Below are 72,089 nucleotides of genomic sequence, written 5' to 3'. Positions count from 1 at the left end.
AGTCCTTGGAAACCCTATGGGGCAGTTCTACTCTGTCCTATAAAGTCGCTATGAGTTGGAATTGACTCAACAGCAAAAGGTTTTAGACTTAATCCTATAGATAATGGGAAGCCAAAAGTTTAATCCCATGGATAATGGGAAGCCAAAGGTTCTAAGGTGGGGAATGATGACATTTATTCATTCATTTAAGAAAAGCTTAGTGCACATCTACTGCCTCTCCAGTCCTAGTGCTACAGTTCTGGAAAAGACCCAGTCCTGGTCCTCATGGAGCCAGGAAGGAAACTGTGTTTTGGCAGACATAGTACATAACAATAAGCACGTCTATAGAAGAACTGGATTTTGAAAGAGACTGATGGCAAGGGTGAGCTGGCCTCAGGTGGCAGGGAGGCAGGGAAGAGGTCATTCATTTCCTTCCTCTTTCAAGCCATTTGCCTGGGTACGATACTAGTTTCACAGGTGGTAGAGGAAAGAAGAAAGGGTTTCTAAACCTCAGAAAGTCCTGCAGGCAACCTGGGGTGAGGATGTGGCCTTCCATCAAGGCAATGCCTCTCTAAAATGAAGAGAAACCCTTCCTCTATAAAAACCTTTTGGTATGGTATTGGGTCAAAGACTTCTGGACCCCATGTGGCTTGATGCCTATAAACCCAGAAGGCACCCAAGGAGAAAAGGCTTGGTGTAGTAAGGGCAGTATGTATCTGCTAAATTTAGAGTCCTTGATTTTGCTGTTGGGTGCTACTGCCATGTTCCCTCTACCTTAGCATTAAAATATATTTATAACAGCCAGCATCTATTTCTCTTTGCCTGAGGTATTCTCTGCAGCCAACATGCACAAGCCCAAAGTTCAGTCAAGGAATGGCAGGAGTTGGTAAACCAATACCAGCTCCCTCATCCCTCAGCTGTAACAACTTAGAGTTGTGTTCTACACTCTCTCCCAGAGTTCCCAAGGGAATTAAGCCATAGACACCCACAGTGGTAACTTGCTCAATGTGGTTGTTGTTGTCAGATGCTGTCGAGCCCATTTTGGCTCGTAGTGACCCCATGTGACAGAGAAGAACTGCCCCATAGGATTTTCTAGGCTGTCATCTTTATGGGAGCAGATGGCCAGGTCTTTCTCCAGCAGAGCTACTGGGTGGATTTGAACCACCAACCTTTCGATTAGCAGCTGAATGCTTAACCATTCTTCCACCAGGGCTCCTATTTGCTCAATAAAACACCCTTTACTGCCTACCTTCCATCTCATTTCTCCACTTCCCTGTAGGTATTTTCTGGAATCACCTCGCAGGTAATTTTGTCTCAGCTTCTGCTTCTGGGAGAACCCACATGAAGACAACCTGCCACAGGTGTAGTTTAGAGAAAGAATCTTGCCACCTGCGTTTGCACCCTGGCTCACCTCATCCAAGGTGGGAATGAGCTGCTGTCAGGAGGGGCATAGTCAGCCAGGGTGGCTGGCTCCCAGCCCGTCTCCATTTCCACCTTCTGATGTCACCTTCATTCCTTGATAGTTGTCAAAAAAAATCAGACACTGAGACAGAGTCTGCTTGAAAAAGGCAGACCTGACAGGAAAGGAATCCACGGCTCATTCTTTTCAGTCAATTCCTTGTAAATAGCAACGAGCAGCTCTGCGTTTTTCTGGTAGTCTAATCACCAAGACCTTCCCTCTGGTGGGTCCTTTTTTTAGAGCATAATGGAAGGTGTGATATCTTGTGAGAGGCACCAGAATCACTTGACGCACAGCGGCTTGGGGACTGAAGGAGGAGGTGACAAGTCCCTGGGACTATTAAAGATTAACACCAAATCCTTTGCTGCTGTTTAACTCTCTGACGATTCATGTCGCTGGAGCAGAAACAGAACATTTCTTTCCCACCCTTCTGTTTATTCCTTCCCTTCTCTGTTCTGGGGATTCAGAAGCGGTTGGATGTCAGATGCCAACTCCTTAAGGGCTGAAACAGTTTTATATAATAACAGAGAGGGGGGAGCCTACAAAATGAAGAAAGAATCTAATTCAGCGCTTGGGCTGGAAATGGGAACCGGGAGCTAGAAGGGAGCGCTCTTAAAAATAGCTCACTGTGAAAGAAGAATGCAGCTTGTCTCCCAGCGGCAGGCACAACCCTTGGGTGAATTATAGGAACCTACTGTAGGCCTTGTGCGTTCACTTTTGAAATGTTGATCAAGGCTCAAAGGAGGCGGTTGAGTGGAAGGCTGCTGGTGACTGACACTCGTGTGGCCCTTGGCAATGGAAGAGCCTGTCAGGCCTCCATCTGCCGCCGACACAGGCAGCGTGCCACTGGGATACATGTGTCCTGTTTCCTTCCACTAATTATTGATGCAGCGCCTATCGCTGCAATGCCAAACCCTTCACAGAGGTTTGCACCAGCTCTAGGAGAGGATAGGAAGGAGCCTTGGGGAGCTCAGAGAATGGGGAGGCAGTGGAGAGACTGGAGGGAGAGAGGGAGACATGAGAGAATGATGGGGGCAAGTTCAAGACCCAGCGGCCCAGAGAGACAGAAAAGAGGAGTGGATGGTGGGGTGGGGGGGATGAAGGGCAAGGAGAAAGGAGAAGAGAGAGACAGACAGATGGGGATGGAAGCCCACTGGGAGGATTCAGAGAGAATCCAGACAGATACAGAGACAGAGAGAAGGAGGAGAATCAGGAATGGGAGGGAAAGAAGAGGATCCCAGCACCTCCGCAGGGAGTGGGTTCATTACTGGGTGATGGGGAGGAACGAGGCGCTACACCTCCCCTGTGCTGCAAATATCCATTCTTCCTATGCCCCGACCTTGCCCTGTGTGTATGGGAGGAGCCATGCTTCATTCTGTTTTGTAGTTCTCTTCCTGGTGGCTCAGTGGTTAAGAGCTTGGCTGCCAACCAAAAGGTTGGCAGTCTGCTTTTTGGAAACCCTACAAGGCAGTTCTACTCTATCCTGTAGATCACTATGAGTCAGAATTGACTGGACGGCAACGGGTTTGTTTGTTTTGCTTCTAATAGGTTGCTGGGTGGCACAGTTTGTGCTTGGCTACAAATTGAAAGGTTGGTCGTTCAAACCCACCGAGTGGCACTATGGAAGAAAGGGCTGGCAATCTGCTTCTGTAAAATTACAGCCTAGAAAGCCCTATGGAGCAGTTCTACCCTGTAACACATGGGGTCACCATGAGTTAGAATTGACATGATGGCAATGGGTCTAGTTTTGGTTTTTGTTTCTGAGGGACAACTCCCAATAAGCAGAAGAGTGTGCGAGTCCTACAGCCCTGGCAGGCTCTCACTGCCATCCTACAGCTTGTCCAGTGGTTACCTCCAGCAGGCCAACGCCTTAGCTTCTGTGCTCAGTGCATCGGGGGACCTCTGGATCTTCTCTCCTCTCTGGAAGATTTGCCTTTGATTGATTACAAGTCCAAGTACCTGTCTGCATCCCCTCAAGCTCCCCAAATTGGGGTGCGACCCCAATGCCTGAGAAGGTGTGCGTGAAGACAGCCAAGGTGAACTAGAGCTTTGCTGTTGTTGTTAAGCGCCGTCCAGTCAATTCTGACTCATAATGACCCTATAAGATGGAGCAGAACTGCCCCATAGGCTTTCCTATGCTGTCATCTTCAAGGGAGGGGACCACCAGGTCTTTTTTCCTGTGCTGATGAGTTCGAACTGCTGACCTTTTGGTTGGCAGCTGAGGGCTTAACCATTGCACCACCAGGGCCCCTTAGAGTCTTGCTGTAGTATCTTCAAGGTATAAACCAAAAAAGAGGGGGAAGGGAAGGACGCAAGAGCTCTGCCCTGCGTTCATGGGCACCACCATAGCAGCTCTGGCAGTGCTGTTGGTGCCCCAGCCGTATCCCCTCAGCACTCCACTTTCCTGGATCTGCTGACAGCTTCTGACCTCAAGCATGCATGTCTCTCTGCCTGGGGACTTTGGCTACACACGTGTTTGGTCTGCCTGGGAGCAGCCTTCAACCAATGACTGGTGGATAAATACCCCAGCTTCCTCACCTCTTGGGAGGCACAACTCTGAGGCACATCCTACAAAGTTTCCTGGAGGGCCCCAGCAGGATCGAGCCCTCCCTGCTCCCCAGTTGTCCACAGAGGTGACCTGATCAGACATCCCTTGTTTTGTCTTCTCTTCCCTGTCTCACTTCCCCTACTCCTCTACTGGAGCTTCCTGGGATCACCTCCCAAGTAAATGATGTGCCCTCCAATTCTAGGCTTCTGCAGAAGTCTGAGGAGACCTGTGACAGGGGCTGCCTCACTTGAATTGAGGGAATGTAAGGGGCCGGGTGAAGTACACAGCACAGAGTAAAGCAGTGCATGTGTGAGGGGCTATCTATCATCAGTCACTTGGTTGAGGAGGCCATTCTTGTCTGAGTTTCCTGAAGGCCACTCAGGAAGCTTGTTGGAGCCAAAGTGTGTCTCCACAGGGACTGTGGGGCAAGAGCCACCTTAACTGATTAACAGCAGAAAAACAAGAAAACATTGAAAAAGAAGTGCAGTAACTTTGGTACTTTGATAGGCCTACTTGGAGAGCTAACAACCCAAATCAAGTCAAAAGCTGCTGGGGAAGCAAACCATGAACTTGGAGTGAGCTGACCTGGCCTGTGTGTGCCCTTCTCAAATGCTGATTGCCAGTGGTCACCTGTGAGGCAGGAGTAGGTAGCAGAACTGTGAAGTGTGGCTGCCTCTGTCCTCAAAGAGAATGATCCTGCGGTCCTAAGAGAGGGGCTGGAGTATCTGGGAAGAGTCAGATTGCTAGAGGAGAGAGACTGGGATGAGTCCTTGCTCCACCATGTTTTAGTTTTCTGTTATCCTGGGCAAAGGAGTCCCTGGGTGGTATAGACGGTTAATGCGTTTAGCCACTGAAAGGTTAGACATTCTAGTTCATCTGGAACTGCCTCGGAAGAAAGGCCTGGTGATCTACTTCTGAAAAATCAACCGTTGAAAATTCTGTGGAGCTCAGCTCTACTCTGATACCCATGGGGTTGCCATGCATCAGAGTTGACTCGGTGGCAACTGGTACTCTGGGAAATAACCTCTCTGAGCCTCAGTTTCCCCAGCTGTAAGAAGGGGGCCATAATACCTCACAGAATTGCCATGAAGATTAAAACAATATAATGCATGTCAGGCAGCTAATTGTGAAGTAAGGCATCCTTTTGCCATGTCTTTGTTCTCCCCCAAGGGAGCCACACCCTTCCTTGGCCTGGCAGAGACCATGTTTAGGGTGACAAGGAAACACGTCCTGAGAGGGCCCGGCCACACAGTCAGGCACCAGCCCAGATGGCCGGACACCCCGGCTCCCCACATGCAGCCAGTCTGTGTCCGTGGGTGTGGGAAAGAGACGTAAACGCTGACGGGCATTAAACACGAGTTAGACATGGCATTCCGCACCACCAACACATTTCAAAAGTGCACATCACAAGGCTGTTGTTGAAGCCCTGGCAGCTGGCCAGGGTCAGACCACAAAAGGAAGTTGTTTCCTCGCTGGAGCTGCCGGGTGGCCGGGTGTGGCCCCGGCGGGCAGGCATCACTGCAGACTGCAGGCGCTGCTGTGATTTCCTGCCTTGGCACCCGTCCTTTCTCCTGTGGCCCCCGCTGTGAACAGCCCAAATGACGGTGCCCCAGCCAGCAAGGAAAGTCAGCTTTCACCTGACCCCTCCCTCGTGTTGCCAGAAATGCCAAATCAGTGATATTTACACAGGGCCTCCTCCCGTGGCCCCTGTAGCCTTCCAGGGACCCCACCTCTGTTTTTTCTTGCCTCCAAATACCAAAGAAAAATGTCTTTTATCCACAGTTGGTAGGAACCACATTCCGTCCTGTGGCATTGAGGCTTGAAATGCAATGAGAGGTGGCAGAAGGCCTGTGACGCAGCTGGCCGAAGTCCGGCCTCATTCCAGGCAGACAATCTGCAAATATTTATTGAGGGTCTGCTCTGTACCAGCTCTGTGCCCAGGTCTGCAGGGCACACAGAGGTGCCCTGTGCGAGACAAGGAGCTTATGTTCCAGCCTGCAAGACCAGTCGGACACTCAGGAAGCCCGGGGTCCTGTTGACCCCCGAGCTATGCTTTTAAAGTTTGGAAGTGTGGGAAGGTGCAGGCCAAGTACCAAGACACTCGTCTTACTCTTTGGTGATTTGGCAGACTCTCAGAGTTTGGAGGAGGCTACAGAAGGATTCTTTGTTTTGCCCATGGAATCTCCTCAAAGCGGCACTAGTTGTTGTGTACCATGGAGTCGATTCCAACTCATAGTGACCTTATAGGACAGAGTAGAACTGCCCCATAGTGTTTTCTAGGGTGTAATCTTTACGGAAGCAGGTCACCAGGTCTTTTCTACTGCATAGCTGTTGGTGGGTTCGAACCGTTGACCTCTGGGTTAACAGCTGAGTGCTCAACCATTGCACCATCAGGGCTCCTTTGAAGCAGCTCTACATCCGTAAATCCTCAGATGGACTCCCACTGATCTTTTTTACCCCATGTCATCAGCCCAATGTGAGTTTGATTCCTTCAAATTTAGCACGTCAGTATTACTAAAATCTTTGTATTTATCAGTGGGCCCTTGCAAGTAGCTTGCAAGGGAGGCCCTACTATTTCCATTTTGCGGAGGAGGAAACTGAGGCTGGATAAGGTGATTGCCATACCCCAGGATCACATAGAAAGTTGATCTTCTGGCCTACATCGTCCATGACTGTTTTTGGATTTCCATTGAAGGGGTTGTTGTGGTTGTCAGCCACCGTCAAGTCAGACCCTGACTCACTGGGGACCCTATGCACAATGGAACTAAACGCTGCCTGATCCTGCGTCATCCCCATAATTGGCAGGTAGAACTGTTGTGATCCATAGGGTTTTTACTGGCTGATTTTCAGCAGATTGGCATGCCTTTTTTCCTAGTCTTAGTCTGGAAGCTCTGCTGAAACTCGTTCAGCATCATAGCATAACACAAAACACCACAGATGCGCGATGGCTGTGGTTGAGGTACATTGAACATGAATCAAACCCACGTCTCCTGAACAGAAGATGAGAATTCTACCCTTGAACCACCGCTGCCCCATAGGAGGAATAGAACTGGTCTAATGTGTAAAAGATGCTGGCAGACTCAGCTCTGTTCTGTGCTTGCAAAAATGTCAGCCTATGCAAGCAGGCTTCTTTAAGCGTCGACATAAATAGATTCTAAGTCCTAAGAAATGAAAAGTTCCCACACATACTTAATTCTGATCTACCTACCCACCTGTCATAGGTACCTATCTGAATACACATTTGCACACATTTTCCTACGCATTGAAATACAATGCCCCAATTATGGGTCAATAAACCAGAAACCAAACCCATTACTATCGAGTCGATTCTGACTCATGGTAACCCCATGTATTATAGAGTAGAACTGCCCGTAGGATTTTCAATGAGTGTAATTTTTACAGAAGCAAATTGTCAGGACTTTCTTCTACAGTGCCCATAGGTGGGTTCAAACTGCCAACTTTTAGATTAGTAGTTGAGTACAAGCCCTTTACGCCCCCCACCCAGGGACTTCATGAGGCAATACCAAAAACCCAGTGCCGTCGAGTCGATTCCGACTCATAGCGACCCTATAGGACAGAGTAGAACTACCCCATAGAGTTTCCAAGGAGTGCCTGGTGGATTCAAACTGCCGACCCTTTGGTTTGCAGCCATAGCCCTTAACCACTATGCCACCAGGGTTTCCTTATGAGCCAATAGGGTGTGTTTTTTCCTTTTCTCTTGAGCCATTGAACATTCATTGGCTAGACGGTGTGACTGACACTCATTGAACGCCAATGACTGATCTCCTTTAGGCCTGCCCTCAGCTCAACCAAGCCCATTTCCCGTTCCTGTTCTGCAGGAAACCACTTTTCTTGATGAGGTTTAAGGGGCACAATATACAGCACCTCTCTTCTCCACCTGAATTCTGAACCATTGAGGAGTCCCTGGACGGACAATGGAATATCAACTTCTTCATCAGCAAAGCTGATGGCAGAGCACATGACTTAGGTGTGCAGCAACTATGGACCTCATAATCCTGAACCCCCAATTAGACAAACTTACCACCCATGCACAGGCTTTGCTGGACCATTACAGTTCTCCCCATGTGGTGGCCTGGCCCCGCCTTTAGGGATCAGGGAAGAATGCAAGCTTCCTGCAGGCAACCAGCATCCAAAGAAGAAGGAACTTCTCAGGAACTTATTTTAAACTCACCGATCAGGTCAGAGAGAAGTCAGCACTATTATGTGGGTGATGTGCCCACTGCCCAACAATGCAAACCGTGACAAACAATGGTGTCACTCCCCATAAGAGCACCTTTACCAGCCCTGTGTAACTCAACTCTGGCTGTCTTGGAGATATTTCCTGAGTTAAAGAGCTAAAGGCCGATTTATACATAACTGAGTGGGGTTATTTCTCGGACAGGGATAAGAGGGTAGTGAGAGCGACCTTGAGGGTCTGTTACAACATTTTCCTGCACTGAGAGGCTTTGTAATAAGGTGATTAAGGGCATGGCTTCTTGGAGTCAGACAGAGCTGGGTTCAAATCCTGATTCTATCCCTAATTTCCTTATTTGTAAAATGAGGATACTAATAATGCTTGTTGTTATGGGTATTAAATGAGATAATTCACAACAAAGGGCTTGGCATAGTGTCTGACACGTTGTTGCAGTTGTTGTTGCTGTTAGGTGCTGTCCAGCCGGTTCCAGTTCATAGCCTATTGTATAACAGAATGAAGCACTGCTCGGTCCCATGCCATCCTCACAATCGTTGCTATATTTGAGTCCATCACTGCAGCCACTGTGTCAGTGTATCTCATGGAGGGTCTTCTTCATTTTCGCTGACCCTCTGCCTTACCAAGCATGACGTCCTTCTTCAGGGACATGTCAGTCCTGATAACATGTCCAAAGTACTTGAGATGAAGTCTCGCCATCAACCATGCTTCTTAGGAGCGCTCTGGCTGTACTTCTTCCAAGACCGACTTGTTTGTTCTTCCAGCAGTCCGTGGTACAGTCAGTATTCTTCATCAACTCCATAATTCAAAGGCATCAATTCTTCTTCAGTCTTCCTTATTCATTGTCCAGCTTTATCGTGCGTATGAGGCAACTGAAATGCTTGATGAATATTTGCTCCTATGTGTCAAATGAAATGCCTTATGCTGATATCATCATGCTTTTGTGGAGCACCTTCAGCTCCGTTTTTCTTATTTGGCCAATGAAGACCTAGTCAGTTCACGTCTAACCTTCCCTCATCCAGGGGCCCCAAGCTTGTTCCTCTCCCTTTCCCAACTTGACTGTCACGTGGTGGGGATCAGGTTAATGTGTTTGCGTGCCCTCACTGGTATCCCAACTTCGGAAGCCTTTTTCCTTCTCTCCCACCATCAACTGCCTGAGCTCAGGGACTATGTGGTGCAGGGGTCTTGAAGGAAACCGACCCTACCATTGCTATTTGGTGTATTTTAGGGGGCAGTGAGGACCACACACTTGGTCTACAACTCTACCAACCAGCTGGTGCTTTAGTTCAGTTCCTCCTTTAAAACATGTGCCTCCTCTGTCATTGTCATGTCAGTGTGAATTAATTCCACCAGCAAGCTTTCTCCTGACTCAGAGCTGAGCTCCCTGTACTAAGGGAACGAGTTTTGGGAAACAGGCGATAACTGCAATTGAGGCTCAGTCACAAGGGAAGGAGCTTGGGGCCTTGAAGGAAGGGAAATGGGGTCCTAGCTGGTTGGAGAAACAAAACAAAACAAAACAAAAACCAAACTCTTTGCCATGGAGTCAATTCTAACTCATGGTGATCTCAGGTGTTACAGAGTAGAACTGCTTCATGAGGTTTTCTTGGCTATAATCCTTTTGGAAGCAGATTGCCAGGTCTTACTTCTATGGTGCCATACTGGGTGGGTTTGAACAGCCAACCTTTAGGTTAGCAGCCCACCCCAAACCGCTCGTGCTACCCAGGGACCTTAGAGCTGGTTGGAGAGGGATACCAAAAGGGTGGTGCAGGCAGCCAAAGATAAGCTTCTCCCGATCTTCTACATTTCTCCATGCAGGGGGAACTCCTAGGATCCAAGAGGTTCCTGGACACCACCTGTCCTAGCCATTGCTTTAGGTAGCTCCGTGCTCCTAAGAACTAGATCTCCCCCTCCCTTTCTTCTTTCCTTCCTTCCTCCCTCCTTCCCTTCCTTCTTCCCTCCCTCTCCTCCTCCCTCCCTCCCCTCTTCCCCTCCTCCCTCTCTCCCTCCCTCCCTTCTACCCACCCTCTCCCCTCCCCCTCCCCTTCTCCTTCCTCCCTCCTTTCCTCCTTCCTTCCCTTTCCTCTCTCTCTCTCTCCCTCCCTCCCTTCCTTCCTCCCTCCCTCCCTCCCTTTCCTCTCTCTCTCCCTCCCTGCCTCCCTTCCCCACCCCACCACTCCCAAACTACACTCCTCCTCCCACCCCCTGCCCTCTCTGATTGTATCAGGCTTCAGCCTCGGATCTGGCACCCGCACGTTTCAGGCAATGAGAACAAGCCCTGACTATGTTGTGATGTTTTTTCCGACAAAACTGCCTTTTAGGTACTTTTTGGGGCCAATCTTGCCGAATTAACTATCTGGGTCATTTGAATTTCTTCTCTGGGAAATAATTATGGCCTTTGGGAAATGTGAAGTGCACTGCAGTCCTGTGAGAGGAGAGAAAATACTGGCCTTCCTCTCCCTATGCTACCTCCTTCCATTTCTTTGTGACCCAGGGAACAGAATTAGCAGCAGCTCCCCTCTCAGGGGCCCAGCATGCTTTGGATCTCTCTGGGGGAAGTCCCTTAGGCATTCAGGGTGGCTCTGCACGTGAGGGAGATAAATCTCTGTTACTTTTCTGTGTGTGAGAGCGGCGACTTCCTGCTGAGCAGCTGAACATTTTTTTTTTTTTTGAAAGATAACATTCTGTAGATTCCCTCACTGGTTCTGGAAGGTGAAATAGAGAAGTAAGTGGTATCATTACCATGCTACAGTGTAGGAAGGACCAACACTTGTTTCACAGTATGAGGCAGGAGTAAAAGCTCATAGGCCAGTTGAGGAGCCGGGTTGCTGTTGTATGTGTGGGGTACCTGAGTCACTTTGACTGTGGTCATGAATGCTGTAGCGGAAGACATTGCCAGCCACTTCTCTGGCAGGGGTGGTGAGGGGAATGGAGAGGATGCAGGAAGCCACCTTGACCATGGGAATGGTCCTCTTAGTCATAAAAATGTAAACTGAGGAGGCCATCACTGGGGAAGGGTGGGCACCCTTTGTGGCTGAACAAGGCTGGCTCTTCCTTGTATCCCTTGGGGGACAGAACAGGCAGGAAGGGAGGGGGTGGGGAAGTGTGCAACGGGCTTCCTGGGAGGGGGGAGGGATGGAGAGCCAGACCTTCTCCTGCTAATGTTGAGTGGTGGGAGAGCCTGTCAGGTGCACCGGGACATCCTGACTGAAGCCAGATGGCCAGAGAAGATGCTGGGAGGCCCCAGCGTGAGCTCACCAAAGAGGAAGGGAGGTCTCAGCTGTGATTGAGGCTCACTGGCAAGGACTAGAGGCTGGTGTGTGTGGGTACAGGTTGTGGGGTGTGGGGCAAGGATGACGGCAGGGAGGAGTGCTGAGGCTGGATGGTCCTCCAACTGTGCGTGTGGAACTGGCTGAGTGTGGGAACAAAAATCAGAAGGACCTGTACACCGGAGCCTAGGCTGGGGTACCGTAGGCAGTGGAGAGCCTTTTGCGCAGTTGAGGGCTGCTACGCCTGGTTGTGCAAGCTGCATACTTCAGGTGTGTACTGGAGTCACATGGTTGTGTATGACAACAGCAACCTGGAGCTGGGTTGTAACCTGCAGCTGGGCCAGTGGCTCCGACCCCAGTGGCGGAGCATCCATCCAACTCTGCAGGACCAGTTTTAACTGTGACACCATGTGGCAGTGACAGAAGCCATGGTAGGAGTAGGGCCTGAGACCAATAGGCGCTTAGAAGCAGGACTGACCTCTTTGGATAGAGTAAGGCTCAAAGACATTGGAAAAATGGGGATAAAGAAGGCCCAGAAGGAGGAATTTGACTGAAGAATAGAAGGGATATGACTGGCTTCTACCCTGAGTTGGTTTAATAGGTCATAGTAGTCATTTTGAGATCCCTTTTTGGGAACCCTGGTGGTGGCTTAGTAGTTAAGAGCTAGTCTGCTAACCAAAAGGTCGGCAGTTCAAATCCACCAGGTGCTCCTTGGAAACTCTATGGGGCAGTTCCACTCTGTCCCATAGGACTATGAGTCAGAATCGACTCAACGGCAATGGATTTTGGTTTTTTTTTTTTTGCTTTTGGGATAATGGACACCTTTTTTGGGTGAGGTTTTAAAAATCTGCGTTTTGAATTTTGGCTCAAAATTTGATCCATTATACATCCACATAGGAGTCCCTGGGTAGCGCAAAGGAGCCCTTCTGGTGCAGTGGTTAAAGCACTCAGCTGTGAACTGAAAGGTCAGTGGTTCAAACTCACCAGCCGCTCCACAGGAGAAAGATGTGGCAGTCTGCTTCCATAAAGAGGACAGCCTTGGAAACCCTGTGGGGCAGTTCTACTGTGTCCTACAGGGTTACTGTAAGCTGGAATCACCTCAGTGGCAGTAGGTTTGGGTTTTTTTTAGGGGGGGGCAGGGCAAATGGTTAAGCACTCGACTCTTAGCCAAAGGGTATGCAGTTCAAACTCATCCAGATGCACCTTGGAAGACAGGCCTGGCGATCTTCCAAAAGGTCACAGCCCTAAAAACCCTGTGGAGCACAGTTCTGTTCTGAAACACATGGAGTCGCCATGAGTCAGAATTAACATGAGGCAACTAACAGTAACAACATATATCCAAATCCACACTTTTTATCCGTTTGTCCTCCTCAGCTGGATAAAAATTTGGTGGACGCTGAAAGAGAGAGGTATTAGCCTGAGGTAACATGTTAATGAAGGGGAGAAGACTTGGGTCATTGAGTCAGCTCTATCCCAGATGTAAGTCCGCTGCCTTCAGCAAGAAAATGCTTTGTGTTTGGGTGAATTTCTCAGAAGCAAACCCTGAGACAGGAACTCATCGTGGGGACCTGACTTATTAAGAAACGCTCCCAGAGGAAACTAGGCAGAGAGTGGAGGAAACAGGACAAGGGGTGGGAGAAGCCTAGCAAAAGAGTGATTTCAGGACAAGTCCCAGCCTCAGCCAGACCCCACAGGGTGCTCTGGAGGATGTGACACCTCAGAGTGTGTCCTGACTTGAGGCAAGGGAGCTGGGCACCCACACTCCGGAACAGTCCGTCCTTGGCTAAGGGCTGCTCTGGGAGGCATCAACTTCTAGGCACTCCCAGCTTTTGCTCAGGTGAGCAGAGTGCTCCAGGAGCCCTTAGGTAGTCCTCCAAGGAGAATTCAGGGTAGCAGCTAGAAGCAAAGAAACACAGCATCTGTGGGGGGCGGGGGGTAGTGCACAGAAAGGGTAAAGGAATCCCTGGGGGTCTGAGGAGAGCACTTTCCACTGTCCTCTTCACCACGAATAGCCTGCCTGTCTCACGGTGACTCCTTCCCTCTGGAACTGTTTTCAGACCTCACACTGTACAGGAGTGTGGAACTTGGGTCAGAACCACCAAAGCTGAGGGTGGCTCTTCAACTCACCAGCTTTGTGCCCTTGGGGAAATGGCTCTGAACTTCACTTTCCTCCTTGGCACAATGGGAATGAGTCCTCCCTGGCAGGGTGGGGGTTGTAAAGGTAAGAGCGGCAGTGCACACGCACAGCTCCTGGCTCACTGCTCCTCGGCACCCAGCAGGGATGCATGAACCGCCAACCGCTTTCCCCTCCGCTCCCTCCTCTAGGGGAAGAGCCAGTTACCCATGAGCACCATGACTGCAGAAACGTCCCTACGACCTGCTCATTTTGTTTATGTACCGTTCTGGGGAAGGTAACAATTTAGGTGGCAAATTGCACTGCCAGAGCAGGGGAGTTGGTGTATTAATTTCTGACTATTTACTGTGACAGGTTTAAAGCCCAATATCTCAGGGAGTGCAGGGGCTCCCACTGGATAACATACCAAATTGCAATGACACAGCACCTCGCTGCTGCCTGGCAGCACCAAGCAGTTCGTGAGACTGCAAGTTTCCATCATTTCCTCCGCTCCAGGGGGCAGGCAGCAAGCTCCTGGGGGCACCCACTGTTGTTGTTGTTAGCTGTCTTCAAGTCAAACCAATTCCGAATCATGGCAACCCCTGTGTGTGCAGAGTAGAACTGCCCTGTAGGCCTTTCAAGGCTGTGACCTTTCAGAAGCAGATCACCAGGCCTGTCTCCCAAGGCTCCACTGGGTGGGTTTGAACTGCCAACCTTTTGGCTAGTAGTTGAGTACTTAACTGTGCCACCCAGGGTCTCCTTGGAGCCACCCACAGGGCTCTGCCTTTATCCTGTCTTCTCTCCCAGCAGCCTGGGGTGAGCCACCAGCTCATGGATGTTGGGGAGCCCATCCTTTCCTTCTCAGGTGAGCACAGACAGGCCCCTCCTCAACATTGCGTCGATTGGTATCCGTCGGCCGTGGAGTGAAAAAGCCACGTTGGTGGCTCTCTTGGTGCCTGTCTTAGGCCATGGTGGCATGTAGCCCAGGATGACCTGGGAGGGGTAATTGATGAAGCTCTTGTCTTTCCTTCAATTCGGGTATCAAGCAGACATCCATGTTAGGTGATGTTATCTCCACACAGCAGGTCAGGATTCTGAAGCTTGAACACGTGCTCACAACTGGCGGGAATCCAGCATTGAACTGAGGTCTTTCTGCTTCTGAAGTGGGAGGCACCAGACCGTACCCTCGCTGCATCTCTGGGGCATGCGTGGCGTGAAACGGCAGGGCTGACGGTGCTTTCTGCATCCAGCACCACTGCCTCCACTGCCAACCCTATCACCACCGCCCCTCCCACCACCTCCATCACCACCACTGCTGCCACCCCCACCACCGCTGCCGCCACCCCTACCACCGCCACTGCCACCACCCCGCCACTGCCACCACCCCCACCACCACCCCTACCACCGCCACTGCCACCACCCCCACCACCCCATCACCACCCCTACCGCCGCTACTGCCAACACCGTCACCACCACCACCATCACCACCCCCGCCACCGCCACCACCGCTACTGCCAACACCGTCACCACCACCACCATCACCACCACCACCACTACCACTGCCACCCCCACCACTGCCCCTACCACTGCCACCCCCACCACTGCCCCCAACATCACCACCGCCACCACCGGGCACCTTCAAGTTGATTCTGACTCCTGGCAACCAGTACAACTGTGCTCCGTAGGGTTTCCAAAGGCTGATTTTTCAGAAGTAGATCGCCAGGCCTTTCTTCTGAGGCACCTCTGGGTGGACTCCAACCTCCAAACTTTCGGTTAGGAGCTGAGCACATAAACTGTTCGCACCACACAGGGACTGCTTTCTACATCATCTGAGGCTTTTTTGAGACGTTGAGGCATTCCACTTGTGGCTCATGCTTAGGCCTTCCAGATATTACATTTTTCTAGCCTCTGTTTCCCTGTCAGGAGAACGAGCTATTCTCTTATTGAGCAACTTGCTGAGCGTCTCTTATACGTTTCGTTTAATCTTGAAGTCTCACCATCTACCCTGAGCAGCATATTAAAGCATTTCTTCCAAACAAATTAGTTATAATGAACGGGGCGAGAGTCTGTTCACCAGAGTTTCTCGTTATGTGTAAAATGGCACCTTGTCTTGGGTTTGTTGGGAAGTGGCTGTGTTTAGTGGTGGCACCTAGTAAACCACCAATTGCTGGTCATGTCAGCCTCTCGAGGTGGGGACTCCTTTGTGTCTTCCATGAGTTGGATGATGTAGTTCATTACAAATACGAATTGATTTGTGGAAAGGTAATAATGAAACAAGGAGCCCTGGTGGTGCAGTGGTTAAGTGCTTGGCTATTAACTGAAAGGTCGGCAGTTCGAATCCACCAGCTGCTCTGTGGAAGAAATATGTGGCAGTCTGCTCCCATGAAGATTCACAGCCTTGGGAAGCCTGTGGGGCAGTTCTATAGGATCACTATGTGTCGGAATAGACTCAGTGGCAACGGGTTCTTAAATTTTGAAACAGATGTTTTCTATGACAGCTGACTCCCCTTCCCAAAATTGTTTTTCCAGCACCAGCTAACAGAACTTTCTGTGTTTATAGAAGATTCCTATAATCTGTGTTGTCCAACACAGCAGCCACTAGCCACATGTAACTACTGAGTGTGGCTGGTGCAAACGAGAAACTGAATTTTTAATGTTACTTAAGTCTAATTAATTTAAATTTAGATAGCCGCACATGGCTCATGGGTACAGATTTGGGCAGCTTGGGTGTAGCCCTCATTTTATAATGACGTGTTAAAGTGCTCAGCTGCTAACTGAAAGTTTGGAAGTTCAAGTCCACTCAGAGGTGCATCAGAGGAAAGGCCTGGCAATCTGCTTCCAAAAAAACAACCACTGAAAATCCTGTGGAGCACAGTTCTACTCTGACACGTGTGGGGTCACTGTGAGTCGAAATCCACTCGATGGCAACTGCTTTTTTTTTTTTTTAAAGAAGTTATAAAGATATAAATTGTAGCACACATGACTACTCCAAAATTATTTATTACTAGAATATGTACCCTAATGAAGATATAAGATAAGGTACGGAGTCATAAAGGATTTATTAGTCCTTCTTTTGAAGTAATGTGTCTAAGGCACACAGATGCGAATAACTGATTCCTGACTTGCAGATTGATGCAGGATTCCTGCAAGGAGGATCAGGATGGCTAAGCCTAAGTCAGGCTGGCAATATGCTCATTCTCTAATCAAAATTGGCATGAGAGCATTTGGGCCCTTTGAATCTAAATACTACAGGCAAGTTTTTATTGATGTCTCATAGAAACCAAAACCGTCGACTCATTCTAAACCATACTTTAAAAAATATGCAATGAAGTCTATAGAGACCAAAGTTTATAAGTGGTTATAAGGAGTGGGTGGGAGGGAGGAGGAGAAAGAGGACTCACTGCTTAGGGGACGCTGTGCTTCTGTTGAAGGTGATGGGACAATTTGGAAACAGATAATAGTAATGGTTGAACAACATGGTAAACATAACTAATGTCACTGAATTGTACATGTGATGAATGTTGACATGGCAAATGATTTGTTACATACATATTTACCACGTTAAAAAAAAATGCAGTTTCTGATATTCTCATCTTTGAATTCAATAACCTCAATTCTAGCAACTTATGCTGCAAAAATGACTCCCAAATGCAGAACTAAAGCTTTCTGTACAAAGATGTTAGCTCCAGTGGTATTTACATCAGTAGCACCTTGGAAACAAGCCACAAGTTCATTAAGAGACGGGCTGAAGGAACGACAGAACAAAACATTGGTAACCATTCAAACGGTTAAGAAGAAAATGGCTAAAGAAATTAAATAATATCAGTGTGATGGATTATTCTGTACTCATTAAAATCACATTTACATTATAATGCTAAGTGAAGAAAAAGGCAGAATTCAAAATCACATGTACTAGAGAGTCTTAAGTATTTAAAAATAAATAGAAAAAAGACAATAAATGAGTTAGCAATGCTCCATCGGGCTTCGGCTTCTGGGAAGGTGGAGTAGAAGCACTTTTACTTATTCTCCCTCTAAATATGACTAAAAGTCCTGGATATTAGATATAAAACAAACATAAGAAGACTCTGAAAAGTGGAGCAGGACCAGAGTCCACGCCCAGGCTTAACAAATTGGGCCTAAGGGAAGGTTATACTTCCTTCCTCTCCGTGATGAAACTGGGTGAAGTAAGTCTGGCAGCTTCCAGTGTCCACGGTTTCAGCCTAGCGGACAAAGCAGGTCTCTGGTAAATGGGAGAAAAGGCACAGAAATGAGAGCTAGAGAGAGAGTGCCCCAGGGTCATTGAGTTCCTTGTCCCCCTTTTCACCAGTTACACCCCTGTGTGTTCCAGGTGTTGGGCGGCCAGTACGTTCGTCTACCTGAGCTAGTTGGTTTTCTGATCCTGGTAATCTAAAGGCCTGACTAACACGCTGGGTGATACCATTCTCGGGCAAAAGCAAGGTGTGGTTTTATAGTGATGATACTGTTCTCCCAGGTGCCTTGTAAATGATCTCTGGAGGCCACCATCGGAAGTATCTCAAAGTATCTCCAGTAATGGCATCACCAGGGTATAAGACGTTGTCACGGATTGAACTGTGTCCCCCAAAATATGTGTTGTAAATCCTAAACCCCTATACCTGTGGCTATAATTCCATTTGAGAATAGGCCTTTATGTTAATGAGACTACATCAGCTTAGGGTGTGTTTTAAGTCAGTCACCTTTGAGATATGAAAACAGCTGCTTAGGCACAGAGAGGAGGAAGAACAGACGGAGGGGAAGAGTCATACCACATGAAGATGGCCAAGGAACAGAAGCTGAAAAGAGACAAGGACCTTTCCCCAGAGCCGACAGAGAGACAAAGCCTTCCCCTAGAGCTGGCACCCTGAATTCAGACTTGTAGCCTTCTAAACTGTGAGAAAATAAATTTTTTGTGAAAGCCACCCACTTGTGGTATTTCTGTCATAGCGGCACTGAGAAACTAAGACAGACGTGTATCATTTTCCAGAATGATGCTTTTGGAAGAAGGAGCGCTGGTGGCACAATGGCTCAGCACTCTGATGCTAACTGAAAGATTGGTGATTAGAACCCACTAGCCACTCTGCAGGAGAAAAGACCTGGCAGTCTGTTCCTGTAATAATTACAACTTGGAAACCCGATGGGGCAGTTCTGCTCTGTCATATAGGGTCGTTATGAGGCGCATCAACTCAATGGCACACAACAACACCAAAAGCTTTTGGAAGACAGAGTTCATTTGGATATAGAAGTTCTGTGATCTTCAAAACAAGAGAGCCTTTTCCCTTTATAATCCTAATTTGTAGAGTTGCCCACTTGGGCTAGTATTTGTTCTGTAGTCCTGAGAGTCTCAGCCACTTTTACCCCTTAAAAGACCAGAAGGCAAGGAGGTGCTCTCAGATGCTATCCTTCTTCCTCAGGTTGAGAGGACCCCTCTCCCTGCCAGCTCCCTGGAGAACTGAGCTACTTCATAGCCAGCTTGAGCTCGGCCTGTACACAGGCACAGGACAGAGGGTCACTGCCCCAGGGGTGAAGTCTCCCCTCAGCTGGCTGGTAGCACATGGAGCCCTTCTCTCCTCATAGATGGGGTTCCCTGGCCACCCTCCTGCAGACTCAGGAGGCCCCTGGGCCTATTTTGCCTTCTGGCTGGAGAGAATTAAGAAGCCCCAAACCCTGCTCTGGTCACTCTTTCACTCCAGCAGCTGGCTAAACTTGCCTGTGCCCCAGGACTTTGGGTGGGACTATTCCTCTTGCCGGGTCTGCCCTTTGACCTGTCTCCCAGGTACTGCTGGCTGGCCTCAGAGGCTGACTTAAGACAGGAGCTCATTTTCTGATGCCTGGCTCATGCATCAGGGCCTCAGCCCTTTACTCTTGCTTCCCACATGCCCTGGCTGCCTGCTTATCGCCTTGTCTGGTGGCTTTTCACACTGTCTGGCACATTCTTCCAGTCACCCTCTTTCCTCAGCCACAGCTCTGTCAGTCAGAAGGCTCAGGGAACCTCCCAGGGAAGGCTCGGTTTGACACACAGTCTGTGCCTTCCTGGGTCCTGAGATGCAACAGGACACGAACTCACCTCACACACCTAAGTGCCAAGTTTCAGCCAGGCTTTATTCCAGGAGAATTCCCAGGAGAAGCAATGGACCTTCTTGGAGATTAGAATAGAGGAGCAGCCAGGCAAGACTGGGCCCCACCGGCGAGAATGGTGGGGACATCTCCCTGGGCTCTGTGTCTCTAGGGACCAGACTGGATCTTGGAGGGTCTCTCTGACCTCCAGGTGTCTACAGGGAGCCCAGTTTATTCCAGTGAACGCTGGGTAGATAGTATATCCTGGGGTCAGTATTGGTGGCTCTAGGGTCTGTGGTTGAACTTGGCCCTTGGGCAAGCCCATGCGTGAAATGGCCATGTAGCTGTCTCTCTAGACCTGCCCCAACTTTGCCCCTTCCCAAAATGTGGCTTGTACCTGGTAGCAAGGCAGGACTTGGAGGGGTTGTGTCCAAGTCTGAACTGGAGTTCTGGAGGGTTCCTCCACTGCCTGACAAGGCAGACCCGGGCTTAGTCTTCCCCCAGGCAATCCCACTGCATTCACCAAGAGCCAAGGGGGCTGGCCTTGGTATTCCTGGCTGATTTCCAAGGATGAATTAATTTAGGCGAAGCAAATCATCTGGGGTCAACTGAAAAGCCCATTTCCATCTTTTTTTTTGAGGCTTCTGTGTCAAATCCTGTTAAACTATGGAGGGGATTCTTAAGCTAGAAGTCCAGGTATCCTGTGTCTACCCTAAAGTAAACCCACAAGAGGAGCCTTTTAGAAATCTGAATGGCCAGTGACGGTTTTTTGGAAACAGATGCTCTGAATGTGGTGTGTTTGATAACACAGTGATCTCGGTAAGGTAACTTGCATCATAGAACCTGCTCTGAATACTGCCCTTTATCATGTGGCCAGAGAGTTGAACCCAACAGCCTAGTAGATGATCATGGAAGAAGGAGTGCGAGGAGGAGTGGTAGTGGGCGGTAGACAAACCAGGAGGCCTGTCTAAGCCAGTGCTGTTGGGGTGACTGGGGAGGAGGGTGAGGAGAAAGGTGCTTCAGGGAACCTAGAGAATGAAGGAGCAGAGAGAGTGCCAGTGTCCCAGGCAAGGGACATGGTGAGGGGGACAACGTAGCCAGTTCATACTCTTCAATTTTCCCGGGTTATTTAAATGAAAAACTCGTCTTTGTGCTAAAAGGACCAGTGATCATGAAGAAAGCTCAGGACTGAGCAATGTTCCCTTCTGTTACACACAAGGCCGCCATGAGTCAGAGCTGACTCAACTCTAACTAACAACAACACGCTGAAAGTTTTCCCATGCATGACCTAGTAGAATTCTGACAGTTACAGTCTCACTGGGAAGGGATTCCAAGTACAAACCTACAGGAAGTCAAGGCCAATGGAAAGGCTGGTTTCAGCCAACGTTCGCTGAATGTCCACTTCACTCCAGGAACCATCATTCAGGCGATTCCGTGAGTCACTTATCCCTGTTTCATCCCACATGCCATGCTCCAGGTCTTGCTTCCTAAAAAGTGTCTGTCACTGTGAAGGTTTCTAATAGCCTCCTCCTTTTGGCTTATTTTCAAATAGACGCAGGATTACCTAGCCTATGGACTAATGAACTCTCTCCATATTTTAGTAGGGTTTGACGCAAGAGTCTCAAGGAAAAGGGGTAGGCTGTCTACTGGCTGCCGGGAGAGTAAGGAAGGCAAGTGTGAAAACCAACCACTACCACACAATATGGGGAGTGTCTGAACAAGGCTGAATGCTGTGTGTTTTGAAACCTAAAAGATAGGGGAGCAAGGAGCAGGAAGTGAGAGAAGTGATTTGAGGAGTTGCTATGGTTTAGAAGGCCTTGCAAATTAAGTAGTAGGAGTAGCAAAAGGAAAGGCAGGGGACATCCCAGAGAGAATGCAGCTTGGGGCGCAGGCAAAGAGATGGACAAGGAAATGTTGTATTTAGGAGAAAATAGGGGGGACAGTGCCACAGGGGAGCCAAGGCTAGTCAGGAAGGTAATAATGGTCAGACCACAAAAGGCCTTATGTGCCAAACTGAGGAGGTGTTGGGTTTTTTTTATCCTGTAGGTCATTGCAGGATAGCAGAGGTTTGTGAACAGGAAGTTTTATGGCAAGCTTTGTTTTTAGGACCGGAGTATTTTTCATTACCGGCTCGTGGGTATAGATGAAGCTACACTAATAATGAGATACATATTTTGCTCCCATAATTGCATATTCCTGTTCCACCTGTTGAACTGCAGGAAACCAGCCTCCTTTAAGGACCTCAACCCGATTATGCTATCTCAGGGAGATCCTGGGAGGGGGGGAACCCTACAAGTAGTTCCTGGGACTCTTGCTGCCAGCCATTCCAGCAGTTCTCCAGTACTACCTCGGGCTGTGGTTTGCCTCCTTGCTTCCTACAGCCTCTCCTGCCCTTGGCCAGACCACCTATGGTCACCTTACTTCTCTGGTAGGGAAGATGCTTCTTCTCTGGGTTCTGTCCTGTTGGAGGGCCCCAAGCAGGATTATTTAGACCCAGAAGTATCATGTGGTTTTGTCGCACTTCTTTTTTAGTTGAAGACCCCATCTCTTTCATCCCAGAGCACGAGGCTGCATTTGAGGGTCACTTCTGAGGAAGCATTTGCTGGTTTGGGCTGTTGTTGGAAGCTTTCGGCCTCCCTGGAGTCTGGTCATCAGTGTGAGTTCATGGTTGTACTAAAGTGAATTCCTAGCAATTAAGAAATATTTTAGCAAGGAAATTGAACTTTGGAAGCTTTTCCATTGTGAACACTATGCTTCTGTTTGGTGTGAATAGTTGTGTATAAAGGGAGGCAGGGGGCATAGTGGACATGGGGCAGGTTTTTGGAATCAAACGAAAAGATAGTTCAAGTCCTGGTTGACCTTGAGCAAGTTACTTAGCTTTGCTGTGCCTCGGTTACCTCATCCATGAAATGGGGATACTAACATAGAACTGTTGTGAAGATTAAATGGGTTAAAAAAAAAAAAAAGCTTAGTGCCATGCCTGGCAAAGGGTGGGCTCAGTAAACACAATGATGATGATGGCGAAGTAATTCTTAAGTGCAACCACCTTCAGTTCCAGCTGACAGGAAGGTTGGAAAGGGGGCGGTAAAATGCAGCCACAGTGTGGAAGGTAATTATTTTAGTAGGACTTGCAAATGGGTTGAGCTGTGGAACCCTGCTCTGCCTTTCAAATGGGTAGAGCCACAAGAGGCTGGAGAGTATTTTTCCATGGATAAGATTCAGACTAGGGCCAACAACTTTTTTTTTTTTTTAATAATTTTTATTGTGCTTTAAGTGAAAGTTTACAAATCAAGTCAGTCTCTCACACATAAACTTATATGCACCTTACTACATAATCCCACTTACTCTCCCCCTAATGAGTCAGCCAGCTCCCTCCTTCCAGTCTCTTCTTTCGTAACCATTTGTCAGTTTCTAACCCCCCTACCCTCCCATCTCCCCTCCAGACAGGAGATGCCAACATAGTCTCAAGGGTCCACCTCATGCAAGTAGCTCACTCCTCATCAACATCTCTCTCCAACCCATTATCCAGTCCAATCCATGTCTGCTGAGTTGACTTCAGAAATGGTTCCTGTCCTGGGCCAACAGAAGGTTTGGGGACCACGAACCACCAGGATTCTTCTAGTCTTAGTCAGACCATTAAGTCTGGTCTTTTTATGAGAATTTGGGGTCTGCATCCCACTGTTCTCCTGCTCCCTCAGGGGTTCTTTGTTGTGTTCCCTGTCAGGGCAGTCATCAGTTATGGCCGGGCACCATCTAGTTCTTCTGGTCTCGGGATGATGTAGCCTCTAGTTCATGTGGCCCTTTCTGTCTCTTGGGCTCATCATTACCTTGAGACCTTGGTGTTCTTCTTTCTCCTTTGATCCAGGTGGGTTGAGACCAATTGATGCATCTTAGATGGCCACTTGTTAGCATTTAAGACCCCAGATGCCACACTTCAAAGTGCGATGCAGAATGTTTTCTTAATAGAATTTATTTTGCCAATTGACTTAGGTGTCCCCTGAAGCCATAGTCCCCAAACCCCCACCCTTGCTCCACTGACCTTCAAAGTATTCAGTTTATTTAGGAAAATTCTTTGCTTTTGGTCCAGTCCAGTTGTGCTGAAAACTCTTTTTATGGGGGATTTTTTTTTTTTAATAATTTTTATTGTGCTTTAAGTGAAAGTTTACAAATCAAGTCAGTCTCTCACATATAAGCTTATATACACCTTACTACATACTCCCATTTACTCTCCCCCTAATGAGTCAGCCCGCTCCCTCCTTCCAGTCTCTCCTTTCGTGACCGTTTTGCCAGTTTCTAACCCTCTCTCCCCTCCAGACAGGAGATGCCAACACAGCCTCAAGTGTCAACTGATACAAGTAGCTCACTCTTCATCAGCATCTCTCTCCAGCCCATTGTCTAGTCCCTTCCATGTCTGACGAGTTGTCTTCGGGAATGATTCCTGTCCTGGGCCAACAGAAGGCTTGAGGACCATGACCGCCGGGATTCCTCTGGTCTCAGTCAGACGATTAAGTCTGGTCTTTTTATGAGAATCTGGGGTCTGCATCCCACTGTTCTCCTGCTCCAACAGGGGTTCACTGTTGTGCTCCCTGTCAGGGCAGTCATCGGTTGTGGCCGGGCACCATCTAGTTCTTCTGGTCTCAGGATGATGTAAGTCTCTAGTTCATGTGGCCCTTTCAGTCTTGGGCTCATAGTTATCATGTGACCTTGGTGTTCTTCATTCTCCTTTGATCCAGGTGGGTTGAGACCAATTGATGCATCTTAGATGGCTGCTTGTTAGCATTTAAGACCCCAGATGCCACACTTCAAAGTGGGTTGCAGAATGTTTTCATAATAGAGTTTATTATGCCAATTGACTTAGAAGTCTTTATGGGGGATTTTTAAATGTAGCTTTATCCAGAGTCAGAGGAATAGATGATATGACCCAGACCAAGTATTGTCTCTGTGAAATTATATGGCTCTCATCATAGCGTGTGGAAGAGTTTGGAAAAGTGAGGTGTTAAAAAAGATAAGTTAGGATAGGAAGGAATCATGCCACTTTTTACTCCCAGCACCGGGGTTGTTCTGAAAGCAGTGTGCCAGTGGACTCAGACTAATTGAACAGTTGTTGGAAACCCCCAGCTCTCCTCCAGCAGTGGAGGCTCCCGGGGCAGAAGGTTCCTCAGCTACTAACTAAGGAAAAAAGCAGTTGCCTCAACTCTAACTCGTTGGGACCCCAATTGTGCTGGAGTAGAACTGTGCTTCATAGGATTTTCAATGACTGAATTTTCGGAAGTAGGTCACCAGGCCTTTCTTCCAAGGCACCTCTGGGTGGATCCAAACCTCCAACCTTTTCGTTAGCAACTAAGCTCCTTAATTGTTTGCACCACCCAGGGTATTGCTAATAAGGAAGGCTGAGTCTTTTCCCACCCTGGCCTTAGAGCCGGGGGCTGCTGGTCAGTGTTTAGCTTGACAGGCAGAAAATGACATCATGAAGTTTATTGCCTCAAGCTGTTCTCTTTGTTTATAGGCAGGAAATGTGAACCCCCCCACACACCGACCCCCAAGAAGCTCCCCAAATCCAATGTTCCGGTGATTTTCTACTCCAGACCAAGTGGGTAGGAAGGATTGAGTGCTCACTGTGGCCAGCCTGGACAGTGCTCCATGCAGAGACTTTGTGTCCCCATGTTCCTCAGCAATTTCCAGCCCTGGTGGATTTCATGGGGCCATAGTAGCAGATAAGCCACCAAGAGAAGGGGTGTCTTGTCCTCACTCTTTAGCCCTCCATTTTAGTGGAAAATAATTTTCTATTTTCAAAGGCTTATTAACATTAAAACTTTAGTAATACAGTAGAGCTAATTCTACAAAAAAAAAAAAAAACCTTTCCCATAAACATCATAATTTTTGCACATTCTCCTTTAGTCTTTGCTGAGTTGCAAATATGGTTTTAAAGATTTGCAGCCATAGTCTACAACCTTGTAGTCTAGGTTTCCATTCAACATTATGTCATAAGCATTATTAGTGTTGCTTTTTTTAATATGATTTTCATAAGTATGTTGTAGGGCTTTATGAAAAAGACCATTGAGTATTACCATGTACCATCATTTATTTAATCATTCCTTATCAATGAGAATTTCATTCATTTTCAATTTTTTACTACAATAGTGATTGCTGTATGAACGTCTTTGTATTTATAGCTGATTTCTTCTATTAAATTGTTCCTTTGGGTAAAACTCCAGGGATGGGCTTACTGGGTCAAAAGGTATGAACATTTTTATTCTTCTTAACACATAAACCAAAACCCAGTGCCGTCGAGTCGATTCTGACTCAGAGCAACCCTAGTGCCTTCCAAAAGGGTTGAGCCAACTTACAACGTTGCCAGCTGTGTATGAGGGTATTATTTCCTTCCCAACTCTTCCCACACTGGCTGTTGCCACTAAAAATTGAATTATTAATGTGGTAGCTGAAACTTGGTGCCCCATATCTGTTTCAATTGCATTTCTTGGATTATTGATGTCCTTCCTCTATATGACCCTTTAAGCCAGGAAGACCTACCCATCTACCATATCCTGCTGACCTTGACTTTCTAGGACATCCCTCACAACCTCCAACTTCACCCTGAATCTGTTTTCACTGATTGTTAAACCCAACTAGAATCTCCCTGCTTCCCCTGAGACCCTATTAGAAGTGATTGTCTTCTGGACTGTTCTAGTGTGGCATGAGTTCTGTCTAGGCTGCTCCTCCGGTTGTTTCAATTAAGGAATTCCATGTTCTCTGGACAGCATTCCTCCCTCCCCCAATGATGGGTACTAATTTAGACAATTAGTGCAAGTGGTGAAGAATGCTTTCACATACATTTGTTTATAATGTGTTTTCTCTTGTGGGAGTTGTCTGGATCCTTTGCCATTTAATTTATTCATCCATTCAATGAATATTATTCAGTGCCTAAGATGTTCTGGATGATAGAGATATGGTGGTAAAGACATAGTCTCTGCTCTCACCCAGCTCACATTGTCCTGGGTGGGGGAGACACACTATTAATAAGCAAGTTTATGAATATATAGTATGTACAACAGTGATAAGCAAGGTAAAGGGACAGAGAATGCTGGGGAAGTGTGGGCGGTGGTGTGCTGGAGTCACTTGCACTAGCATTTGAAGATTCTGAGCATCTCTCCCCAGCCCTGTGTTCAATGACCTCATGTTGGTAGCTGGAAATCGGTCATGATGGGAATGTTTACATCACACACAAAAAGCTACAATTCAGGAGTTTTTTTTTTCCCCCAGGACAGCTGGTTGTTAAACATTGACAAGCATAGCACTGAGTATGGGATTGCTATTTTGTGTGGATTGGTCAGGGAGAACCTCACTGAGAGGCGACATCGGAGGAGAGATCTGGAGGAGGTGAGGGAGGGAGCCATGTGGGCATCTAGGGGAGGAGCATTCCATGCAGAGGGAATAGCCAAATCAAAATGGTGGGGCCTATTTTAGAAATAGCATGGAAGGCCAGTGTGGCTGAAGCAGATTTGGGAGGGATAGGGAACAGGAGAAGAGAGGTAAGAGATGAGATGGAGGAGCCAGGGGGAGACTAGTAGAAGATAAGATCAAATGTAGGCCTTATAGATCGTTGCAAAAACTCTGGATTTTACTCCTGATTAAGATGGAAGACATTGGAGGATTTTGAGCTGAGGACTGACACGTTCTGATTTATATTTTAAGTGGGCCATTCTGGCTACTATGTTGAGAGTAGAATGGTGGGGGTGGGGGGGTGGCAAAATTCCAGCAATCAGAAGGCTATTGAAATATCAAGCAGAGAGTTGATGATTGCTTGCATTAGTGGTGGAGGCAGTGAGAAATGGTCACATCCTGAATATATACCATATTCAAAGTAGAACCCACAGTATTTGCTGATGCATAGGATGCCCTGTGTATGATTCAGAAGTCAAGGATGAGCTCTTTCTAGGAAGGCCTTTTTTAATATTAATTTTTAAGAAAAAGTTTTAGTTCAAACAGATGTGCGGCATGGTGACAGAGTCTACCACCCAGCTGTTTATTGGCTTTATATGTCATGTTTCTATACAAATCCTATTCTGAGGAAAGTTTCCCTTTTAACTGCGGTATGTTTGATTCTGGAAACCCTGGTGGCGTAGCGGTTAAGTGCTGCGGCTGCTAACCAAAGGGCTGGCAGCTCAAATCCACCAGGCGCTCCTTGGAAACTCTATGGGGCAGTTCTACTCTGTCCTATAGGGTCCCTAATAGTTGGAATCGACTTGATGACACTGGGTTTGGTTTTAGTTTTTTGGATGTTTGATTCTGAGTAGTTCAATCTTAGAGAACGCTACCAAGTACAACTGTGGAGGAGACTGAACTTTACGCAAAATCCATTCCCTCTCTTTTCCATACATGGTAAGAGAATTTATATGGGCAGAAAGCAGCTATGTGCATCCCTGGGACCAGGTGTAGGTCAAGGGGAGATGAGAGGAAGTATTGTGTGCAACTTCCATGCGATCTCCATATGAAAGTGAAGCCAGTTTTCTGAAATTCCTCTTTTCCTATCCCATAAGCTTGAACACAGATGTCAGATGCACCTATGACTCAGCTTTGACCATGCAACTGAGGGCTGTGGAGCAATAAGACGGCGGGAACCTAGGTTCTGGGATGATCTTGTGGAGCAGAGCTGCCTCCCCTCCTTCCCTCAGGACAAGAGAGAAAATACAACCTTTTAAAGCCGTTGTTTTTGGGGGGTCTTACTGTTACAGTAGCTTAACCTTTATCCTAACTAAATCAAGAACCGATTAAAAGAAATAAAGCAGTAGAAAATCAGGCGGTGGAAAGTGACATATTCCAATTAAGGATGGAAGCCTGAAGGATCAAAACCTTTCAGTGAACACAAAATGACTGAAGACCAAAGACAAAGGACCATTCAGCATCTGGAAGCACCTTTAGAAGGCTGCCCATGATTTTAGGTGCCATGCTACAGTGAGTAGAAAGACATCGGGTGAGGGAGAGGAAAGAACGCTGGAGTTTTAAGGCAGGAAGATTTTCCCACCATGAGATCAGTATGTAACGGGAAGTGGGGGCTGAGGTAGAAACCCTATGGGGGAAGTTGTTCCATTGTGGAGAATGCAGAACTCGAGAAACCATACAGGGAGAAGACAATCTTGCAGCCTCCGAGGTGGTGGGCAGGAGCGACCCAGTTGGTCTTTTTAAAAATATGCCTTTCATTGGCCATGTACTAACCTTGATCTATGCCAAGTTAACGGGGAATTCTGTAATGAAGACTAAGGGCAGAATATGGCATGATGAATGTATATGATTATTTTATGACACTTCCAAAAGATAAATAAGGCTCTTAAGAGACATGTTTTTATTGATGAACAATTTATATCAGTGTACATACCATCAGCTGGAATGCAATACATGATTGCTGAGGTTGAGGCAAGAAACTATTACCAAGTTTGGCTCCAGCTGGTGCTGCACCCATGGGAATGCAGTAAATAATTGCAGAATCACAATGAATATAAATTGGCACATTGGGCGAAAGCTTCCGGAGAGACAACATATTACCTCCTCATTCCCCTTAAGGAGCTGGTACCGCCTGGTACTTGGGGGAAGCAGCAAGGTTTCTCTTGAAGACCACTCTGAAGGCCAGGACAACATCTTTGGCAGGGAGGAAAGGGGTCATGCCCCAGTACTCCAGAGCCCTGTCAAGGCACCCATGTGAGCCTAAGTTTTAGTTGGAGGGACTGGACTTCCATCTTTTCAGTAGCCCTGAGGGCAAGTTTGCAGCAGGAAGAGCTCTGCTCGTTTCCTTCTCTCTGAATCTCCCACCCTTTGTCACTGTGAGGAGACACTCCTGTAGGTCCACTCCTGACCTCCCAGATATACCGTAGTCTCTTGTGGGTTCGCTTCTACCCCGCCACTGTGCAGAGGCTACTCTTGCTCTTACTGGGCAGCGTGGTTGTTCATAAGCGTGTGGGCTCTGAAGTGAGCCCGTTGCTGTTGTTAGTTGCCATTGAGTTGGCACTGATACATGGTGACCTTCTGTATAACAGAACAAAATGTTGCCCAGTCCTGCGCCATCTTCGTGATTGCTGGTATGTTTGAGTCCATCGTTGAGTCTATTATGTCAATCCACCACACTGAGGGTTTCCCTTGTTTTTGCTGACCTTCTTCTTCACCAAACATGATGTTCTTTTCTAGCAAATGGTCTTTCTGATGATGTGTCCAAAGAAAGTGAGCCAAAGTCTTACCATTCTAGCTTCTAAGGAGCATTCTGACTGTATTTCTCCTAAGACTGAAGTGGGCCTACTTGGGTTCAAATCCTGGTTATGCCATGTATGAGCTTTGTGATGTTGGGCTCAGTGTCCTCATTTGTAAAATGAAAAGGAAAATTTGGGGGGGAGGCAGTATAACACCAAGGTTCAGAGTGTGAGCTCTCTGGCTAGACTGCCAGGGTTTGAATCCCATTCCTATCACTTACTAGTTGTATGACCTTGGGCAACCTACTTAACCTTACTTAAAATGGGGATAACCATAGAACCAACCTCATATGATGGTTGTAAGAATAAGTTAGATGATCCGTGACACATGGTAATCACTTAAAAAATGTTAGCTATTGCTGTAACTGTGGAGTTGTTATAAGGATTAATTTTAAAAATTCAAATAAAAGGCTTAGCATGTTGTCTAGGTTATGAAAGCACTGGATAACTTTTTGCTCTTATTTATTAAGGTCGTTACCTCCTAAACTGCCAAATAAATTGGGCATCCTCTTCAGTCTTCATGTTACTGGGCTGCATTGGAAACTATCGGTCATTCCCATCATCCTGAATTTCCTGTTCCCTGGGTATTCATGCGGAATCTACTCGACAGCAACGGGTTTGATTTGGTTTTTTGGGGTATTCGTGGATACTGAGTTCCTGTGGTTCTCCTTGTACCCCACCAGCTGTTTCTCTTCTCTTTCATGAGCTCCTGCTTTGCCAAGAACCTTTTATATGTTGCTGCTCCGTAAGTTTCATCCTAAATACTTCTCTTGTCTCTATCCTGTAACCTAGCCCAGATTTAATCTACTTTTTTGGTTTCACTCTCTTTTGTACCCCAATGACTCCAGTCCTCTCTCTTATGTTTAATTCTAGTATGTCATTTGCTTCTTTAGCATCTCCACTTAGAATCTCCATAAAACCCAAACCCAAACCAAACCCAGTGCCGTCAAGTTGATTCCGACTCATAGCGACCCTGTAGGACAGAGTAGAACTTCCCCATAGAGTTTCCAAGGAGCGCCTGGCAGATTTGAACTGCCATCCTTTTGGTTAGCAGCTGTAGCACTTAACCACTACGCCACCACGGTTTCCAGAATTTCCATAGACACCTCAAAACTCAACCCGGGAAACTCTGACCACCAGCTCCTGCAGCCTGCTCTTGCCTTTATGTTCTATGCATCTGTGGAGATTTTACCCAGTCACCCAAGCTGGAAGTGTGTAAACCCAACTCCCTCTCCTTTGGCCAGTATAGCCAGTCAAACTATAAGCTCTGCCAGTTGTTATCTCTTAAGTATTTACCAGAAAGATCACCCCTTGTTCTTGCTCACCACTGGTCTCCAAGGCCAGGCTACCTCCCCTCTCAACAGGATTACTACCATCACCTTCTAAGTGACCTATGACCTCCCACCCTCACTTGTCAATCCATTTCCTACACAGAAGCCAGAATAATGTAAAAATACAGATTATTCCAATCCCATGCTTAAACCCTTCCACCCTCATTACCTTCTGTGGAAAGTCCAAAATCATTGCCATAGCCCACAAGGCCCACAGCTTCAGCTTAATTTGTTGCTCCCCCTGTGCAGTGGTGAGACAGAATAGCTCAACCTTCCAGCTCACATCAGGCTATTTCTTGCTTTGTAAAAATGGTATGGCATAGGTGTCTGACCTCTTCTAACTTCGTAATGGGGGAGAATCACCATCAGTAGCATCAGCCCAAGGCTGATTCCTATGAGGTGGAGGTCAGACATACCTCTTTTCTCCAACCTTTTTACCAAGTCCTACACCAGCTGTCCCTTCCACAGCACTCTTTACTCCTCTGCTTGGTCCAATAAGTTGTTGCAGTGGTCACACAGAACTCACAGACAATACGTACTATTATGGGGTTTATTAGGGAAGTAATAGGTTACAATTCAGGATTAGGAACTACTCAGGATATAGTTCCTTGGTCAGGACAGCTTTTCAGCCATGTCCACAGGCAGGCCTCTCTCTGGTCTTCAGCCTCCTGACCCTCAAACCCTCAGCTCCTCAGGCCTCTTGGGCCTCTTGGGGTGGCCCAGCTTCTGCCCTGCTTGAGCAAGTGTCCCAAAGCTCTTTAGCTCCACCGATAAGTGCCCAGAAGCACCCTACTCTGCCAATAAACCTTGGCCCAAAGGCTCTCAGCTCTTGCACTCCATGGGTCAGCTAGCCTAGCTCCACTGACAAGTGCCCAAAGGCACCCTACTAGGCTAACAAGCCTCCTGCCCAAAAGTGCACAACTCCCTCTCCATGGGCCGGAAAGCCCACCATGCAGTCTCACTCCAGTCTCCTGGTTCTGCTGCTGCCGTTTCTCTGACACTGCTTCTTGCCGTCGTCTTGTGCCGTCTCCAGTGTTACAGCTCTCTCTCTCTGTCTCCTGGGTCTAGGAGGTTCTCAGTGCAGGGATCCCAGGTCCAGAGGATGTGCTCCACTCTTGTCTGTTCTTTTTGGTAGTAGTGAGGTCCCCCCTTTCTGCCTCTCAGATGGCTTATTTTAAGCCTAGTGGGATGGCAAAACTGACCAATCCCCTCATTAGGGTTCCACTCCTACAAGGGTGCCAGGTACCTTATATACATTATTAGCAAACTGTCCAATCTTCTTGGTGGGCCACAAGCAACTTATTTGCATAATCCCACTCAGTTATTTGGTGGGAGTTACAAGACCATTGTGAGAAAGGCCATATGAGAGTGATCCATCGCATCACATACTTCTATTCACTGCTCTTGTGGTTCCCTATCCCCGTAGTATCTGCTCATAGTTCATTACCTTTCAGACTCATTTCAGGTGTCAGCCTCACTCCCCTTCATCAAGTCTTATTTGTCTCTGTGGGCTACAGTCCTGTGCCCATTTCTAATACTGCACTTAAAACAACAGATTAAGGTGGTCTTTGTTTTTGTCTATTTTCCCCACCAGACTGTGAACTCTATTAGGTTTTTCCTTATATGCCTAGACACTAGATCAGTGATAGGCATAACACAGGTGCCCAGTATATACTTTTTCAAAAGAATGAGGGTGTGGAGAAATGGATTAGGATCTAGCTGTAGTCATCTCCCCCAAAGGAGAGGTGAAGCAACAGGCCTGCACCATCCTAATTACAGTGAAAACTGTGAGAGCCGGAACTCTACTGCCTTGTTTTTCCAGGTCTTACAAGTTTTCTGCCTTTAACAGTCTTACCACTTTTCTATCACTCGTTTTAGTGGAAAATATTTGAATTTTCTTTCTCTGACAGGTTTCCACCTTACACAGGTTCCACCTTTCACAGGTTTTACTGTAGTTGTGTGTGTGTGTGTGTTGGAGGGAGCTGTCTCTTTAGTCTAAAGTTTCTAGAAAAATTAAACATGCCTTTTTTTATTAGGTACAAAGGAGCCCTTGTGGCACAGTGGTTAAGAGCTATAGCTGCTGACCGAAAGGTCAGCAGTTCAAGTCGACTAGACACTCCTTAGAAACACTATGGGGCAGTTCTATCCTACCCTGTAGGGTTGCTATGAGTCCAAATCAACTCAACGGCAAAGGGGTTATTAGGTACAAAAGGAGCCCTGGTGGCGCAACAGTTAAGAACTCAGCTGCTAACCAAAAGGTTAGAAGTTCAAACCCACCCAGTGGCTCCATGAGAGTAAAGATTATAGCCTAGAAAACTCTATTGGGAAGTTCTACTCTGTAACATGGAGTCCTATGAGTCAGAATCTATGTCACCCAACAACAATATTAGGTACAAAGTGCAGGGAATGGGGTGGAGACGAGATGGGGATTGGGTGTCAGCATCCATCTATTTAGCATTCTCCTGGGTAATTTGAATCAAATAAAGAGAGACAGGAAGGGACAGTAGTGAGGACCATCCTGGGGTAGCATGAAGTAGTTTATCAATGGGACTTACGTTAAGCTTCTAGTTGTCATCAAGTTGACTCAGACTCGTGGCGGCCCCACGTGTGTCAGAGCAGAACTGTGCTCCATTGGGTTTTCAGTGGCTGATTGTCTTAGTCAACTAGTGCTGCTATAACAGAAATACCACAAGAGGATGATTTTAACAGAGAGAAGTTTATTCTCTTACAGTCCAGTAGGCTAGAAGTCCGAAATCAGGGCACTGGCTCCAGGGGAAGGCTTTCTCTCTCTGTTGGTTCTGCAGGAAGGTCCTTGTCATTGATCTTCCTTTGTTCTGGGAGCATCTCAGCACAGGAACCTCAGATCCAAAGGACGTGCTCACTCCCGGCACTGCCTTCTTGGTGGTGTGAGGTCCTCCATCTCTCTGCTCGCTTCTCTCTTTTATATCTCAGAGAGATTGGCTTATGACACTATCTGATCCTGTATAACTCTTCAATATTACTGCCGCTAATCCATCTCATTTCATCATAGTGATAGGATTTACAACACACAGGGAAATCACATAAAATGAAATGGTGGACAATGACACAATATTGGGACTCATGGCCCAGCTAAGTTGACAGATACTTTTGAGGGACACAATTCAGCTCATGGCACTGGTTTTTCAGAAGTAGATCACCAAGCCTTTCATCAGAGGTGCCTCTGGGTGGACTTCAAGTTCTTTTTGCTTAGCAGCCAAACATATTAACCATCTGTACCATCAAGAACTCCTATGTGTATTATTTGCTAAAATGACCATGATTATTACCCTGTTTATAACCACACCTCTTTACAGTATGACTCTGCAGCTCTTCCCATCAAGCAAGAGGCGAAGTCTGTTTCCCCACCCCTTGAACCTGAGCTAGCCTTTTGACTTGCTGTGGCCAACAGAAAGTGGCAGAAGTGATCATGTGCCAGTTCTGAATCCAAGCCCTAAGAGGCCTGTGCACTCCTTTCTCTTGAAAACTTGTCTGGTCATGTGAAGAAGCCCCAGCTAGCCTGCTGGAGGATGAGAGACCCCGTGGACCAGAGCTGAGTCAGCCCAGTTGTCCAGCTCAGGCCTCAGACAGGTAAAAGAGCACAGTACATATTAGCAATGCCAGCTAACAACCCACCTGTGGCTGACTGCAGATGCCTGAGGGAGCTCAGCCAAGACCAGAAGGATTGCCTAGCTAAGCCCAGCCCAAATTGCCAATAGGCAGAATTGGCTGTGGTTTTAGACCACTTAGTTTTGAGGTTATTTGTTATACAGCAAGAGGTAACTAGTACATCCTTTAACAAATTCAGGTGGGATCTGAGAATCAGAGAAAGTGGTATTTGTCCCTTAAAAAAAAATTTTTTTTTCTTTTTTTTTTTTTTACTATATTCAGCTCTCATCACAAGCAAATGCCATCGTCTTTTATACTTAATTTGATTAGGCATTATAGGGAGAGGTTTCTGACTGATGTTCTGGGTCGCTGGCACAGCTGGTAGATTGGATGGTCAGTCCACTTCCTGTCTCCAAAGGCCCAGTGGCAGAGCCCCTCATGTCTTTGGATATTCTCCCCAAGGAAAGCCAGCAGCAATGGCTACACATCTCATCTAGGACCTACCTCAGCTCCTCCTGCCCCTTCTTGGGGACTGTGCAATGGAGGGTAAGTATGAGAAGGTAAAGAGTGTGGCATTGACAAGCCTAGCCTTGAAACCTGACACTAACTCACTGTGGGACCTCCTTAAGCTTCAGTTTCTTCATCAATAAAATGGGGACAGTAACATTTCACTGAAAGGGTCATTATAAGGATTAAATGAGACAGTGCATGTAAGGGGCCCAGCTCACTGCAGGGTTGTTGTACAGACAGAGGGAAATCACAGAGGTGTGGGGCCTAGCATAATTAGGTGCTTAGGAAACGTGTCTCCTCTCACACGAATGCAGAGAAAGCCCCAGTGCCCTCTTGCCAGCTACTGGCCTAAACTGAGATTAATCTTGGATACATCAGAGGAGGCCTGGGGCTGCCCCTTCACCTCAGAAATCCTGAGCCTGGCAGTACGCCTTGCCTTTAAAGACTTAACTGATGCCCCGGTCAGAACAGGGCTGCGCTCTTGGCAAACTCCTGCTCTTTGTGCTGGTGATGTAGTGTTTAGTGAATTTCTTCCTGTTTTTGAGCCCAGAAATGATTGTCTTGGTGGCCAGGGCACGTGTTTTCCTCACAGGAGAACATGCGAGTGGAGAATGGCTTGCTCATTTGCTGCTGGTTTCCTCTGGCTCCCCACCCACTCGGCACCCCCAGCCCTGCACATTGCTCCAATTCCTGAGGGTCAGAGCGCTGAGGCTGGGGTGTGGATTCATGTCCATCAGAAGTCTGATTGAGGGTTAGGAAAAATCATTTGGGATGTGATGACAATCACAGGCACGGACACTAGAGTTGCGGCTGCTGTTGCTTTTCATAGACTAGTCCCAGGGGGCCTTCTCCTAAGCAGTTGCCAATATCTGCTAAAAAGCTTCGTATTTCACCTCACCTCTAGAAAACTTTAAAGAGGAAAGCACTCGAGCTTCAGGTATCTACTCTTCTTTTTTTAATCACCTCACGTCTCATTTCATGTTCTTCTAGAATTTTTGTATACGCACATACATACACTTACATATGTACACATCTGCATAATTACATAAATGTATTCTTTCCTTTCGTGTTTGCGCATATGGGTATATGTTGTTATTGTTAGGTGCTGTTGAGTCAGTTCCAACTCATAGTGAGCCTGTGTACAACAGAACGAAACACTGCCTGGTCCTCCGTCATCCTCACAATTACTGCTATGATTGAGCCCATTGTTGCAGTCACAGTGTCAGTCCATCTCATTGAGGGTCTTCCTCTTTTTTGCTGACCCTCTACAAGCATGATGTCCTTCTCCAGGGGCTAGTCCCTCTTGATAATAAGTCCAAAGTACATGAGATGAATTCTCACAATCCATGCTTCTAAGGATCATTCTGGCTGTACTTCTTTCAAGACAGATTTGTTCATTTTTCTGGCAGTCCATGGTATATTCAGTATTCTTTGCCAACACCAAAATTCAAATACATCAATTCATCTTTGGTCTTCCTTATTCATTGTCCAGCTGTTGCATGCATATGAAACGACTGAAAATACCATAGCTTGGGTCAGGCACACCTTAGTCTTCAAAGTGACATCTTTGCTTTTTAATACTTTAAAGAGGTCTTTTGCAGCAGATTTGCCCAATGCAATATGTTGTTTGATTTCTTGACTGCTGCTTCCATGGATGTTGATTGTGGATCCAAGTAAAATGAAATCTTTGACAACTTCAATATTTTCTCCATGTATCATGATGTTGCTTATTGGTCCAGTTGCTTTTTGTTTTCTGTATGCTGAGCGTGGTACATACTGAAGGCTGTGGTCTTTGATCTGCATCAACAAGTTCTTCAAGTCCTCTTCACTTTTACCAGGCAAGGTAGTGTCATCTGCATATTGCAGGTTGTTAATGAGTCTTCCTCCAACCCTGATGCCTTGTTCCTGATGCTGTGTGGTTTAAAATCAAGAAATGCGTACGTCAGGGTTGTATCCTTTCACCACACTTATTCAATCTGTATGCTGAGCAAATAATCTGAGAAGCATGTATATACATATATATAAACATATACACACACACGTATATGTATCTCCACCATGCATCTGTTAGTTTGTCCTATTGTGGTGGCTTGCATGTTGCTGTGATGCCAGAGTTTTGTCACCAGTATTTCAAATACCAGCAGTGTCATCCATGGTGGACAGGTTTCAGCAGAGCTTCCAGACGAAGACAGACTAGGAAGAAGAGCTAGCAATCTGCTTCTGGAAATTAGCCAATGAAAACCGTATGGATCACAACAGAACATTGCCCAACTTGCTTGCTTTGGACACATCCTCAGGAGGGACCAATTGCTGGAGGAGGATAGCGTGTTTGGTGAAGTAAAAGGCCAGCAAGGGCGAGGGAGACCCTCAGTGAGATGGATTGGCACAATAGCCACAATGATGGACTGAACATAGTGGTGATCGTGAGGATGACATAGGATCAGGCAACGTTTCGTTCTGTTGTATGTAAGGTTGCCATGAGTCAAAGTCAACTTGATAGCATCTACCTACCTACTTATCTATCGTCTGTCTGTCTCTGGAGCTCTGGAGGTGCAGTGGTTAAGACCTCAGCTGCTAATCGAAAAAGGTTAGCGATTTGAACCCACTATCCGTCCCATAGGAGAAAGGTGTGGCAGTCTGCTTCCGTAAAGGTTACAGCCTTGGAAACCCTATGGGGCAGTTCTGCTCTGTCCTAGAAGGTCACTATGAGTTGGAATCAACTCGACAGCAGTGGGTATGAATGTTGTTTTTGTTTTTAGGTGCCGTCAAGTCGCTTCTGACTCATAGCGACCCTGTGCATAACAGAATGAATGTATGAATACATATACATATTTATGGAAAGCAAATGCATATGTTTATGTAAGCAAATATATATACACACACACACACATATATATGGAGAGGAAGCCGTGGTGGCGCAGTGTTAAGAGCTACGTCTGCTAACCAAAAGGTTGGCAATTCAAATTCCCCAGGCGTTCCTTGGAAACTCTATGGGACAGTTCTACTCTGTCCTATAGGGTCACTGTGAGTCAGAATTGACTTGACAACAACGGGTTTATATATGGAGAGAGAATACATGTATATATGTATATAGGTGTGTGTGTGTGTGTATATCTATATAGTATATCTACATACTTTTTAAAAAATGGGATTATACTGATTAGTAGCCTTTCTTTTTAACCTCATCTATCATAAACCTCTTTTCCGATCTGTGAACTTTTATTAAAAGACCACAATCTGGGTGCCAACATTAAAATTTGGTGCATAAGAGATCTTGTTTGACAATGTCTTTTAAAGGCTTGAATTTGGATGCCTTAAGATGGGGCAAGCACCCTTCAATACCTGCCTGGCCCTGGAGGCATTAGAAGTTCTCATCCTGAGTTATATCATCATTTACAATTAGTATTATTCAACCATATGAGTATTTTCCAGTAGTAACCAGCATTTAGAGCTAGATAATTCCTTGTTGTCTGAAACTATTTTGCACATTGCAGGACATTTAGCATCCCTGGCCCCCACCGACTCAATGCCAAGAATGCTCCCAGGTCCTTATGACAACTCAGTGATCCTGTGCTTTGCCAAACTGGGCCAGCTATCTTGCCCTGGGCTAATGAGGAGTCATAACTCTCCTACATAGATATGTTTAAGTGTGATGACCATATGTCCCAGTTTACCTGGGACAACTGCTGTCCAGGTAAATTTATTAATAGTACCTATTTTCACTCTCAGGAGTGTCCTGTTTGAAAGATAAACCATTTGGCCACCCTAAGTGTACAGCCCCACTCCAGAAATTATTAGACTTGTCAGAGTTCTGCCCAAGAGAGACTACATGTGCTAAGTGTACCTTTCCAGGGATAATCTGTTTGTCTGATGGTGACAGCTTCCACCGGGGGAGGGGTGGTGGTGGTAGAGAGAGTAAGACAGATCCTACTTCCAAGTCCAGGGCTGAATATCAGGGCATTCAGTAACACAGGCACTCTTTTTTTTTTTTTAACTGGGTAGAGGATTGGTGTAGGGCCAGAGCTGGGCTGGAGGAATAGGGTATCTGGTGATTTCTTGGATTCAAGAAGACCCAGAGCTTTAGACAGAGTAAGAGCCTCTTCTCACCCACCCTTTGTGGACCCCCAAACATTGAAATAGGCTGCAAAGACTGGAGCTAGAAAGGGTCAGGAGTAGGTTTCTAAACCTGGGTTTTCATTATTCACCTGGAGAGTCTTTTTAGACGTTTTTCCCGTAACATCCCCTCCCATGGAATTTTAATACCATAGATACACTGCATATCTGTTTACGTACTATATATATACCTGTCCTTTATACATAAAAAGAATAAGATTTCTTTTACCTCCCCAAAATCAATTTTTGCCCTCTTGGGGCAAGATCATTACACTTGAGAATACATGGACTTGAGAGGTCTACTCCGGCTCCATTTTAAGAAACTGGAGTCCAGAGAAAGGAAGGGAAATGGAACCTCAGTGTGTGAACATCTTAAAAGTCTTCCCACCCTCCCCACCTTGGAAGCCCACATGTCCCCTGAGTGTATCTACAGGGGGAGGGTCAGTCTCACTGGGAATCCCACCATCTCCCAGAGATTCTCTGTGGAATGAGGCAGCACCAGAAGAGGGCTCCTGGGTCTTGAATGAGAGCCCTTCACTTGGCTACATTCTGTCCCTCCTTGGATTTCCTCCTAAGACGCTTAAACCTCTAAGAGATGAAACAGATTGTGAAGCACTGGAGTCTCTGAGATAGGGCTCCCAGAGGCTATGGGAGGTGCATGTTCAACAGTCATGTAAAAAACAGACAACGGAGTGAGAACCTTCTGGAGGCTGGTTGGTGAAGTGGATTCCATTATATCCGAACCTTGGAGCCTTCTTGTAGTTAACTCCATTATGAGGGAACAAATGCTTCATTCCACCTGGACTTGGGAGCTGTTTTCCCTGGAAGCCAGGCCCTGGCCAGCAGCTGGTTATCTGGGGTGTGAAAGAGGATTAACCACAAGCCTTCCAACTGCGGAGTTGTTGGGCTCCCAGCACAGAAGGTGCTTGGGTTGGCCTGGCTGCAGACCCCACACTTCTGTCGGACGCCATCTAGAGCTGGCTGCCTAAGTGTTCTGAGCAGACCCTATGCAGAAATGTGTCCTGTGTTGCAAGCTAAGGCTCTTGCTATGTTCATTCTTATTTATGGCCTCTTACTTTTTTTTTTTTTACAGGATTGGTAGGCAGCTGAGTGGCGCAAACAGTTAAGCGCTTGACTACTGACCGAAAGGTTGGGGTTTGAACCCACCCAGAGGCACCTCAGTAGACAGGCCTGGTGACCTGCTTCTGAAAGGTCACAGCCTTGAAAACCCAACGGAGCAGTTCTACTCTGCACACGTGGGGCCGTCATGAGTTGGAATCAACTTGATGTCAACTAACAGCAATGTGGGATTGGTGCTCATTTAAAAAGGCCTGTCAGCCGTTCCTGATGGGCAGCTCTGTTTCTCGATTCATGATTTGCCCTGGGTTGGTTAGGTGTAAATCACTGACATTATAACAATCTGGACGATAACAGAATTTTACGAGAAGTGATGCCTTTCCTCTCATGGAATTTTTCAAACGTCCTTTCTGAACCTGCTCACCTCACCTCACCTCACCTCAGATCAATGCTTTTCACTAGGAACAGTATGTTACTACTGAATTTTTAAAATTAAAACTATTCTAAACATACACAGCAGTAAAAAACTTAGAGGATCAATGCATGTTAATAAAAAAAAATCCTATATTAATCAAAAGAATAGTCTAACTTATGGGGCACTGCGCGCCAGATTCGTGCTAAGCACTTACATGATTAGCTCATTTAATCCTCATAACTGTACTGTGATGCATATATTATTAATTTCCCCATCTTACAGAGGGTAAGGGGTCCTAGGTGGTGCAAACAGCTAACGCAGTTGGCTGCTAACTGAAAGATTGGAGGTTCGAGTTCACCCAGAGGCACCTAAGAATAGAGACCTGGTGATCAACTTCTGAAAAATCAACATTGAAAACTCTATGGAGCACAGTTCTACTCTGACACACATGGGGTCGCCATAAGTCAAATCAACTCAATGGCGACTGGTACTGATTACATAGGGTAAAACTGAGGCTCAGAGAAGTTGAATAACTTGCTCAAGAGTACACAGCTAGGCTTCAAATTCAGGTCAGGACAGTGCAGAGCCCAAGCTCTTAACCACAGCATTACAACAAAGAATGGGTGCACAGGAATGCATGAGCTCATTGGCCATCCAGGCCCTCCCTAGATCAGCTCACAGTGCTCCCATTTATCCATCCTCTCTGAGGCACATACACTCCCAGTGCCTCTGATTACCAAGAATTCAGGGTGAGGTCACAAAACCAGCACTGGTCCCCAAGTCAAGTGATCTGGATTTGAGGAGCAACATTGTTTTTATTAAGTTTATTGTGACGATTGAACGCTACACTGCCCATGACTAAGGTCTTCATAATTGTAGGTTATGATGGCTTTTATAAAAGATGACTCTCATGGGTAAATACACCTGTTTCTACATGTCTCTCTCTCCCTCTCTAACACACATACACACACATGCATGTGTATACAATTATACAATGACAATAGGCTTATAGCAGGTTGTTTACACTTGCACCAACCATTCCTGGAACTAAGATCTCTGAGCTGGAAGGGGCCTAAGAGTTCACCTTCACTTTACAGATGAGGATCATGAACTCTGATGAGAGATCTTTTGTGCTTTCCCCAGAACCAGCAGATCAGCTCTAAGGTTTAGAGACCAGTGACTCAAGGGTCACAAAAAAGCAGGACTTAAAAGGGCTATAACTTTTAAATGTAATATTGGAAAGTCTGGGTCACCTGGTAATTTAGGAACACAGTCCAGATTGGGAGAGGAGTAGGCTGGAGCCAGAAAGACAATCGAGACTGCCAGGGGGTGAGAGGTGGGGGGTGGGGGGTGTGGAGCAAGGAGGGAAGGTTCCAGGTGGCTGAACAGGGCTATCAGTAAGGGAGGGTATTCAGAAAGCTGTACCGCCTCAGCTGACCTGATATGCTGCTTCTCCTTCACATGTCTTCACTTATCTTTCTGTGTGCAGTGTGCATTCTTCTATGGCTCCCTACCTGTGGTTAATTGGGTTTTGTTGTGTTCAAGGAGGCCAGTCTGAGAGTATGTCTTTGACCATTACCAGGGGGCTGGGGTTGGGAGTGTACTAGAAGGTAGCCCCAAGGGCAAGCCAGCCCCCAAAGACTAGGACATAGTCCTGCAGGAAGCCTGCACTGAGTACACCAACTTCATGTGATAAAGGCTGAGGTGATGGTTTTGATTTCCTAAGGGGTCAGGGACCAGTGGGTCTTTTCAGGAGTGACTTCTCAGGCAAAATTTCATATTAATCTCCTGCATGATACCCCAGACGCCATATCAACCAGTTCTTTCCCCAGGGGTCTAGTTGACCTCACACCCATCTTTCCCAGTCTTCCTGCAAATGCTTGGTCCCAGTCCAAGCTAGATGGGAGGGTACCAGCAAGTCATCCAAGTCCACAGCTGACAAAACAACCCACAGCACACGTCTTGTGCCCAGATGGGGACTAGAGGGTCAAGCTTGTCATCTGCCTTCGTGGAAGAGAGCATGTTATTATACAAATTACAGTGTACTGGACTTTACTGGGAACCAAAAATAGATATATGTGGCTTCTAGGGACAGGCATCCAGCATTCCTTTGGCTTCCTTTGCTATGTGCTTTTTTGGAAAAATCGTTGGCTTGATTGGGACAAAAAATATATATATGGTTTCCAAAAGCTGTGCTGCTTTAGGCATCTTGGAGAGGGCAGTTAGCATCCAACCAGTGTTCCTGTCCACATTTGTTCTGTTCGTGGTGCCATTGCCATGTGTGATTGCACAAGAAACAAAACAGACCACCCCACCTTGTGTCCCACCCCCACCCCCGACCCCAGCGTTGTGATTTCTGTACTCTTCACATCTCTTAATTAGGAGTTGTACACTGAAGCCCAGCCTGGGTGGGCCCAAGAGACATTTTCCCCGGAGCAAACATTGGAGAGAGGTTCCAGCTGACTCTGCAACAAGATGAGAGAGGGAATTAGCATTTATTGAGCTCCCGCTGTGTGCTCCCCTGTGCCAGAAGCTTCTGGTGATCATGGCGAAAACTCTGGAAGGTAAATGTGTTTCCCAGCGCTGCACATCAGGAATTGGAGGCTCTGGTTAAAGAAGCAAATGGTAGAGCTGGAATCTGGGCCCACACCTATCCATTCCAAGCCCGTGTTCTCTTTGTGTTATATCAGGATACAATTAGTCCACAACAGGGAGAACATACTTTTTAGTGCCCTCGCTGCCCATGTCATATCTCCTGGGACATATACTAGTGCCAGTTGCCATTGAATCAGTCCCGTCTCAGGGCGACCCCAAGTGTGTCTGAGCAAAATCGCACTCTATAAAGTTTTCAGTGGCTATAATCTTTCAGAAGGTAGATTGCCAGGGCCTTTCTTTCCAGCATCTCTGGGTGGACTTGAACTCTCAACCTCTCAGTTAGCAGTCAAGTGCATTAGCCATTTGTACCATCCAGGGGCTCCAAGTAGGAAGTGGTAAATAAGGCTGAAGGGGTAGGGAAGTGATCATTCAGAGACGATCTTGAATTCTAAGTGAAGGATCTATTCTCAGTCTAAGTCCCTCTGCTCTTCCCACGCTCCCCTGCCATTATCCCATTTCCTCAGCAAAAAATTCCCTCATGTTTAAAATGTTGTGATATTTTAAAACAAAGATGGCAGACTCCTTCCTGCCATCTTTCATGCAGGTCCATACTGCTGGTGTAATGCAAATCTGATTATGCCACAGCCCCACCTAAAACCCTTTGGTGCATCCCCAGCCTATAAGATTTAGAGTGTTATTTCCTTTGCCTGGCATTCAAGGTCATGCACAGTCTGTCTTGCTCACTGCTTCTAGGAGATGGAGTTCTAGTAGAAAGCGGGATTACACTAGACACTGCAGCTGTAAAGAAGAGCAAGACAAGATGCCAGTGTAGGTGGTGGGACTGATAAGCAAATGGGCTGAATGCCCTTGTAACTCTGTGTCAGAGTATCAGAGGAGGAGAACTATTTAAGGATTCAGGGGAGGGAGAGACCCAGTAGCAGAAATTCTCAACACTGATGATGAGCAGAAAGAATGGAAAGACCTGGTGTTGGAGCCCTAACTGAGACTGGGCTGCAGTCCCAGCCCTGACAGTTACAGCGTATAGCCTTGAACATACCACTTACCCTCTCTCTGTCTCGTTTTCTACTTTTTCAAATGAGGACCAGCATCCTTGCCCTGCCCACTTCACACAATAGTGTTGTAGGGGTTAGGTGAGATATTGTGAGCCAACGCCTTCACAGGCTCTAAGGCATTTGAGAACCATGAAGCATTATGGAGGGGGATGAGCACATCTGGGGAGCTGGCCAGCTCTGCCTCTAGGGGATCTGGCCAAGGACAAGCCGAAATCCAGCTCCACTTTTGCGTGGAGCCACATGGCTCTGGTTGAGCTCCATCGCCTTGTTATGCAAAATCACCATAGAAATGGAGATGTCACTGGTCAGTGCATATAGTTTTGGCCCTTGACACTCAGAATCACATTGGACTCCTCAAAGACTGGGTCAGCATGGCCCATCTGCAGGAGCTGGCTGACAGGATGCTTTGTTTGTGGTGCCCCCAGGAGACACCTGATGAAGGGCTGCTGCAGCCTTCACGGTCTGGTATTGATCATGTTTATGATTTAAACGCTCAGAGACCCAGGAGCTGACTGCATTGATGTGGATTGATGGCCTCCTGATGCTTTATGGCAGGCGTGGCCCAGGGACCACTCCTCTGAGCCTGGGAGAATCACCTTCTGCTGTTAAACAGCTTGATCATTTTCCATCCCTGGCATCTTCAGTGGTCCACTGGCCCCTCTCTCCCTGTGCTCTTACCTACTCTTGCTGACCCTTCCTGGGCCACTGCCAGACGTGACTCCCAACACCGTAAGCTTCAGGCTGCTGGGCCAGAGTTTCGAAAAGAACTGACATTTACAGGATGCCTTTTAGAGTACTAGCATGGTCATCCCCTTACCAACTTTGCAAAATAGGTATTATGGTCCCATTTTACAGATGAATAAGCTGAGATTGAAGGTAACTTGCCATGTAGGGGACCCAAGTCTGTCTAATTCAGGTGTGCGTGCTCTCACTTTGCTGCCTACAGAAAAGACTGAAAGCTGAAGGGGGAGAAAGGAAGCAGAACTGTTTCTGGGGTAGAATACATTGGGGTCCTGGGCGTAATGCTTTGGGGGGCCCATTAGGCTGTATTGCAGGTGACCCAGGATGCAGTAGTGGTGGAGGAGAGTGAAGGGAGAAGTAGGTGGTTTTGTTTAAAGTCGCTTAAAAGCAAAAGCCCTGGGGTGCAGACACATGTCCACACCTGCCTCTCCTATATACATCTCTGCAGGTTGTTTTGTGGAGATCTTTGGTGCCTTTTTTTTTTTTTTTTCCAGTTTAACCTGATTTCCTTGGGGATGGCAGAGTTGGATATGTCCCTAGAGAGGCCCTGGCATATCCAGGAAACCTTAGAAAAAGGCTGGGCAGCCTGGATTCCACCAAGCTAGGAAGAAGACTCAGAGCTGGGGTTCCTAGCTAAGGGCCATCTATACCTGCCCCTTTTTCAGCCCCATCCCACTCTTGGCCTCCCTTGGGCCCCACTGGCAGAGGTTGGCAGCACACTCTCACACTGCAAATGGTCAGAGAGTCCCAAGTTCATGAACTAAGGAGGCTTGTGAGCAAGGGTTGCTAGGGCCTACACATGCTGGGGAAGAAAAGTAGAAGAATGCCTAAAGGTGCTTGGACAAACTTGTGGCAATTCTGTTATTATTCCTGTTAGTTGCTGTCAAGTCAGTTCCAACTCATGGCGACTCCATGTGTGCAGAGTAGAAGTGCTCCATAGCGTTTTCAAGGCTCTGACCTTTCAGAAGCAGGTCACCGGGCCTGTCTTCTGAGGCAGCCCTGGGTAGGTTCGAACTGCCAACCTTTCCGCTAATAGTCGAGTGCTTCACTGTTTGCACAACTCCTTTGACAATTCTACAGTAAGATAAACATGGGCAACACCAGCTTCCAGCTGACCTTATTGACTCAGGTTAAACCAACTCTACAAATACTGGACGCAGGACCCTGGGCTGTGACACCCAAAGAAGGACAAGACATGTTCACTTATAACCACTAGGCACTGCAGAAAGGCAGAAAGGCTCTGACAGTGGCCTCAACCAAGGGCCAAGGGGACCCTTAGTATAATAATTCATCCTTAATTGATTCAGCAGACATTGACCAAACGTACCCAGCCCTAGGAACTGGGAATACAGATATCAAGGACACAGTGCCTGTCATCAGGAAATCACAGGGTAGACCTACAAGGACCTGGCAGTTATCATGCAGTTGGAAAAATTTGGCAATAAATGTATACCCAGGAGACTAATGCCTAATCTCGGTGGGGAAGGAAGCCTTTACCTCCTGGAGGAGGTGATCCTGAACTAAGTCTTGATGAATAAAGGATGAGTGGATCTTAGTGCTTGGCTTGCCAGCAAGCTATGCAATCAGTGGGGTAGGTGTATCTGTATAGGTAGACATTTATGTGTTGGGGGCAGAGGTTGGGTGGGATTAGGAGGCATGGCTGAGAAGTAGTCAGAACAGAACATGTATGCATTGGGTGTCCTTAGTGTTGGGAAGGCTGAGAAGCCAGTGGAGGAGGGATGGCAGGTTCAGATCTGTGTTTTATAAGCATCAACCCAACTGTAGCGTGGAGTCAGTCTGAGGAAAGACTTGTCTCAGTAACGCAGGTGAGAAGCCAGGAGGGCCTCATGAAGTCATGGCTTGCTCTGGCCCTAGATGTGGAAATGTAGAGTTGCTGATAAATCCAGGAGACACTCATGGACAGAGGCACTGGGAGTACAGGCTGTGGCTCAGTTGCGCTGCCATGTAACTGCATCGCTCATGGTTCTTAGAGGTATCAGGAGCTGGCTCTGCCTGATAGGAGCAGAAGTGCTGCCGTCCTGGCTCTGCTAGGCAGTGACTCACCTACAGCCACTCTTGGCAATCCCTGGGGCGTGCCTAAGGTGGGGCGCTGTCTAAGGAAGGAATGCCCCTTGGCAGCTAGACTGCAATCAGGTGGGGCAAGGGGACATGACATGGTCCCAAAACATGTGCCACATTCCCTCATGAGGCGGTGGTTCTGATTAAATGAGTTAATTTATGTAAACCACCTGGAGCAATCCCTGCCCCTAGCAAGGCCGTGTGTGTTGGATATTCTCGTTTGTGCAACTAATACAATGTGCCTGATGCACCTCTAGGCTCTGTAGGTAGATACATCCACAGGAGACTTAACTTCAGTACTCAAAACGCACCTTGTTTAGTTTTTGGAATGCTAATAATTGACACAGTCCAAGCTCCTTTTGCAGGAGGTTTTTGGCTCCAAGTAAATGGGTCAGTTTGAGGATGATCAGGTGATGTGGCCCTGCCCTGCCCACCAGCTTTGTCTGAATCTTTGTTCGTCCCTGTTCCCTTGTGGAGCCTGCCCTGCCTGCCCTGCCCTGCCCTGCTATTCAGGATCCCCAACAAGGTTTTGAGAACTAAGGTTTGAGTCCTGGATGTGAAGCAATTAAACCCCAGTTGGCCACCCCCTGAATTATACCCTACTTGGAAGAGAACAGCTGGCAACCAAAGTCACTTGGCTTTTAAATATTTGATGGGTAAGAGATTGCAGCATGTGCAAAAACACACCTTCTGGCTATGCCACCGAGAGTGGTTCAGGCAGAAGAAACCACTCTCCCAGGCCCTGGAGGCTGATCTGATGACCTAATCCTTTTACCGACAGGAGGACCAGAGCATCTGATTCTGGGCAGCTTTTCACTGGAATCTTCTGGAGATAAGTCCAGTCTAACCAGTGCTTATCCAGTCAAGCTAGCTGACCTGCCTTCAGTGCACTGGCCAATCCCAAGAAGGAAGGACCAGTCCCCCTACTCCTGTCTTGTTCCTAGCCCAAATCACAGATACACACTTCTTGACTATCTGGGTCTCATGCCTGTCCCAAGGATGTGGCACCTGATATGGCTCTTCAAGGGCTGGCTTGGCCACCTCCTTATTGGCTGCTCCCACTGGCTTCTGGGGTTCTTCAGTTTCTGGCTTCAGAGGTACCTCTTCCTCTCCATCCTGTGGTAATGTAGCTGATCACAAGACTCTACCCCAGCACAGGCATTGGGAGGATGGCGTCTGCTCTGGCCCACCTTGGCCCTCACAAATAGGCCACTTCCTAGGGTGAGAGCCAGAATTCACTTACTTTTCTAAATGTTAATATATTTCTATGGAAATATGCCTCTACAGGTCTACAATCCCTTACCCATAATTTCAAAATCCAAAAAGCTCTGAAAACCAAAAGTTAGTTCTAATCTATTTAACAGCAAAATCTGTCCTGAGGAAACTCATTTGCCAGAAATAGCTGACTTGAAGTGACGTGAGGCTATCTACAGCCTCTACTGATCTTGCTTAGTGTGAATATGCATATATTTTGCTGCAAAAATATTAATGTCATTAATTATGAGATGTCCCAGAACCCACTGGCATGTTACATAAGCTGTAGTATGTACACCAAATTGCCTTTCTAAAATATGTTCTGAAATCTGAAACATGCCTGGTCTCTAAGGTTTCAGATGAGAGATTGAGGCATGGATCAGGGTTGTCCCAGGGAGGGTTTAGGGCCTGGGAGAAGTAACCCTGGGTAGCCCGTACTCTCCAGAGCTTGAGAATGCAGGGAACCAGGAGCAGGGGCAGCCTAAGTTCAGTACCACTGGGTCCTTCAATGTAATTACTATTTTAAGGACAGTCATATTGACAATCCTTCCATTAAAAAGAAAAGAAAAAAAATGCTCTCTATAATCTACACCCATTAATTCAGCCACCTTCTTCAATAGATGATACCCCTTCAGAAAGACCGGGACCGTTTCTAGTTATTTTGGGGTCTTCTTCCATCTCTTCTTTCCTTTCTTCCCTTTGCCCCTCCCCTGAACATTTCCCCCTCCATTTGCCTTTGTCTGTAAGACAGAAGCCCTTTAATTTACATGATAATAAGGCTCCTTAGGTAATTAAACATGAAGTCTGAAGTCTCAACTACAAATGAGAGGTCACCTTATTCTGCTTCTAACTCTGTCTCTACTGAGAGTGTGATTCTGGGGGGAAAAAAGGAAGAAAAGGAGCTCACGTGTGGTAGTCAATTGTGTGCCAGACACTTCCACACAGAGTAGGCAGAGAGGGTGAGAGGAAGTGTGGAGCCCAGAACTCAGCATAGTGTCTGTCCCCCAACCCCCACCGATTTCCTTTGTCACCCTCCTAGATGACCCCTGCACGCCTGAGTAGGTTAAACTTGAAAGCCATCTCTTCTTAGTCTGTGCTCTCTGCAGAAGCAGACCCTGAGATAAGGATTCTGGGATTTGAGCGGAACAGCAGTGGTAGGGAGGCGGAGAAGTGAGCCAGCCAGGTGACTGGAGCTCAGTGCTATGGGGAAACTCAAGGAAAGAGTATAGAACACATACCTCAGAGTTATCCCACCTGAGATGTGAGGAAGCTGGGGTATTTATACACCTCTCCTGAGACTCAGGGGTAGCGGGCTGCTGGGAACTGGGATGTTAATGCCCTGGCATTTCTGACCCATTTTCTGTGGGCAGAACAGCTTTCCAAGGTTCTAGATAAAGTCCTCAGACTCATAGGTTACAGATACTGGTGTTTGCAGTACAGATACTGGTGTTTGAAGTTGGTTGTTGAATACGGTAATAGTAAGGTCCAGGAAATACTGGCAGGTACTGACAACAGTTGCAAAAGATCTTTTCACTGAAAATTCAAAGGAACTTTTGGGCCACTTTATCAGATTTACAGGCAAGGGAAAAGAGAGCTCTTCTCATTTTGGTGTTTGTGCCCACGAGAGCCAGCAGAGCCTGGAGGGATCAGTAATAATGCTGGGCTGTAGGGGTCATTTATACTTAGTGAGGGGCAGAGGTATGGGGGGAAAGTGCAGGGATGTCTGGTGGAGGGAGTGGATTCTCTGGTGGCCATGGTGATGATGCTAGTGGGGCAACTATGTCCCTGGGCATGGGGATGGGTGTCTGCAACTTGACAGTGGGCCCTGAAGGCAGTGGGGAGGTGCTGTATTTGCAGAGCCCTGTTATAAGACTTCTCCCTGACTTGGGCTCAAGGATTAAGGGTGGATTTACCACTGATTCCTAACAATGTAGGAAAAGGAAAGCTCCCTCTACCAAGGACATGTGGGAGGGCTTATGAGCAGGGAGATGGAGCGCTGAGTGTGTGTGGAGATCTAAACTGGCCTCAGTGAAGACTTGGAGCCCAACTTGCCAATCCTCCACAAGCATGTTCTTCCCGAAAGCCCCAGCCCTGTAGAAACAGTCCCATAACCTTGGAGTTTTTACTGGGTTTCAGAGAATGATGAGGAGAAAACAGGGTCTTTGGGTGAATAAAGAATCAAATATTTGGGGTGACACTGGGTAGAATAAAAAGGTAGACTTGGGAGACATCAGCCTGGGTTCAGGCCCTACTTACACCTTAGTAACTTTGATCAAGATATTTAATCTCTGGGCCTCAGTTTCTTCGTCTGTAAAATGGCAGTAACAATAACATACTTATTATACTTACTGTGATGGTAAAGTGAGAAAATATGTGAAAGACTTTGGATCAACAAGCTCAGCTTGGCATCTAGTTTTTAGTCAATGATGGTTTTAAAAATTATTATTAATACCAACTTCACAAAGTTATGGTGGAAATTAAATGAAATAAATGTGTAAAGGACCCAGACACAAGTGTTCAAAAAAAAAAAAATAAGATAGCCACTATTATGTTTATAGTGGAGCAAGAAAGGTTAGATATCTCTCTTTCCTTTGGGGTGGTGTCTTTCAAGATATAGGAAGAAGAAGCAAAATGGTGCCTGAATATTGATTGCATAAAATTTGCTTTCAGGAAGAAGTTCCTGAGAATAAAATTCATTTGTTAGCAATGGTGTCTATATACCACCTTTTGAAGCCCAACTGACAAACAAAAGATTATAAGACTGCAAAGTTATCTTTTACCACTCCTATGGAAGATACTGCCATTTGGCTTTACACAATTATGAGTTGTTTTATCTCTTTCTCCCCTCTTATGTGTTGCTGGAACATATGTAAGCCCTGTCATTAATAACACGTTCTTTTTATTAACTATTATCTGAAAGATGCGACATCACTATAGGAGTTTTGCATTGCATATCAGATGAAAATTTCCTTTTGGCATTGTCTTCAGCTGGGTTTTCTAGAGAAGCAAAACCAGTGAAGTGTATATATACAGAGAGAGAGAGAAAGAAAGAGAGATTTATCTCAAGGAAATGGCTCACACAGTTGTAGAGGCTGGCAAGTCCCAAGTCTGTGGGCCGGGTGATAGGGTGGAGTTTCTCCTAACTCATGTAGCTTCAGGGGCTGACCAACCCAAGGTTGGCAGGTCAGTCAGTGGGCTTTTGGTTCATGGGCTGCAGAGGCTGATAAATCCAAGATCCTTAGGGAAGAAGGCAGGCTGCTGGCTCACAGGCTGTGGAGGCTGATGAATCCCAAGATTGGCAGGTAAGACTGCAGGCCACTGGCTCAGGTTCCAAGAATCAGAGGTCAGATGATGATGAGCCTAATACAGGATCCAAAGTGAGCAAATACAAGCGAGCTTTGCCAGAACGTCCATATATATTGGATGCAGGCCACGCCCCCGTTTGGCTGATGACATCAGATCACATCATGGAGGTAATTACATTATATCACAAAATGGAGGATAAATACATCATTACATAGCTGCCAAACCACTGGGAATCATGGCCCAGCCAAGTTGACACACAACCTTAACCATCACAGGCGTGATGAACTTGGGAGATCTAAAGGTTTAAGTTACCTCACACACTAGAGTCCTGAGTTTATCGATTGCCTAGATTTTCTCCTAAATCCATGCCTATTCCTTCAATAAGGAAATAGACTACAAGGTACCTATAGACTTTCTAGTGGGGAAAAGAAGTTGACTTCCTGCCATGTAAATGTTAGCTTCTGAGGAGTCAGGGGGAAGAGAAAGACACTTGTAAATGGGTCAAATGAACAGGCTAAGCAAAGACCCTACACGTTCTTTGAGATGCCCTCTCTATCCATCCACCTATAGTCATGTGGTCCCTGGGTGGCACAAATGGTTTGTTATTGACTACTAACTTAAAAACTGTTAGTTTGAACCCACCTAGCAGCACTATGGAAGAAAGGCCAGGTGATCTGCTTCCGTAAAGATTATAACCAAGGGAACCCTATGGAGTAGTTCTACTCTGTAACGCATGGTGTTTCCATGAGTCGGAATTGACTCCATGGCAATGAGTTTGGTTTTTGGTTTTACAGTCATATGAGGCCTAAGCCAATCACAATAACTCCCATTTCTGTGCCAGCAATAAGTAAAGGGCATGTGGTCTACCCCTGACCAATGAGTCTGCAGGAGGAGGGGGTCAAGGGAGTGACCCAGGGAAGGTTTATTCTCTCCTGAGAAGGAGACCTACAGGGAGATGGTTCCCCTTTTTCCTTTGGACTTTGCCATGAGCACCTGGTAGTACTATCATCCTCTGAGAGGCCAGCATTCAGGATGGATGATTCCTGGGTCCCTAAGGATAGTGTTGCCTGGCAGCTGAGCTATGCCTGCCTTCAGGTTATATTGCCTCTGGACTGGCTTATAGTTGGAGCTGGTTTGAATTGGGGCATTCTGTTCCTTGTAGCCAAAAGCATCCTAACTGATACAGGCCTTGAGAGAAGGGCCAGTCCTTGAGATAGGAGCATCCATTAAGGTGAGAAATAAGAAAAGGATGTGGAAAGGATGGGGGTGGGGAGGGGAGGACTGGGCACCTTTTTTTTTTTTTTTCTGCTATTACAACCAGTCTTAAGTGTACAGTTTAGTGAGGGACATTAACCACATTTTGCCATCTTGTGCGACTGTCACCACAATCCATTTCCAAAAAACTTTTTACCCTGAACAGAAACCTAGTACCCTTAAGCAATAATTCCTCTTTCTGCCCTCCTCCCTGGTAACCACTCATCAACTTTTGTCTCTATGCATTTCCTGTTGTAGATATTTCATATAAGTGAGATCATATAGTATTTGTCGTTTTAATTTCTTTCACTTAGCATAATGTTTTCAAGGTTCATCCACGCTGTAGCATGTATCAGAGCTTCATGTCTCTTCTTGGGTGAATACTGTTTTACCATGTGTTGTTTACCAATTCATCTGTTGATGGATATTTGGGTTGTCTCCATTTTTGGTTGCAGTGAACATTGGTGTGCCTGTATGTATTTGTTTGAGACTCTACTTTTAAGTATACCTACCAGTGGAATTGCTGGGTCATACTCTGAGTCGGAATCAACTCGATGGCAATGGGTTTAGTTTTTTTGGTTATGGTCATTCTGTGTGTAATTTTTGAAGGACCCACCAAACTGTTTTCCACAGTGAATGTATCATTTTACATTCCCACCAGCAATTGAATGAAGGATCCATTTCCCCACATGCTTGCCAACATTTGTTTTCCTTTTTTCTAACAGCCATGCTAGTGGGCATGAGTGGTGGCTGGGTGCTTCCATGGGCTAGTGTGAGACACATCTTGTATTCTACCTGGAACATCCCCAAGAATCTGTATTAATTAACCCCTCAGTGAGCTTGTGTTGTACAGCACATGGACAGGACTTTCTGGGAATAGAAGGGCTGTATAAAGCATCATCCTTGTCTTCAAGCATCATAAAATTTAGTTGGGGGAGACGAGACTAGAAATAAAACAAAATAAATGGTTTGGACAAGGGCACAATCAGTGTGTACTGAAGTAGGTAAAAGCTTCATGGAGATGGGGAAAACTGAGCTGAGCCTTAGTCAGGGGGGAAGGACAAAGGTGAGAATGGTGAGAGGTTACGTGACATGCTCCAGATTACATGGCCAGAAGTGGCAGAGCTGAGATTCAGACCCAGGGTGTCTGACCCCAGCTAACACCTGAGCATGTAACTGCTAAACTGGAGGCTCTCACGTTCCCCAAGATGGATACCTAAGCCAGGAATGCTAATTTATTAATTAGTAATGAGAAATAGAAATGGCCAGAATTATGGGTTCCCAAATTCAAAGTTTGGGAAGCCAAGTTATATTCAGAAGGTCCCTGAGGGAGCCTGAAGCAGATCACCAGGCAGGATACCCAGACTCCAAGGTGGGGTTATGTATCTTCAAGGCCTAGGCCTCTACTTTCTGGTTAGGTACAGGGAAGAGAATGGCCAATATTGGTGTCTCAGGGCTGCTGTTTCAATGCTCCAGGCTGTTTATACATTCCTTCTCCAGACAGCGTATAACTCAATTGGCCAGGCCTCCAGATATTAATTATACTCACATTCAATGGCATACTGGTAAACATTTAACAGACTACTCCATTGGTGGGGAGGGGGAAGCATTTGCTTACTTCAATGGCGAAAGCACTATCACCAAGGCTGATTTCAAGCCACCAGTGGGAAGGGATGAACACAGTGTCTTTCAGGAGCCCATATAGGTAGGCTCCAGCTCACCTGTGCTATCACACTGCATCTTGTGTCTCTAAAACTATTTCCAGATGTCCTGATGGGAATTAGGGAGTATTCCCAGACTTCTCAGTAGCACATTTACCAAGTTAGTCACAACCATTGTACGTGGACTTTTTCTGTTTAATTCTTGTGAGATGGCTTCATTTCCAAGTTCTTGGAGAATGCTTTATTTTCACCCCCATAAATACCAACTGGAGTCCCTGAGTGGCACAAACAGTTAAGTGTTCAGCTGTTAACTAAAAGCTTGGCAGTTTTGATCCACTCAGAGGCACCTCAGAAGAAAAGCCTGGTGTCTACTTTTGAAAGATCACAGCCACTGAAAACCCTGTGGAGTGCAGTCCTACTGTGACACACATGGAGTCACCATGAGATGGAACGGACTCAGCAGCAACTTTTTTTTTTTTTTAATGTAAATACCACCAACTAACACAATTGTAAGGCTGGCCATTCCAGTTATTGGAAACCTTATGGGGTCAAAAAAGTCACAATGAATTTTATTTTCGTATTGATTAAGGCTGAGTTCTGTGAAAAAGCTATAAGCAGTGAGATTTGGGGCCTCTTCTGGACTGAGTAGTATCATGGGTAGCGATAGACAAATTAGAACAGAAGAATCTTCCGCAGTCACCCCCAACCCTTGCTTTGCTGTCTTGCCCAATATAAAATGACAGGAAAGAAATCTGTGTTGCCTAGTAACAGCCCAGAATGCAGGGGGAGACCAGTCAATACAATTCTGAATTAAGGCAACAATAAGCCGCAAAAAAATCCATCTTGAGGGTTTATAGGAAAACCAAAGTATAGTTGTAGTCTCACTAGCTGATGGGGAAGTCCCATTAGCTGTGGATATTGGATTATTTAAGATGAAATATCTGGGATATGGATGCCTTTTCTGGGAAGAATAATCTACTCGGAAGCCGTCAAAATCAATAGGCCACTTTGAAGGTTGACTGATGCCGTTATTGGTAATGTTTTGGTTGTGCCTGTGAATCAACAATTCAGCAAAAATAGGGCCATTTAGAAGTTCTTATGGAGAGCCCGAGCTGTCAATCTTGAGATGAAGCCTTGCCATCCAGGGAAAGTGCCAGCATCTCCCAAGGTCTGTGTAAGCCTGTGGGGGCCCCAAAAGCTGAAACCAACACAAAGAATTGGGGCAGGTCTTCTATGGCGCCAGCCATCTCAGTTTGCCCAGGGTTTCCTGGGATGCTGGACTTGCAGTGCTAAAACCGGGAAATTCCCAGGCCACCTGGTCACTATAGATCAGTTGTTTCCTACTGGAGGTGATTTTGTCCCCTGGGTAAAAGCTGCCAGATAAAATATAGGACCCTCAGTTGAATTGGAATTTCAGACAAGCAACAAATAATATTTTAGTATAAGTATGTCCCAAATTTTGCAATGAGGTATACTTTAAAATTGTTCCTTGCTCATCTGAAATTCAAATTTAACTAGGCATCATTTTCTTTTTTTCTTCTAAATATGGCAACCTTAATTCCAGGGGAGGTCCTTGTGGGGCGAAAACGGTTTGTTCTTGGCTGCTAACCTAAAGATTGGTTTGAACTCACCCAGGGAGCTGCCAAAGAAAGGCCTGGCAAGCTACTTCTGTAAAGATTATAGCCAAGAAAACCTTGTGGAGCAGTTCCACTCTGAAACGCATGGCTCTCCATGAGTCAGAATTGACTGGACAGCAACAGGTTTGATTTTTTTGTTTAATCCTAGGAGACATTTGGCAATGTTTAGAGACGTTTTTGTTTGTCTCAACTGGGCTGGAGTCGGGGAGGGGATGTACTTCTGGCATCTAGTGGGTAGAGGTCCGGGATGCTGCTAAACATCCTACAATGCACCAGTGCCCATGACAGCACCACAAGGAAGAATTACCTGGCCTAAAATGTCTGAAGTGCTGAGGTTGAGAAACCCTGAACTAGAGCTTACCAAAACATGCTGGGCACCCACATAGCTCTGGCTTCCTTGAAAAATCACCCCAGGACACAGGCCTCCCTGCATCCCGCACATAGTTGGAAAAATGTAACATATGTACCTGACGTTTAATGCTTTCAGCCAGCTACAGCCAGGCAGCCATTGGGAGCTTAGGAAGCATCTAGTCAAACGCTTTCCGCTTGCAAGGCTCCCTTTGCACAGTCCAGGGAGAGCCACGTAGGGTGTGCCCTGAAACAATAACCAACCACCCAATAGTGCAGATAAAAGCTGAATCAGTGTGGTCTCTGGGACAACTCCCTCTCCCCACTTTTATGGTGACATTTCCTCGCACTCCTGAAACTTGTCCTTGGCTGTGAAAACAGAGCTTCGGAAAGTCTTCATGGTTCTTCATGTACCAGCACTAGCCGAGCCTGGAGTTTTCCTGGAGGAAACTGTAGCAGCAGGAATTTTGTGTAATACTATAAGGGGGCTTTATCCTTTCAAAAACACGTCCTTTCTCCCTGTTGCCAGCTCTTTCACAGCCCTGAAAAATGTAGCTCAGAAGTTACAGAGGCATTTTGATGCTTTTCCCTACCTTAACATAATTCATACCAAGCAACAGAAGGCAATTCTTTGGTAGTTCACATTGAGGCACATTAGCTTGAATGAATGAGTGAATGAATGAAACCAAGTGTTAGTTCTGTGCTCACTTCCCTGTTGTGCAAGAAGTGAAATGTAAAATGGCATCTGCTTAAATGGAATTGGTGATATGGTATTCATCTAGGCAAACAGTAGGTGCCCAATAAATGCTCGCTGATTAATTATTTACCGGAGATTGACCTGGGTCTACCAGTACCAATACCAGTTGCCATCGAGCCTGTTCCAAGTTATATTGATCCCATGTGTGTCAGAGCAGAGCTGTGCACTATAGGGTTTTCACTGGCTGATTTTTCAGAAGTAGATTGCCAGGCCTTTCTTCTGAGGGGCCTCGGGGTGGATTCGAAACAGCAATCTTTTGGTTAGCAGCCCAATGCATTAACAATTTGCACCACCCACATTCCCTCCCCGTAAGCTTGGCAGTTGCCTTGTCATCCTGAATCTTTAAATTAAAATTAAGTGGACGTCGCCTGGGTCATCTACTCTCTGTTCTCAACTCCAGCAGTCGCTTGAAGATGAGAATGTATTTTCTGTTTGGAAGTTACTCTTATTCTTCCAAAGTCGGATCCTGTTAAGTCTTGATTTTCTCCAACTATGTACCTGATACTTAGGAACCTCTTTTCTTTTCCCAAATGCTGCTCCAGTTTGAATTTTGTTTACAGTACCAAACATAAGGCCTACCGTCCAGTGTGGTCCCTCATAGGGCAGCCCCTGGATTTGAATCTCAGCTCTGCCCCTAACTAGCTCTGTGACCTTGAGGGCTTTACTTACCCCCTCTGGTCTGCCCCTTCCTTATCTGTAATATGAAAATTAAAAGGGAGTAATGAAGTTACCTAATCCAAAGAAAGAATAAATGTTAGCTGTTACCAACATTGTCATTGGTTTCGTCCACACAGATGATCCTAAAAGGGAAATTTTAGCTCCTGTGTTCCAAAAATGTATTCTCTCTATTCCATTTTAGCCTTCCAGGAAGTAGGCAAAACAGAACATTCTTCCCCATTTTCTACCTGAGGAAATGGAGACTTGGGCACATAAAACATCTGGCCCAAGGTCGTATGATGTCCCAGTGGCGGAACTGCAGTCTCTCCACATTCAGCCTTACTTCGATGTCCATTCCAGTGTTTTCAAGGGACGATGGGAGTTTCTCAGGGATACTGTGGGCTCCATTTTGTCTTTCACAAATGACTCTTGGTCCCTCTTTGCAGAGTGTTTGAGCAAAGGGCCAGGCGGAAAAGCTGGTCACTGACCAGCCCCCACGCCCAATACACACTCGCACATACACATACACGCAAGCACACACATGTGCACACATGTCCACATACATACATACCCCCCCCCACACACACACGAGCAGCTGTGACAAGGCTGAGCATAGCCAGAGACTGGGAGAGAAGCAGTTTCTGATGATTTCAGGGTTCTCTCAGAACTTGATGGTAGAGGCTCTGAGTCGGAGAGCGGTCATGTTTCAGAGGAGGTACCACATCACTCAACTATACAGAATTTGAAATAATTTCTGCTCATCTCCTCACTGGTGTACCTCCCGTCACCTCTCCACCTGCTTAAACAGCAGTCACTTAACCTGGGTTTAACAATGTCACTCTCTCCCTCAACAACCTTCATGGGCTACGTACCACCTTCAGGATGAAGCTGGAAGCCCAACACAAAGGCCTGCATGATGGGCCCCACTGCCCATCACCAGGCAGTTCTCACCCAGCACCACGCCCTGCCCCTCCCTTGTTTTCCAGACAGAGCGATGCCCACTCTCCCTCTCCCAGGCCTTTGCACACTCAGTTCCTTCTGTGTCATTCTCCCCCTTGTCCTCTCCCCTGGGAGATGAACTCAGCAGTCTAGCCCTGCAGGACTCTTCCTGGACCTTCCTTTATCTTGATGACTAACCGTCTCATTCTCCATTTCAGTGGTCTGCTTACTTTCATTTCTCCTCAACCAGACCATGAACATAGGGTGAGGACTTACCTGAGTTGCATCCGAATCCCCACATAAAGCATGAGGCCTGGCCTAAGTAGGCATCTTTCTAGACTTATTGTCTAAATGAAAGAATAAACAAATGATTCGGGGCTCCGTACACATCATTCCACAAAAACAATGTTGAAATGACTTGGGTGTCCCCCCGTAGGGGACAGGCTGAGGCTGACCTCTGACCTCTAGGGGATTACAGTGGACTCTCTGGTCTGCCGCCATGGAGGAGCAGCAATGAGGTGTGGGGCCTTGACCTTGGCTCCAGGGTCAGACTTGACTGGGCTGGAAGTAATCCCTATGATGGGCTGGGACTGGCATAGGACCAGTGTGTGACCCATTTTGGGCCAGCGAGACTCCAGGAGAGGGTGGAGGGAGGTTCTGTGCAAGTTTGTGAAGGAAGCAGATGTTCTGACAGCCATCTCAAGGCCAGGAGGGGATCCAGGATGAAGTGGACTCTGTAGAGGGCAGAGAGGAAAGGCAGAAAGAGAACTGAGTCTCTGATGAACACCTGGAGCTGCTGGATCAACCCCTACTGCCACCCCGCTCTGGTTTCTGGAATGTGAGCCAATAAGCTCTCTTCTTTTTGGAGCTACTTTGAGCTGGCTTTTCTGTCACTTGTGTCTGGAAGCAGAGATGATCTCTGTGAAGCTAAATAAGCATAAGATTTAGGTCTCTTCACATACACAGGCCCCCCTAAGGCTCTCTATCACCCATCTGTCAGTTTGTTGTACTCTGGGTGGCTTGCGTGTTGCTGTGATGCTGGAGAAGGACATCATGTTTGGTGAGGTAAAGGGCCAGTGAGGGTGAGGGAGACACTTGGTGAGATGGATTGGCACAATAGCTGCAACGATGGACACTAACATGCCAGCAATGGCGAGGATGTTGCAGGACTGGGCAACATTTCATCCTTCTGTCAGCTTCGTTGTGCATAAGGTCACCATGAGTCTGAGTCAACTTGATAGCACCTATCGGTCTGTCTCTAAGGCCCAGAAAGGGCCTTACTGTGTCTTCCCAGAGTGACGTGTTTTCATAAAATTTGCAACAGCAAAGTATTTTAACTACGTTATTGTTGTTGTTGGCTGCCGTTAGGTCTGTTCCAACTCATAGTGACCCTGTGTACAACAAAACAAAACACTGCCCGGTCCTGCGCCATCCTCATGACCGTTGTTATGCCCATCGCTATAGCCACTGTGTCAGTCCATCTCATTGAAGGTCTTCCTCTTTTTCGCTCACCCTGTAGTTCACCAAGCATGATGTCCTTCTCTAGGGACTGATCCTCCTGGTAACATGTCCAAAGTACGTGAGACGAAGTCTTGCCATCTTCTCTTCTAAGGAGCTTTCTGGCTGTACTTCTTCCAAGACAGATTTGTTCATTCTTTTGGCAGTCCATGGTATATTCAATATTCTTCGCCAACACCACAATTCAAAGGCGTCAGTTCTTCTTCGGTCTTCATTAAAATCACTGCCTGTCTCTGCTCTGACCTCTGTCACCCTACTTCCCCTTTTGTTGGTTGTACTTGGAGTAGCCACTGGCAGCTCAGGGATCTGGCCAAGGAAGAGACGAGTTGGGGACATATTCAGTTGGGTTTGGAGAGAGATACTTATAGGGATCATGGTCACGTTGGGGTTTAGTTAAATCATTGCTGGCTGTCCCAGTATAGGAATGACTTCTAAGAATTCTCTTACCACCCACAGAGCTGACTCACCTGGCATTGGGTCAGGAACGAAGGTGCGGGGCCACAGGTAACAACCTGCAGGATGTGAATGTGGGCCAAGCACTCAGCATGGAGCCATGTGGATGGTGGAAAAGAAACAAGATTTGAAACACATTCTGAGGAAATTTCCTCCCATCACCAGACAGAAAATTGTAAGTGAAGGATTCAGTTCTGTTCGATGCCTAGTCAAAACGAAACTTCTCTCCTGTCAGAGATGATGGCATAAATCTCTTAATATGCCACTGTGATGATGATATGGGTGACAAACTGGTTAATGAGCATCTTCAACTCAAAGCACAAAGACAAGTCACTGCCTAAGAAAACTTGAAATGCCCGGAAAGCTTTCAGCTTGAGAGAAGTTTCCCCAGATTTGACAACAATCCTAAAAATTTACATAACCTTACCAATAATGAGTTGTGAAGCTACAAGAAACTTTACTAAACTATCAATAATGGGAAAAAAAAGATGATCAACCCATGCTAGAGAGAAAAGACGTAATTATCCTTCTCTTGGCTCTATAGCAAAATGATATTACAAAATGGTTGTCATGTCGTGAGGCAGTCAGAGAGAATGCAGCCATAAAAATGTAGGGAAACGAGTATTTTAGAGGAATGTCAGGTAGTTATTTCACGAAAATAATAATGTTTTTTTTTCTGGACTTGGGATATTTACGTTGCCAGCTTTGCAGAATTTATAATCTGTTGTCATTTCTTTTCTCAGTCTAGATAATTTGTTTTCATGCCTAATTTTGGATTCATAATTTTGTATTTTTTCCTAAAGAAAAGGCCCTGAGATGTGTAAACCTTGGGCCCCGCAGCACCTGGATCTGCCCAGACTGGGAGCATCCTGCATGACCAGCTGATCACAAAACCTGGCTGGGGTGCCCCTAGGCTCCTGACAGGTATTTGCTGCTGGTGGGTAGCCTGAAGGCAGCAAAGCCCACCAGAATGCAGGGCTGCCCACACCCCTCTTCCATGGTTGTTTATCTGATTTTATTGTGAAAAGATACATAACAAAACATACGCCATCTCAGTCAACAATCTCTACACGCACCATTCACTAACAGTTGATGACATTCTTCAAGTTGTGCAACCCTTCTCGCTATCCTTTTCCAAAATATCCCACCACCGTTAACATAAACCCAATGCCTTCGAAGCAAAAAGTCCCCCTTTCCCACTCCCTCCCATCCCTGGTAACCATTAATAGTCTTTGGTTTCCGTATATTTGCTTATTTCAAATGAGCAAGATCATACAGTATTTGTCTTTTGCGACTGACTTATTTTGCTCTGCATGATGTTTTCAAGGTTTGTTCATGCTGTGGCCTGCATCAGGACTTCATTTCACTTTATGGCTGGGTAGTGGTCCGCTGTGTGTATGTCACATTTTGTTCATCCAGCCGTCTGTTGATGGAGATTTTGGTTGTTCTCACCTTTTGGCTGTTGGGAAAAGTGCCGCAGTGAACATTGGTGCACAGGTTTCTGATTGCGTTCTCACCTTCCCTTCTGTGTACCTACTGCATTGCTACGCAGATAACGGGCGCCTTCTGCATTTATTTGCTGTGGGGTGGGGGGGGGCAGGTATTTTCATAAGCACGCTATGCTGATATTTTTTTACAGCAGCTTGTGGAAGAGGATTGGCTCGTGGTGCTTGTGAGGGTACCTCCTGGAGGGGGAGGGCACTCATTTCCTGGCTTCCAGTGGGCTTTCACTACATCCTTCCGTGACTGGAGTGGCTGCCAAGGGCCATAGCCAGCGGCAGCCCTGAGCCTCCACAGCATTCCTCTATCAAAATTCATGGTGGATGTGGAGGACCTGGAGCCCCCATTCATTGCTGGTGTGAATGTAAACTGGTACGGCCACTGTGCAAAATAGTTTGGTGGTTCCTCAAAGAGAACAGTGACGTTCTTGATTTTTTAAAATATGTTCCTAAGGGCTAGAATGAGAACATTCCAAAATATTCTAGGCTCAACTGGGATGCAGAGCATTCTCCCCTTTCCACTTCCCACCTTCCCCCCAACCCCCGCCCCAGTATTTGTATGTATTCCAACCTGGAGTGAGGCACCCCTGTGCCCAAGCCCCTCAGGTTGCTGGCATGAACAATGGTGTGGCTCTTAACCTGGGGTCTATAGACTCCCCTACCCCTGCCTGGGCCCCTGGGTAGAGTTCAGTGGGTCTGTGAACTTAGAGGTGAAAACAAAGGCGTCTTTGTTTTCACCAACCTCTAGGTAAGATGTAGCATTTCCTTCAATTATATACATAGGTAACAAACCACAGTAGTATTGGCAGACCTGTGGCTTTGTCACCGAGAGAAATCATGGATATTTTTCTGTCCCATTATGTTTTTGCAGATATTGCAACATCTCAGTTAAGCTCATCATTACTTCGGAATTACAGTCATGATCAGACCTGCCACTCGATCTTATTTAAAGTGTTGCTATAGAAGCACATATATTGCTCAACCACAAATGATACTTTACATTTTAATAATTATTTCAAGATAATTAGTTTCCTTTGCAATCCTATTATTTTATCTTATTTATTTAAAAATATAACTCTCAGGGACAGGAGCTGGTTGAATGGACACGGGGAGTACAGGGTGGAGAGGAGGAATGTGCTGTCTCATTAGGGGGAGAGCAGCAAAGAGTACATAGCAAGGTGTGTATAAGTTTTTGTATGAGAGACTGACTTGATTTGGAAACTTTCACTTAAAGCACAATAAATTAAAGAAATTAAAATAAAAATCTTACTCTCAGAAGGGGTCCATAGGACCAGCCTGCCATAGGGTTCCATGGCACTGGGAAGATTGAGAACACCTGTGATGAGGGGAGTTGGGAGTCCAAGGAGATGGGGTGGTCCATGGAGTAAAGAGAAAAAGAACAATGCATTGCCTAGATGGCCTAGTTTTAGAGGCTCTGAATTGGAGTTTTCAACTCTATGTATTCATTGATTCATTCAAAGAACATTTATTGAGCACTTACTAAGTACCAGGTTATCCATACATTATCTCATTTAGTATAACCCCATAGCCACTTTACCAGGCAGGCCCTATTATTAAGCCTATTTTACAGATGGAGAAATGAAAGCTTGTTGTTGTTAGCTGCCATCAAGTTGACTCCAGCTCATGGCGACCTTATGTACAACAGAACAAAATGCTGCCTGATCCTGTGTCATCCTCCTGATCGCTGGCATATTCGTGCCCATTGTTGCAGCTATTTTGCCAATCCATCTCACTGAAGGTGTCCCTTGCCCTCACTGGCCCTCTACTTCACCAAACATGATGTCCTTCTCTAGCAATTGATTCTTCCTGATGACATGTCCAAAAGTGAGTTGGACACGGTCCTGTTGTGATCCATAAGGTTTCCTTCAGCTAATTTTTAGAAGTAGATCACCAGGGCTTTCTCTCTAGTCTGTCCTAGTCTAGAAGCTCCACTGAAACCTGCCTACCACGGGTGACCCTCCTGGTATTTGAAATGCCAGTGGCATAGCTTCCAGTATCACAGCAACACTCAAGTCAACACAGTACAACAAACTGACAGATGGGTGGTGGAAAAAAAGGCTTAGAGAGCTTAAATAACTCACCCAATATCACATGGCTGCTAAGTAGAGGAATAGGATTTGGTGAGGTGGCGTTTGTGACTCAAGGCCCCTCTGTAACCTTCATGCTGTGCTGACTCTTCTGGTGAGGGACTGAGTGCCCTGATAGACATAGAATGGGGTGCTGAGGATACACAGAGCATTGTCATCTATTCATATATTGAAATTCAGCACCATCATCACTTGCTGTTCTGAATAGGATAGGAGTTGGTTGATGCCTAGAAGGAGGCTGGAGCGGTGAGGCAGGCCACCTAGGCAGAGGACATGGCAGGTAGGAGTTGCTGGGAGCAGTAAGAGAGGTGTTATGGAGGCAGTGGCCAGAGTGAGGACCTGGATTCCTCCCCTCAGTTAACCCTTCAAACCTCAGAGCTGTGGAACTTGTTCTAACTACATTGCTGGGTTGGGACAGATTTCTGATTTAGGGCTCAGGCTTCTCTCTGGGCCACTTAGGCTGACCAACCATCCTGACTTGTCCACAACTGAGGGGTTTCCTGGGATGTGGGACTTTCAGCTTGAAAACAGGGAAAATTCTGAGATGAGTTGGTTAGCCTAGGAAGCTGGAACGACAGTTTTCTGGCAAACTGAAGCATCACTGTCCTCTTTTCTCAAGCCCAGGCAGGGGAGGATGATGTTCAAGGTGGAGAATGGAAGTCTGATGTGGTGGGCAGCTCAGCTCTCCCTCCCTTCTCCCAGGAGCTCTGCTCCTGGGTTTGAAAAGAACAGAGCTCCCACCTCCATGGATGCAATCCCATGTTTCCTCCAGAATATTCTGCCGTCCACACCCAAAAACTAACCACTGATTGCTTGCCTAGAGTCTTCATTGCTGGGACCACAGCTTCTCCAGCTGTAAAAACAAAGTTGGCACGTGGACGTTGATTCAGGCCTCATGGAGGGCATGGGCCCACCAAGGTATCTGCAACTTCTCCAAGTTTTTTTAGCAAAGACCAGACTGGTGTTTCTCAAACATTATATCCATCATAATCAGCTGGCCTGCTTGTGAAGATGCAGATTCCTAGGTCTATACCTCTAGAAATTCAAGTTCAGCATGTCCAGAGTGTGATCTTAAAAACTTACAAGCTCTTTGTCGTTAGGTGCTGTCAAGTCCACAGAACAAAACACTACCCAGCTCTGCACCATTCTTAACAGTCGTTGCTATGCCTGAGACCATTGTTGCAGCCACTGTGTCAATCCATCTCATTGAGTGTCTTCCTCTTTTCTGCTGACCCTGTACTTTACCAAACATGATGTCCTTCTCCAGGGACTCTTCCCTCCTGACATGTCCAAAGTATGTAAGACTCAGTCTTGCCATCCTAGCTTCTAAGGAGCATTCTGGCTGTACTTCATCCAAGACAGATTTGTCCGTTCTTTTGGCAGTCCATGGTATATTCAATATTCTTCGCCAAAACCGCGATTCAAAGGCATCAACTCTTCTTCGGTCTTCGTTATTCATTGTCCAGCTTTCACGTGCATAGGATGCGATTGAAAATACCATGGCTTGGGTCAGGCGCACCTTAGTCTTCAAGGTGACATCTTTGCTCTTCAACACTTTACAGACTCTTTGGGGAGTAACAATTCCAGGACACTGGAAAACAGAATTTAAAATACAGCCAGAAATTCCACCTTTTGGAATTTATTCAAAGGGCAAGTGCACAGAAGTAAATTTAAGAGAAATATTATTGCATTGTCATTTTTTTGTCATTAAAATAGAAAAAAAATTGGTGGAAAAAAAATCCAGGTATTGATTGAATGAAATGTGGTATTTCCAAGCAATGAAATGCCTAGCGGTCATCAAAAAAGTTATTATAACAGATCCTGTTGACCTGGAAAGATGTTCAGCATATATATCGATAAGAACCTCTTCATTCTGAAATAAGTTTAGGTTTGCAGAAGAGTTGTGAAGACAATACAGACAGTTCTAGTATACCTTTCACCAGAGCTTTGCTGAATGTTAACACCCTACATAACCATGGTCCACTTACCAAAGCTAAAGAAATTGGCGTCCATGCAATACTACTTATTAAACTATAGACTTTATTCAGATTTTACCAGTTTTCCACTCATGTCCTTTTTCTGTCCCAGGATCCAATCTAGGATGCCATATTGCGTTTAATTTTCTCTTTAATCTCCTCCAGTCTCTGACACTGTCTCAGTCCCCCCCCACCCACCCATGACGTTTACTTTTGAAGAGTACTGGTCAGATAGTTTGTCGAATGCCCTTCAATTTGAGTTTGTCTGATGTTTTCTCATGAGTAGATTGGTGTAATACAACAGCCTGGGAGGAAGTACCCTTCTCATTGCATCGTATCAAGGGGTACATGATATCAGATGACTTACAACTGGTGATGTTAACTGTGATCATTTGGCTCAGGTGGTGTCTGTTAGAGTTCTCCACTGTGACATTACTGTTTTCCTTTGCATACACGAGAAGTGAATCAATAGGCCCAGCCTACTTCTACTAAACCAAACTAAAACCCACTGCCATGGAGTCGATTCCAACTCATAGCAACCCTATAGGAAGAGTAGAACTGCCCCATGGAGTTTCTAAGGCTGTAAATCTTTACAGAAGCAGACTGTCACATCTTTCTCCCATGGAGTGGCTGGTGGGTTCCAACCACCGACCTTTTGGTTAATAGCCAAACCTTTTAACCACTGCACCACCAGGGCTCCTTCCACTCCCAAAGCGTCATGTCAGGTGCCGTCAAGTCAGTTCCGACACATAGCGATCCTATGTGCCACAGAATGAAACACTGCCTGGTTCTGCACCATTCTCACAATCCTTGTTATGCTTGAGCCCATTGTTGAAGCCACTGTGTCAATCCATCTCATTGAGGGTCTTCCTCTTTTTTGCTGACCCTCTACTGTAGCAAGCATGATGTCCTTTCCAGGGCCTGATCTCTCCTGATAACATGTCCAAAGTATGTAGGACAAAGTCTTGCTATCCTTCCTTCTAAGGAGCATTCTGGCCATACTTCTTCCAGGACAGATTTGTTTGTTCTTTTGGCAGTCCATGGTATATTCAGTATTCTTCACCAACACCATAATTCAAAGATGTCCGTTCTTCTTCACTCTTCCTTATTCATTCCAGCTTTCACATGTATATGAGACGATTGAAAACACCATGGCTTGGGTCAAGCGCACTTTAGTCTTCAAGGTGGAATCTTTGCTTTTTAACACCCTAAAGAGGTCTTTTGCAGCAGATTTGCCCAATGCAATGTGTCTATTGATTTCTTGACTGCTGCTTCCATGGCTGTTGATTGTGGATCCAAGTAAAATGAAATCCTTGACAACTTCAATCTTTTCCCCACTTATCATGATGTTGCTTATTGGTTCAGTTGTGAGGATTTTTGTTTTCTTTATGTTGAGGTGTAACCCATATTGAAGGTTGTGATCTTTGATCTTAATCAGCAAGTGCTTCAAGTCCTCTTGACCTTGAGCAAGCAAGGTTGTGTCATCCACATAACATGGGTTGTTAATGAGTCTTCCTCCAATCCTGATGCCCCATTTGTCTTCATACAGTCCAGCTTCTTGGATTATTTGCTCAGCATACAGATTGGTAAAAGGATACAACCCTGATGCACAGTTTTTCTGATTTTAAACCATGCAGTATCCCCTTGTTCTGTTCAAACAATTGCCTCTTGATCTCTGTACAGGTTTCTCATGAGTGCAATTAAGTGTTCTGGAATTCCTATTCTTCACGATGTTATCCATAATTTGATGTGATCCACACAGTTGAATGCCTTTGCATAGTCAATACAACACAGGTAAAAATCTTTCAGGTAATTTCTGCTTTCAGCTTCCACCTTCTGATGTCAGCAATGATATCCCTCTTTCCAAAACCTTTTCTGAATCCAGCTTGAGTTTCTCACAGTTCCCTGTCAATGTACTGCTGCAGCTGCTTTTGAATGCTCTTCAGCAAAATTTAACTTGCATGTGATATTAATGATATTGTTTGGTAATTTCCACATTCTGTTGGATCCCTTTCTTTGGAATAGGTGTAAATATGAATCTCTTCCAGTCAGTTGACCAGGTAAGCTGTCTTCAAAATTTCTTGGCACAGGTGAGTGAGCACTTCTAGTGCTGCATCCGTTTGTTGAAACATTTGATATTTCATCTACTCCTGGAGCCTTGTTTTATGCCAGTGCCTTCAGTGCAGCTGGGACCTCTTCCTTCAGCACCGTCGGTTCGTGGTCATATGCTGCTTCCTGAAATGGAGGGGAGTTAAGCTGCACTGCCTGGAAAGAGGTGAATCAAAGAATTTGTGAACATACAGCATATATTTTAAGGTGTTTAAAAGCAGCTTACAAACAGTATGTACCAGATGACCCTGTTTTTGTAGGAAAATATTTTTATGCATTGATAAAATTCTGAAAGAACACAAACCAAAGCGTTCATTACCAGTGACTATGTCTGAGTGATGGGATAGTGGGTCATTTTTTTTTTTTTTTTTAGTAATCTGATTTTTCTAATGAATTTCCATCATAAGGAATTACAACTTGTGCCATAAAATGTTGAAGAAAACAAAAAAACAAAAGGCAGTATTCAAAGTTTAGTCATGATAGAAACTTGGAGACAGAGTGAGTGTGATGGATAATCCAATTAAGAGGTCAGATGATGTCAGGGTGGAGCCTTGGGCTGAAACCAAAAGAATGAAAATTTTCAGGGAGAAATGCAAGGCACAAAATTTAATCCAAAACCCGAGGGCACAAGTACAGGATGGAGGGGTGGGGGAGAGCTGGCAAGACAGCAAGCACTTGGTGGGAACGAGTCCTCCGTTGTTTTTTCAAAACCACAGATTCAGTGTGAGTTTATAAGGGGCATGCCCGCTAATACCATGGACGTAGAACTTGAGTGCTGATTGAGGGAGTAGCCCCTGCAGCAGCCGCCAGTGACCTTCCGTATCCTCCCTGCACTCACAGTTCCCTTACAGCCATCAGCTTCTTAGTGCAAACACCTGTCTACCTGGAAAGCAGTTAGTCACCAGGAGCAAGCCCCATTTGAAGGTTTGGCTGAAGCTGCAAGGACTCAATCAGCCCTTTGCTTGGGTATGCAGTAGGCCTTAACAGGAGCCCTGTTCTTACATTGGCACGTACGTCAAGTGGAGGGGATTACTCAAGGGAGTTTGATGACAGCTTAAGGGACAAGAGAAGGCATCAAACAACGTTTTCACTTGTTATTTCTTCTTTCTTTTTGACTGAATTCAGAGTTTACAAAAAACTGATGTTGGAATTAGTTCGTTCATTTTTTAAAATTTTTATTCTGTGGGGATTTCCCATCTTGTAGCACTTTATGTGCACATATATGAAGTTAAGCCAAGAGCTTAGGAACACTCGGGTCTGCCGGATCCATGTTTAAACCCTGGCTCTGCCCTTTACCTCCTGTGTGATCATGAGCAACAGGTTTACCTCTCCAAGCATCACTTTTCTCATCTGTAAAATAGAGCCACACAGAGCCATGGTAAAGGTAAAATATGAAAATGTATGCAAAATCTTGTCACTCTCTAAGTGCTCAAAAAGTGAGGGCAATTACATAAGCACATAAAATGCATATGGAAACCAGATGTTGGGTCATGAGAGCCTCTCTGACCCTTCAAGGAAGATGCTGTTCATCCAGAGCCTGGTTCTACAGCTTGCGGAGGACTGAAGCCACTCACAGGTGGCCAGAAAGATGGGTGGGTTGAGTCCTAAGGCCAAGCAGGGAGCATGTATGGGTGATGTGAGACAATAGGGAATGGTGTGGACTGTGGCAAATTTGAGAGTGTAGGCCCTACCAAAGAAAGCAGCAGCTCTCAGCTCCAGCCACTTTTTCAGACAGGAGTGGGGTTGAGTGACACCAATTTTTAAAAAGAAGCCAGAAAGCCAGATTTTTCTTTTCCTGAATTCTCCTAATTTTTTTTTTTTAATGTTTTCAAGTAATTAAAAAAAAAAAAAAAACAACCCTAAAACCTGTGAAGGTCAGACAAAATAAGATCCAGGGCTGCATTTGGCTTACACCACTGGTTTTCCATATCTGCTTTGAAGTCTGGAGGGCAGCCAGTGCACTCCAAATGCCAAGGCCACATTTCCTTTGGCCGTGCTCTTTGTCCCTGCTGGTTTCCATCCATCCTCCAGAACATCGCAAGGCAAAGACATTATGTCGGCAGGAACACATCCTTCCACGCGTCGACAGCTGATGACACATTGTGAAAACCATCAAGGGCGAGAGAAACAAGAACAGGCAGCGAGATCAAAGTTGCTGAAAGTCCCTCCCCCTCCATGCAGACATTCTGTTTCCTTGGAGGCTAAAAGTCACCCTGCTTCAACTCAATTCATTTTAATTAAATTTTTCAAACATTGCTGCATTCGAGCACTAAGCCAGACCTTAGGGATTTTTTTTTTTTTTTGCATGCCTACTGTGTGCTTGGCACAGAATTAAATGTTTTAAATACTTTGTCTCACAACAACCTTGTGAAGTAGAAATTATTCTCTTCATTTTATCCATGGAGAAATAAAGGCTCGGGAGTAGGGGGGCAACTTAGCCAAGGTCACCAGCTAAGAAATGGTAAAGCTGGCTTTTAGACTGTGGTCTGTAGGGCTCCAAAGTCCTTGTTGGCTTCATGCCAACTCTTTTCTTTGACAGAAACATGTTGAGTATAAAAATTGCATTCTGGTGCACATGGATCACCTGGGGGGCTTGTTAGATGGTGGGCCCTAGTCAGCAGGCATAGTGTGGGGCTCCAGAAGTGCCCAGGCGATGCCCATGCTGCTGGTCTGTCCTCCACACTTGGAGAAGCAAGGCCCTAGTCCATGACCTCAGACGGGGCCTCTCAGCCTTTTGAGAAGAGCCACTGATCAGAATGGTGATAGGGCAAAGGTGCGGCTGGTCAGTGTGAATCCAACACTCTTCCTGCAAAGGCAACCCTTCTGCCTGGCTGCTTATCATGAGCCCAGGGGAGCCATACCTGTCCACACATGGAGCTATGAGGCTGTCGGGGTAGGGCACCACTGAAGTCTTGCTGTGATGCAGCTCAGGATAGTGCCAGATGCAGGGTGAACTGAGCAAGGCGGTTTATTGCTGGAAGTACCAAGAAGATGTAAAGAAGCTGTGGCAGAGGCTGGTGGTACCCTACCCAGATCCCCTTCACTGAGGGGAGCACCCATCCCCCAGCTGCTGTGAGTGTTGCTGTGAAGTGCATACACCTGCCCCTTCTCCAGAGAATTGTCCTCAGCTGGATGCAAGCCACCTCTCCCAGTAGGCTACCCTACTGCCC

Source organism: Elephas maximus, chromosome 20 (assembly GCF_024166365.1).
Source record: "Elephas maximus indicus isolate mEleMax1 chromosome 20, mEleMax1 primary haplotype, whole genome shotgun sequence".
NCBI classification, from domain to species: Eukaryota; Metazoa; Chordata; class Mammalia; order Proboscidea; family Elephantidae; genus Elephas; species Elephas maximus.
Note: the sequence above shows the minus strand (reverse complement) of the source record.